Source organism: Sebastes umbrosus, chromosome 2, assembly GCF_015220745.1.
Source record: "Sebastes umbrosus isolate fSebUmb1 chromosome 2, fSebUmb1.pri, whole genome shotgun sequence".
Taxonomy (NCBI): Eukaryota; Metazoa; Chordata; class Actinopteri; order Perciformes; family Sebastidae; genus Sebastes; species Sebastes umbrosus.
The window spans coordinates 19,996,463-20,068,551 of NC_051270.1; the positions used below are offsets into that span (position 1 = coordinate 19,996,463).

General features: G+C 37.5%; 2 protein-coding genes and 2 long non-coding RNA genes across 5 annotated transcripts; 2 read left to right on the top strand and 2 right to left on the bottom strand.

Moving 5' to 3' along the window:
- Positions 1-2,160: 2,160 nt before the first annotated feature.
- LOC119502944 lies at positions 2,161-4,627 on the bottom strand. 2 transcript variants are annotated; one of them, XR_005210222.1, is made up of 3 exons: positions 4,409-4,627; positions 4,296-4,338; positions 2,161-2,320 (listed from the first exon to the last, which is right to left on the bottom strand). It is a non-coding gene; the product is annotated as an uncharacterized LOC119502944 (long non-coding RNA). The 2 variants fall into 2 exon arrangements; XR_005210221.1 differs by having other exon boundaries at positions 2,161-2,338.
- Positions 4,628-6,368: 1,741 nt separating this feature from the next.
- LOC119502947 lies at positions 6,369-6,935 on the bottom strand. Its single transcript, XR_005210223.1, has 2 exons — positions 6,749-6,935; positions 6,369-6,616 (listed from the first exon to the last, which is right to left on the bottom strand). It is a non-coding gene; the product is annotated as an uncharacterized LOC119502947 (long non-coding RNA).
- A 9,627-nt stretch (positions 6,936-16,562) lies between these two features.
- Positions 16,563-33,537, top strand: dusp22a (dual specificity phosphatase 22a). The gene is made up of 7 exons (XM_037794242.1): positions 16,563-16,891; positions 19,732-19,765; positions 20,495-20,577; positions 22,048-22,097; positions 26,376-26,450; positions 26,675-26,846; positions 32,612-33,537. The coding sequence occupies exons 1-7, from the start codon at positions 16,871-16,873 to the stop codon at positions 32,801-32,803; spliced, it is 627 nt and encodes a 208-aa protein (XP_037650170.1). The 5' UTR covers positions 16,563-16,870; the 3' UTR covers positions 32,804-33,537.
- A 4,201-nt stretch (positions 33,538-37,738) lies between these two features.
- Positions 37,739-42,324, top strand: irf8 (interferon regulatory factor 8). The gene is made up of 9 exons (XM_037794229.1): positions 37,739-37,892; positions 38,306-38,519; positions 39,220-39,403; positions 39,543-39,643; positions 39,887-39,944; positions 40,371-40,418; positions 40,580-40,972; positions 41,101-41,216; positions 41,386-42,324. Exons 2-9 carry the CDS (start codon positions 38,349-38,351, stop codon positions 41,581-41,583), a joined length of 1,269 nt encoding a protein of 422 aa, XP_037650157.1. The 5' UTR covers positions 37,739-37,892; positions 38,306-38,348; the 3' UTR covers positions 41,584-42,324.
- Positions 42,325-72,089: the final 29,765 nt, after the last annotated feature.

The window sequence follows — 72,089 nt, forward strand, 5'->3', positions numbered from 1 at the left end:
TGCTGTCAGAATAATGAAGTGAAGTAAAATAATGAAGTGAAGTATCTTATCTTATCTTATCTTATCTTATCTTATCTTATCTTACCTTACCTTACCTTGTCTTATTTTATCTTATAGCCTACATAATATTGTCTTTGTTGATTATATTTTGTATCATTATTACAGTAATCTGAATCTGCAAAGTAACTAGGATAACTATAGCATTCAGATAAATGTATTTGGCTCTGAATTGTAGTGGAGTAGAAGTAGGCCTGTAGGCCTATAGAAGTAGTAAATGGAAATACTCATGCAAAGTACAATTACCTTAAAAGTACAATAGTTAAGTAGGCTACCACTGTATGTATGTATGTATGTATGTATGTATGTATGTATGTATGTATGTATGTATGTATAAGACAAGATAAGATAAGATAAGATAAGATAAGATAAGATAAGATAAGATAAGATAAGATAAGATATTCCTTTATTAGTCCCGCAGTGGGGAAATTTGCAGTGTACAGCAGCAAAAGGGATAGTGCAAAAAACAAGTTGCATCAGCTAACACGGTAAAAAAAAAAAGAGCTAAACAAAGTGTAACAAAATACAAACCATTTAAATAGAAGGAAGTATAAAAATAGGAGCAGTATATACAGTATTGACAATAAACAAACTATTAACAAAAGTGCACCAGTGGAAAATGATATTGCACAGTGAGTGTAGGAGCTAAAGTCTACAACTGTAGCTACTGAGGTGATTAGCCCTGGACTGACGCGCTTTTCGCTGTAGATGGTACCTTTAGTTGTCTGTTGTGCTGTACAAAAGTGATCCTGAGTCCGCTCGTTGGTTTTACAATAACAGTTCATTTATTCTTAATATGGTATTAAAGAAGCAAGTCCAGTTACCATAGCAACGAGTAAACAATAACAACACGGCAAACAATTCAGCGTCCCTGCGGTCAAAACCCTTTGCCCTTCCGGGCTAAACCCTGACGCCAACAACACACCTCCTTACCTATATACCCGTGGCTGGGTCAATCAATTAACACAGCGCCACCTAGTGTTCCTAAAAGTGAATTACACTACAACCTCTGTATGCCAGCATACATCATACATCATGTTTTGGCTCTTACAGTGAGAATGAAATGAATGAATGAAATTCCACCTGAAAAATATCAGGTAATTGTCAGTTTTTGGTGTGTAAGTGGTCTACTGGGAGAAAAGATAACAAATAGTCAATATGATTAAGATAAATATATCAGTAATGAATTGGTATTGTGATAAAGTCATATTATAAGTAATGATTTGGTATTCTGGATTGATAACAAATTTAAATTTTGATAAGGATAATTACATCAGTAATTCATTTATATTTCTGTAAGACACAGATTAAAGGTAATAATTATAGTTACAATAATTATAAATAATAAAAAGTATAGTTAGACAAATTCAGGAAAATGTAATTAGAGTATATGTATGGCTCAATAAGGAAGCTGGTTAATAATTAATAATTGACTTATGGAGAAGGGGTGGGATTAAATAAGTTTATACTTCTTCTCACTCCTTTTCGAATATGTAAATCAAGGCATCAATCATTTACTTTTCATTGTATATAAATACTACTTGTTTCTGACTGTCCACTTGTTGGTATGATCATTCTTTTTCCTTATTTTTTTTTGTATTCTACATGCTTGAAATAAATTTTGAAATGAAATGAAAAATGAAATAAGCAATGGAAATAAACCAAAGGATTCACTTTGTATATTGAGCTCAGAAGCTTTAAGAGCAGCAGATAGTTCACCTTTTCAATGCAGCTTAAACAGGGTTGAGATCTGATAACATTTAATTTTATTTATTTATTAAAGATTTATGATTCATACAATTGTGTTCAATGCAAATGATTATACTCCATACAGCAGGTTGGTACAGTGATTTGGGAGACTGGCCCTGAACCAGAAGACCTGGTTTTACTCTCAAGCTTCCACTGTGCTGAAGTGTGCCAAAAGCAAGGCACTGAAACTATATATTGTGACGTAACCATTTACTTTTCAAATGATGGTGAAAAGTCCACTGCTAACATCCAAAATTACACTGATGTCCAAAAAGTGAAAATACATTGTTTTTTATTACATTTTCCAAACATTCCTAACTGACATTTTACATGACGTACTTTTTTTTAAATTTTTTTTTTTAAAAAACCTAACCTAACATCCTGACTTATCACGAAATCTTTTCATCACGCACTATACTTGGCTAACATTCCTAACATACCTAACATGCTATACTATTGACTTTTTTTTTTTTTTTTTTTTAACACGACTTTTTTCATCACGCACTATACTAAGCTAACATTCCTAACATACCTAACATGCTATAGACCTTTTTTTTTTTACATAACATCTTTTAGACCTTTTTTCAGACATTTTTCAGACTTTTGCTTCTGGACATTTTTCAGACTTTTTTTATATATATATATATATATAATCTTCAGACTTTTCTTGACATTTTTCAGACTTTTGTGTCAGACATTTTTCAGACTTTTTTTTTTTTTTTTTTTACCTTTTTCAGACATTGTTTAGACTTTTCTTTTCCAACATTTTTCAAACTTTTTTTAGACATTTTTTTCAGACATTTTTCAAACCTTTTTTTCAGATATTTTTGAAACATTTTTTTTTTACGGATATTTTTTCAGACTTTTTTTTATATATATTTTCAGATTTTTGACATTTTTTAAGACTTTTGTGTCCGGACATTTTTCAGACTTTTTTTTTTTTACATAACATTTTTTAGACCTTTTTTCAGACATTTTTCAGACTTTTGCTTCTGGACATTTTTCAGACTTTTTTTTTTCGAATACTTTTCAGACTTTTTTTATATATATATATATATATAATTTTCAGACTTTTCTTGACATTTTTCAGACTTTTGTGTCCGGACATTTTTCAGACTTTTTTTTCCAACATTTTTCAGACTTTTTTTTCCAACATTTTTCAGACGTTTTTTTTTCGAATACTTTTCAGACTTTTTTTTATATATATATATATATAATTTTCAGACTTTTCTTGACATTTTTCAGACTTTTGTGTCCGGACATTTTTCAGACTTTTTTTTTTCAAATATTTTAAAGACATCTTTAAGACTTTTGATTCTGGACTTTTTCAGACTTTTTTTTTCAAATAATTTTCAGACTTTTTTTTTTTTAATATATATTTTTCAGACTTTTTTCAGACATTTTTCAGACTTTTGCTTTTGGACATTTTTCAGACTTTTTTTTAAATATATTTTTCAGACTTTTCTGGACATTTTTCAGATTTTTTTTTTTTTACTTTTTTTTCAAATATTTTTAAGACATTTTTCAGACGTTTGCTTCTGGACTTTTTTTTTTAAATAACATTTTTCACACTTTTTTTTTCAAATCTTTCAGACTTTTGTGTCAGACATTTTTCAGACTTTTTTTTTTTTTTTTTACCTTTTTCAGAAATTGTTTAGACTTTTCTTTTCCAACATTTTTCAAACTTTTTTTAGACATTTTTTTCAGACATTTTTCAAACCTGTAAATGTAATTAGAGTATATGTATGGCTCAATAAGGAAGCTGGTTAATAATTAATAATTGACTTATGGAAAAGGGGTGGGATTAAATAACTTTATACTTCTTCTCACTCCTTTTCGAATATGTAAATCAAGGCATCAAATGTTGACAATTTACTTTTCATTGTATATAAATACTACTTGTTTCTGACTGTCCACTTGTTGGTATGATCATTCTTTTTCCTTATTATTTTTTTTTTTTTTTGTATTCTACATGCTTGAAATAAATTTTGAAATGAAATGAAAAATGAAATAAGCAATGGAAATAAACCAAAGGATTCACTTTGTATATTGAGCTCAGAAGCTTTAAGAGCAGCAGATAGTTCACCTTTTCAATGCAGCTTAAACAGGGTTGAGATCTGATAACATTTAATTTTATTTATTTATTAAAGATTTATGATTCATACAATTGTGTTCAATGCAAATGATTATACTCCATACAGCAGGTTGGTACAGTGATTTGGGAGAGTGGCCCTGAACCAGAAGACCTGGTTTTACTCTCAAGCTTCCACTGTGCTGAAGTGTGCCAAAAGCAAGGCACTGAAACTATATATTGTGACGTAACCATTTACTTTTCAAATGATGGTGAAAAGTCCACTGCTAACATCCAAAATTACACTGATGTCCAAAAAGTGAAAATACATTGTTTTTTATTACATTTTCCTAACATTCCTAACTGACATTTTACATGACGTACTTTTTTTTAAATTTTTTTTTTAAAAAAAACTAACCTAACATCCTGACTTATCACGAAATCTTTTCATCACGCACTATCTTGGCTAACATTCCTAACATACCTAACATGCTATACTATTGACTTTTTTTTTTTTTTTTTTAACACGACTTTTTTCATCACGCACTATACTAAGCTAACATTCCTAACATACCTAACATGCTATAGACCTTTTTTTTTTTTTTGGTGACTAAGAGTCATGGAATGAGGGGAAACAGAGAGAGAGAGATGCGGCAAAGGTCCACAGGTCCGGATTCGAACCCGGGTCGACCGCGGCTAAGACTCAGCCTTAGCCATACATGGGCGCCCGCTGTACGAACTGAGCTAGCCAGGCGCCCACTATTGCCATTTTTGACATACTATATAAATCTAGTTTTCATGACTTTTACAATGCCATTTTTCGGATGTACTATGCTATACATTTTTTGATGACATTTTGATGACATACTAAATACTATACTAAACTATGACATTTTACATCACTAAAGTTAATGATTAATAATTGATTTATGGAGAAGGGGTGTGATTAAATAAGTTTATACTTCTTCTCACTCCTTTTGGAATATGTAAATCAAGGCATCAAGTGTTTGAAAATGTATTTTTCTTATGCTTTTCATTGCATGTAAATACTACTTGTTTCTGACTGTCCACTTGTTGGTATGATCCTTTTTTTCTTTCTTTTTTTTGTATTCTACATGTTGGAAATAAATTTTGAAATGAAATGAAACGTTATCCAACACCTGCCATGTGCAGCTTAACACAAGCTAACTATTTCTTCTTACTATTTGAAAAAACAAGTTGCATCAGCTAACACGGTAAAAAAAAAGAAGAGCTAAACAAAGTGTAACAAAATACGAACCATTTAAATAGAAGGAAGTATAAAAATAGGAGCAGTATATACAGTATTGACAATAAACAAACTATTAACAAAAGTGCACCAGTGGAAAATGATATTGCACAGTGAGTGTAGGAGCTAAAGTCTACAACTGTAGCTACTGAGGTGATTAGCCCTGGACTGACGCGCTTTTCGCTGTAGATGGTACCTTTAGTTGTCTGTTGTGCTGTACAAAAGTGATCCTGAGTCCGCTCGTTGGTTTTACAATAACAGTTCATTTATTCTTAATATGGTATTAAAGAAGCAAGTCCAGTTACCATAGCAACGAGTAAACAATAACAACACGGCAAACAATTCAGCGTCCCTGCGGTCAAAACCCTTTGCCCTTCCGGGCTAAACCCTGACGCCAACAACACACCTCCTTACCTATATACCCGTGGCTGGGTCAATCAATTAACACAGCGCCACCTAGTGTTCCTAAAAGTGAATTACACTACAACCTCTGTATGCCAGCATACATCATACATCATGTTTTGGCTCTTACAGTGAGAATGAAATGAATGAATGAAATTCCACCTGAAAAATATCAGGTAATTGTCAGTTTTTGGTGTGTAAGTGGTCTACTGGGAGAAAAGATAACAAATAGTCAATATGATTAAGATAAATATATCAGTAATGAATTGGTATTGTGATAAAGTCATATTATAAGTAATGATTTGGTATTCTGGATTGATAACAAATTTAAATTTTGATAAGGATAATTACATCAGTAATTCATTTATATTTCTGTAAGACACAGATTAAAGGTAATAATTATAGTTACAATAATTATAAATAATAAAAAGTATAGTTAGACAAATTCAGGAAAATGTAATTAGAGTATATGTATGGCTCAATAAGGAAGCTGGTTAATAATTAATAATTGACTTATGGAGAAGGGGTGGGATTAAATAAGTTTATACTTCTTCTCACTCCTTTTCGAATATGTAAATCAAGGCATCAATCATTTACTTTTCATTGTATATAAATACTACTTGTTTCTGACTGTCCACTTGTTGGTATGATCATTCTTTTTCCTTATTTTTTTTTGTATTCTACATGCTTGAAATAAATTTTGAAATGAAATGAAAAATGAAATAAGCAATGGAAATAAACCAAAGGATTCACTTTGTATATTGAGCTCAGAAGCTTTAAGAGCAGCAGATAGTTCACCTTTTCAATGCAGCTTAAACAGGGTTGAGATCTGATAACATTTAATTTTATTTATTTATTAAAGATTTATGATTCATACAATTGTGTTCAATGCAAATGATTATACTCCATACAGCAGGTTGGTACAGTGATTTGGGAGACTGGCCCTGAACCAGAAGACCTGGTTTTACTCTCAAGCTTCCACTGTGCTGAAGTGTGCCAAAAGCAAGGCACTGAAACTATATATTGTGACGTAACCATTTACTTTTCAAATGATGGTGAAAAGTCCACTGCTAACATCCAAAATTACACTGATGTCCAAAAAGTGAAAATACATTGTTTTTTATTACATTTTCCAAACATTCCTAACTGACATTTTACATGACGTACTTTTTTTTAAATTTTTTTTTTTTAAAAAACCTAACCTAACATCCTGACTTATCACGAAATCTTTTCATCACGCACTATACTTGGCTAACATTCCTAACATACCTAACATGCTATACTATTGACTTTTTTTTTTTTTTTTTTAACACGACTTTTTTCATCACGCACTATACTAAGCTAACATTCCTAACATACCTAACATGCTATAGACCTTTTTTTTTTACATAACATCTTTTAGACCTTTTTTCAGACATTTTTCAGACTTTTGCTTCTGGACATTTTTCAGACTTTTTTTATATATATATATATATATAATCTTCAGACTTTTCTTGACATTTTTCAGACTTTTGTGTCAGACATTTTTCAGACTTTTTTTTTTTTTTTTTTACCTTTTTCAGACATTGTTTAGACTTTTCTTTTCCAACATTTTTCAAACTTTTTTTAGACATTTTTTTCAGACATTTTTCAAACCTTTTTTTCAGATATTTTTGAAACATTTTTTTTTTACGGATATTTTTTCAGACTTTTTTTTATATATATTTTCAGATTTTTGACATTTTTTAAGACTTTTGTGTCCGGACATTTTTCAGACTTTTTTTTTTTTACATAACATTTTTTAGACCTTTTTTCAGACATTTTTCAGACTTTTGCTTCTGGACATTTTTCAGACTTTTGCTTCTGGACAGTTTTCAGACTTTTTTTTTTATATATTTTTCAGACATTTTTTTATATATATATATATAATTTTCAGACTTTTCTGGACATTTTTCAGACTTTTGTGTCTGGACATTTTTCAGATTTTTTTTTTCAAATATTTTAAAGACATCTTTCAGACTTTTGCTTCTGGACTTTTTCAGATTTTTTTTTTTTACATAACATTTTTTAGACCTTTTTTCAGACATTTTTCAGACTTTTGCTTCTGGACTTTTTCAGACTTTTTTTTTCAAATAATTTTCAGACTTTTTTTTTTATATATATATTTTTCAAACTTTTCTTAACATTTTTCAGACTTTTGTGTTCGGACATTTTTCAGACTTTTTTTTTTTTTTTTTTTTTTTTTTTTTTACCTTTTCAGACATTGCTTGATTTTCTCAAACTTTTTTTAGACTTTTTTTTCAGACATTTTTCAAACCTTTTTTTCAGACATTTTTCAAACTTTTTTTCAGTTTTTTTTTCCAGTATTTTTCAAACAAACATTTGTTTCAGACATTTTCAGACTTTTTTTTGGACATTTTTCAGACTTTTTCTTTTTTCGAATATTTTTCAGACTTTTTTTTTTTATACATATTTTCAGACTTTTCTTGCCATTTTTCAGACTTTTGTGTCAAGACATTTTTCAGACTTTTTTTTTTACATACAATTTTTTAAGCCATTTTTCAGACATTTTTCAGACTTTTGCTTCTGGACATTTTTCAGACATTTTTTTTCAAATACTTTTCAGACTTTTTTTTCAGACTTTTTTTTTTCAAACATTTTTCAGACTTTTTTTTTCGAAAACTTTTCAGACTTTTTTTTTTATATATATTTTTTAAACTTTTCTTGACATTTATCGGACTTTTGTTTTCCGGACATTTTTCAGACTTTTTTTTCCAACATTTTTCAGACTTTTTTTTTTCGAATACTTTTCAGACTTTTTTTTATACATTTTTTAGAAAAAAAAGCTTCGGCCACTCGTGATTTGTTCGGTGTCCCATGGAGGTTTCCAAACACCTCTCGCCATTCTGCCCTCCCAGACTGCTCCCCAGCCTGTCCTGGAGGCATCTGTGAACACCAAAGTCCTCCTTGAAGGCAGATTGCCCAAGGGTACACCTTGTGTGAGCAACTTGCGGTCCCTCCATGGGCTCAGAGCTCTCTGACATGACTGAGTCACTCTGAGCTTCACATGCCTGTCCCTCCGTGGATGGAGGTTGAACGCATTCAGCCACCGCTGCAGGGGCCGAGCCCTGAGCAGGCCCAGCGGAATCACCAACACTGCTAATGATATCAACCCCAGCAGTCTCTGAAAGTGAAGCAACTGTAGGCGTTTGCCCAGTCGGAAGATACGCAAGACCGTTAGGATTCTCGCAACCCTCTGAGGGGTAAGGGACGCCTTCATCACAAGCGAGTTCAGGCAAAGCCCCAAGAATACTGTTTCCTGCCTCGGTTCGAGGTTGCTTTTCTTTAAGTTCACCCTGAAACCAAGGGATTGGACATGAGCTAAGACCCTCCCGGTATGCTGCATGACCTGTTCGCGAGATGAAGCGCAGACCAGCCAGTCGTCCAGGTGTGGCAGGATCTTTAAGCCTGCACTCTGGAGTGGTGACAGATCGACAAATGGGGACGTGGAAGTACGCGTCTTTTAGATCGATAGTGGTGAACCGTTCCCCTTGCTCTATCGACTCTAGAATGTGCCGTGTGTGCAGCATTCTGAACGGCAGAATCTTTATGTAGGTATTTAGGCGCTGGAGGTCCAGGATGGGACGTATCCCACCATCCTTTTTGGGAGCAAGGAAATATGTTGAATAAAAGCCAGCTTGCTGTTCGCTGGGCCTTACCTTCGCAATTACGTTCTTCTGAAGGAGGATTGCAATCTCCTCGGACAGAACTTTTGCCTGGAATGGGTCCTTGACAAACGTCATCTGGACCCTGGAAAAAGGTGGGGGCCGCCGCCGAAATTGAATTCTGTAACCCCTTGCAACAGTAGCCACTACCCAGGGGTCTGAGACTTCCTTCTCCCAGCTGTCCAGGCGTAGCTGGGAGTGAACCTTGGCGGCTTCCCCACCACTCCTATGCAGAGGCCCCCTGGGTCCCTGGACCTTTGGGGGGGCGTCTCCTTTGAGGAGCCCCTCTTGCTGTACGCCGGGGCTGAAACCCTTGATGCTGCAGTCGCAGTCTTCCTGCAGCATCACCCGAACTTTGTGCACCTGAGCCCTGGCGCCTGCCACGCATCCAGGGCTCTGGATGACCCCAGGCAGCCTGGAATTGGTGCTGCTGGCCCGTTGGTCTCTGCCTCGTCGCTGCAGGCCGACTGAATGTGCGCTGCACGCTCTCTCGAGTACGCAGAGACTGTTCAGCTTTCTCCAAGACACTCTGGGAGTCAGAGTGAAAGACTCTACCCGGTACCACCGGCATGTTGCTGAGCTCCTTCCTGATGTTCTCGGGGAGGGTTGTCTGAGCTAGCCAGATCTGTCTGCGGGCCATCATGGCTGACGACATAGCGGAACCGATGTCACGAGTAAGCTGAGAGTGTGTGGACAGTGCCGCATCTATCAGGTTTCTGGTGTCCTGATCACCCGCACTAGCGGTCCTTCTGAGCGCTGCTAACAAGAGAGCGAGTGCATTTCCTGCACGCGCCGCGCGGGCGGCTGCATTATAGGACCTACAAACCAAGTGGTCTGTCTTCTTGCACTCCTTACGAGGACAGTGTGGATTAGTGGTCACCTTATCTGGGCCTAGAGGGGTTAAAGCTGCCATTTCCCTCTCTACAGGCGGCATATCGCCCAAACCGGACTCATGGGGGTACTGTGCCTTGGCTAGCCTCCCGCACCCCGAATTAAACTGAGGGGCGCTACCAGGATTATTCCATGACCTCCTTAACATCTGACAATAATCCTCGGCTGCAGGAATAGTCACTGAGGGGCGAGAATGCGAGATGCCGGCCCAGACTCCCTCCGATGAGCTAGGGGTTTCGATTGGAATTGAAAGGCCCATAATCTTAGCCGCACTCAAAACCTTTGAAAACACATCACTGGGAACAGAATCGCCAGTACCATCGTCTACGGACGCAGATTCACCTGTGTGAGATAGGCTAAGGCAATGTGACTCTTCAGCAATCTCTGGGTGACCCTCGTCCTCCAAGGGAGAACCCTGTGCATAGAGTGATATAGCATCAGGGTGATCGGCCTGATGTTCTCCATATGCCGGCAAGTCCCTAGGGGAGATCCCCTCCGAACAAGCCGCAGTCAGTGGAGCTGCTCTCTGAGCCTCCATTCTACTCACCCTGTCTGCCAGACCACGAATGGCAGCCAGGATTTGAGACTGAGTATCCACCTGCCCCCAGTAGTCAATGGGGATATATGCACTCGCTGGCTCAAAGGTATAAACAAAAATACTGCTCATAAGAACTAAAATCACCCCTTTCCTGTACGCGGACGTACAAGGGGGAACAAATAACCAATCCCACCTACTGCGCACAGAGGTTTAAGGGGGAAATGAAAACGCCCTTTTAAACACAAGGGGAATGCAAGGCAAAATCCTTGGCTAAATGAAATATGCTGAAAGGTGGATTCGAACCCCGGCCTACCGCGGTAAGAGCGCCCGCTCTACCGGGTGAGCTATAACACTCAACGGGCTTTTTTCATCGGCGCGCGACTGTTTAAATAAATAACACCACAGAACTTTTGCCTTTGGACTGGGTCCTTGACCAGGGCTCTGGATGACCCCAGGCAGCCTGGAATTGGTGCTGCTGGCCCATTGGTCTCTGCCTCGTCGCTGCAGGCCAACTGAATGTGCGCTGCACGCTCTCTCGAGTACGCAGAGACTGTTCAGAGCTTTCTCCAAGACACTCTGGGAGTCAGAGTGAAAGACTCTAACCTTACCTTACCTTTTTCAGACATTGTTTAGACTTTTCTTTTCCAACATTTTTCAAACTTTTTCTAGACATTTTTTTCAGACATTTTTCAAACTTTTTTTCAGATATTTTTGAAACATTTTTTTTTTACGGATATTTTTTCAGACTTTTTTTTATATATATTTTCAGACTTTTGACATTTTTTAAGACTTTTGTGTCCGGACATTTTTCAGACTTTTTTTTTTTACATAACATTTTTTAGACCTTTTTTGAGACATTTTTCAGACTTTTGCTTCTGGACATTTTTCAGACTTTTTTTTCCAACATTTTTCAGACTTTTTTTTTTCGAATACTTTTCAGACTTTTTTTATATATATATATAATTTTCAGACTTTTGTGTCTGGACATTTTTCAGACTTTTTTTTCCAACATTTTTCAGACTTTTTTTTTTCGAATACTTTTCAGACTTTTTTTTATATATATATATAATTTTCAGACTTTTCTTAACATTTTTCAGACTTTTGTGTTCGGACATTTTTCAGACTTTTTTTTTTTTTTTTTTTTTTTTTTCCTTTTCAGACATTGTTTAGATTTTCTCAAACTTTTTTTAGACTTTTTTTTCAGACATTTTTCAAACCTTTTTTTTCCAACATTTTTCAAACTTTTTTTCAGTCTTTTTTTCCCAGTATTTTTCAAACAGATATTTTTCAGACTTTATTTTTTTTATACATATTTTCAGACTTTTCTTGCCATTTTTCAGACTTTTGTGTCAAGACATTTTTCAGACTTTTTTTTTTTACATACAATTTTTTAAACCTTTTTTCAGACATTTTTCAGACTTTTGCTTCTGGACATTTTTCAGACATTTTTTTTCAAATACTTTTCAGACTTTTTTTTCAGACTTTTTTTTTCAAACATTTTTCAGACTTTTTTTTTCGAAAACTTTTCAGACTTTTTTTTTATATATATTTTTTAAACTTTTCTTGACATTTTTCGGACTTTTGTTTTCCGGACATTTTTCAGAATTTTTTTTTAGACATTTTTTTCATACATTTTTCAGACTTTTGCTTCTGGACTTTTTTTTTTTAAATACAATTTTTCAGACCTAGCATCAGGGTGATCGGCCTGATGTTCTCCATATGCCGGCAAGTCCCTAGGGGAGATCCCCTCCGAACAAGCCGCAGTCAGTGGAGCTGCTCTCTGAGCCTCCATTCTACTCACCCTGTCTGCCAGACCACGAATGGCGGCCAGGATTTGAGACTGAGTATCCACCTGCCCCCAGTAGTCAATGGGGATATATGCACTCGCTGGCTCAAAGGTATAAACAAAAATACTGCTCATAAGAACTAAAATCACCCCTTTCCTGTACGCGGACGTACAAGGGGGAACAAATAACCAATCCCACCTACTGCGCACAGAGGTTTAAGGGGGAAATGAAAACGCCCTTTTAAACACAAGGGGAATGCAAGGCAAAATCCTTGGCTAAATGAAATATGCCGAAAGGTGGATTCGAACCCCGGCCTACCGCGGTAAGAGCGCCCGCTCTACCGGGTGAGCTATAACACTCAACAGGCTTTTTTAATCGGCGCGCGACTGTTTAAATAAATAACACCACAGAACTTTTGCCTGGACTGGGTCCTTGACCAGGGCTCTGGATGACCCCAGGCAGCCTGGAATTGGTGCTGCTGGCCCGTTGGTCTCTGCCTCGTCGCTGCAGGCCGACTGAATGTGCGCTGCACGCTCTCTCGAGTACGCAGAGACTGTTCAGAGCTTTCTCCAAGACACTCTGGGAGTCAGAGTGAAAGACTCTAACCTTACCTTACCTTTTTCAGACATTGTTTAGACTTTTCTTTTCCAACATTTTTCAAATTTTTTTAGACATTTTTTTCCAACATTTTTCAAACTTTTTTTAGACATTTTTTTCAGACATTTTTCAAACCTGTAAATGTAATTAGAGTATATGTATGGCTCAATAAGGAAGCTGGTTAATAATTAATAATTGACTCATGGAAAAGGGGTGGGATTAAATAAGTTTATACTTCTTCTCACTCCTTTTCGAATATGTAAATCAAGGCATTAAGTGTTGACAATTTACTTTTCATTGTATATAAATACTACTTGTTTCTGACTGTCCACTTGTTGGTATGATCATTCTTTTTCCTTATTTTTTTTTTTTTTTTTTTTGTATTCTACATGCTTGAAATAAATTTTGAAATGAAATGAAAAATGAAATAAGCAATGGAAATAAACCAAAGGATTCACTTTGTATATTGAGCTCAGAAGCTTTAAGAGCAGCAGATAGTTCACCTTTTCAATGCAGCTTAAACAGGGTTGAGATCTGATAACATTTAATTTTATTTATTTATTAAAGATTTATGATTCATACAATTGTGTTCAATGCAAATGATTATACTCCATACAGCAGGTTGGTACAGTGATTTGGGAGACTGGCCCTGAACCAGAAGACCTGGTTTTACTCTCAAGCTTCCACTGTGCTGAAGTGTGCCAAAAGCAAGGCACTGAAACTATATATTGTGACATAACCATTTACTTTTCAAATGATGGTGAAAAGTCCACTGCTAACATCCAAAATTACACTGATGTCCAAAAAGTGAAAATACATTGTTTTTTATTACATTTTCCAAACATTCCTAACTGACATTTTACATGACGTACTTTTTTTAAAAAAAATTTTAACACAAGCTAACTATTTCTTCTTACTATTTGATATACTTGGTCACTAGAAGAAACAGGATAATTTTTCATGGTAACATTAGTTTGTTGAAAGTTCAAACAGATTGTAAGGAGTATGTGTAAACATGCTGATGTGTTTGAATGTATGCAAGTGTGATGTTTGCTCATATCTTTCATATGACCTCCTCCACAGAATGCTGGCCACCAGAGCTCTTCGCCTTGTTGGCAAACGTGCCATTTCCACATCTGTCTGTGTACGTGGAGGACATGGTAAGTGTGACCTGAACTGACATGGAGTATTTTCTATTTTTGGCAGAGGGGGATAACACTAGATTGATATTGCGCCTCATATAATCGTGGTTTTTACATTACATTGGAATTACAGAGTAAAAAAACCCAGTGTTCTTTCACAGTGATCTTTAAGGGACAATAATGTTTGTTTATCTCACAATAATGCATCCAAATGTGTTTAGAGTAAAGCAAAGTCCTTTAATAAATTGGCTTAGAGTGGGGCTGGAATTCCATGAAAATGTTTTCCCCCAAAATGATTAAGAATTCATGTTAACTTGTTTATATAAACATCACTTTTATCTGTCAGTCCCAACAACACATTTCCATCCTGTAATGTACATCTGGCTGGTGTAAAGAATACACTTTATCTTTCCTCTCATCCCACCACTACCTGACACCTTAGCTATGTACATCTGGCACTTTGCATAAGTTAGATCTAAGAATTAGCACCCTATAAACATTTTCCAGCCACCAGAGAAGCATTTGAGTGTGCCAATGTACAGCTGATTTAAGTGTTTGTATCAGCATAGTTTCTTGTACCAATCTCCTGCAAGTACAAGTGGACTGGCACTCATTTAAGTATTACTGATTGACTACAGGAAGTTAAACTTTATTTATTTATTGTAAATTACTAAGATAGTATTTAGACATCTATTCAATGATGGCACGTACCTTAATATATGTGGAAATATCAAGTGACATACTGAATATTGTGTGTATTCTAAGTATTAGCTCAGGAACAGGAAGTCCTAATGTGCCATGTAGAGATTAGAGCTGATTTCATGGGTTAGCACATCCTCAACCAAATCTGAACAAACTTTGTTTGTTTTCTTAGTTAAATTTCATTAACTAATGAAACCATTCATAACTAACCTCTGATGTGGTTATAAGTGACAGAGTAATCAAACCAGAGGGGGGATTTGCGGACCTTATTATGTGCAACAAAACATCTGTGTTTTATATACATTTCAAGAAATATTGTTGAAATATATTATTTCACTATATTTTGACAAGATTCAGAGTTAGGCTAAAATAGTGACTTACTTCAGAAGCTGAGGAATATTGTAGGTGTTGTAGGTGTTTGCTGTTACATTTAATTTGTGATTTTAATCTAAAATTGGTGTAGTTGTCTTCCATCAAAAGTTAATTAATAATTATATTTTTATTAATTAACTTTTATATATGGGACATTTAGCTCAAAATCTCTTTAAAAGAGGTTAAAACTGAATGTTATTTAAGTGAAATTGACTTGAGAATTTTGAGAATTTTGTATCTTATGGCCTACATAATATTTTAAGTATATACATAATAGTTAAGTAGGCTACCACTGTATGTATGTATGTTTGTATGTATGTATGTATGTATGTATGTATGTATGTATGGATAAGATAAGATAAGATAAGATATTCCTTTATTAGTCCCGCAGTGGGGAAATTTGCAGTGTACAGCAGCAAAAGGGATAGTGCAAAAAACAAGATGCATCAGCTAACACGGTAAAAAAAAAAGAGCTAAACAAAGTGTAACAAAATACGAACCATTTAAATAGAAGGAAGTATAAAAATAGGAGCAGTATATACAGTATTGACAATAAACAAACTATTAACAAAATTGCACCAGTGGAAAATGATATTGCACAGTGAGAATGAAATGAATGAATGAAATTCCACCTGAAAAATATCAGGTAATTGTCAGTTTTTGGTGTGTAAGTGGTCTACTGGGAGAAAAGATAACAAATAGTCAATATGATTAAGATAAATATATAAGTAATGAATTGGTATTGTGATAAAGTCATATTATAAGTAATGATTTGGTATTCTGGATTGATAACAAAATTATATTTTGATAAGGATAATTATATCAGTAATTAATTTATATTTCTGTAAGACACAGATTAAAGGTAATAATTATAGTTACAATAATTATAAATAATAAAAATTATAGTTAGACAAATTCAGGAAAATGTAATAAGAGTATATGTGTAGCTCAATAAGGAAGCTGGTTAATAATTAACAATTGATTTATGGAGAAGGGGTGGGATTTATACTATTGACTAGGGATTATAGGATTTATGCCCATTTTATGGATGAACTAACTACGTCATCTTCATAATGTATCCAAGTGGGTGTTGCAAAATAAATTAAAAAATCCCAGAAAAATAAATTAAAAAATCCCAGAAAAATAAAAAAATAAATAAATAAATAAATAAATAAATCCCAGACTGTATGTATGCTCTACAACACATGTATGTAAGGTGGAGTATTGGAACGTACAGCCGATGGTAACCCCGGCAACGTGCTGTGATGTCACTTACCGGATGAACCAGCAGCTGCAGTTGTTTCACGTCAAAACAATCCGGAAGACGATACAAGACGAGGACTGTTGCTGTTGTTGTTGTTGGAGCTGGGACGAGGTTGAGGCTGAATTAATAACATTACTGCTTTAAAGGACATTAGTGGAACTTAATAATGTTGTTGAATAGAAGACAAACATAGCGACACAAGCGAAGGTTGTCCAGTTTTATGAGTTTGAAGCCTCCTTGCGTTTGTTATTGGATTCAAAGTCCATGATATCGCAGCAGATCTAGTTGTTGAAGTGTTAGCTCATCGCAGACTGATCCAGAGTCGTCATGGGCAATGGGATGAATAAGGTAGGCTTTGTTTTGTTTTATGTTCATGTCATGGTAACACTCTACAAAGTGTAAAAAGGGTAAATGCCCTACTGTAGTCATTCAATCAATTTAATCAATCATGTGACATGTTGTGCTCTGTCCCCATACCAATATGATAAGCAATGGAAATAAACCAAAGGATGCACTTTGTATCATATAAGATAAGATAAGATAAGATAAGATATTCCTTTATTAGTCCTGCAGTGGGGAAATTTGCAGTGTACAGCGGAATATCTATCTATCTATCCAGTGGTGTAATAAATAATAATACAATTTCACTGAAGTAAAAGTACAAGCATTACTTTCCACCACTCTCATATGCTGTTGACTGAGTAGTTTATGCCAATGCATCATATTTGTTTTACCATATTATCCAGTTAATCATATGACTTGAATGTAAAATATTAATTTGTAAAGTAACTGGTACTTCCTACAGCTGTCAGAATAATGAAGTGAAGTGAAGTATCTTATCTTATCTTATCTTATCTTATCTTATCTTATCTTATCTTATCTTATCTTACCTTACCTTACCTTACCTTACCTTACCTTATCTTATTTTATCTTATAGCCTACATAATATTTTAAGTATATACATAATAGTTAAGTAGGCTACCACTGTATGTATGTATGTATGTATGTATGTATGTATGTATGTATAAGATAAGATAAGATAAGATAAGATAAGATAAGATAAGATAAGATATTCCTTTATTAGTCCCGCAGTGGGGAAATTTGCAGTGTACATCAGCAAAGGGGATAGTGCAAAAAACAAGATGCATCAGCTAACATGGTAAAAAAAAAAAAGAGCTAAACAAAGTGTAACAAAATACGAACCATTTAAATAGAAGGAAGTATAAAAATAGGAGCAGTATATACAGTATTGACAATAAACAAACTATTAACAAAATTGCACCAGTGGAAAATGATATTGCACAGTGAGAATGAAATGAATGAATGAAATTCCATCTGAAAAATATCAGGTAATTGTCAGTTTTTGGTGTGTAAGTGGTCTACTGGGAGAAAAGATAACAAATAGTCAGTATGATTAAGATAAATATATCAGTAATGAATTGGTATTGTGATAAAGTCATATTATAAGTAATGATTTGGTATTCTGGATTGATAACAAATTAAAATTTTGATAAGGATAATTATATCAGTAATTAATTTATATTTCTGTAAGACAGATTAAAGGTAATAATTATAGTTACAATAATTATAAATAATAAAAATTATAGTTAGACAAATTCAGGAAAATGTAATTAGAGTATATGTATGGCTTAATAAGGAAGCTGGTTAATAATTAATAATTGACTTATGGAGAAGGGGTGGGATTAAATAAGTTTATACTTCTTCTCACTCCTTTTCGAATATGTAAATCAAGGCATCAAGTGTTGACAATTGACTTTTCTTACGCTTTTCATTGTATATAAATACTACTTGTTTCTGACTGTCCACTTGTTGGTATGATCATTCTTTTTCCTTATTTTTATTTTTATTTTTTTTTGTATTCTACATGTTTGAAATAAATTTTGAAATGAAATGAAAAATGAAATAAGCAATGGAAATAAACCAAAGGATTCACTTTGTATATTGAGCTCAGAAGCTTTAAGAGCAGCAGATAGTTCACCTTTTCAATGCAGCTTAAACAGGGTTGAGATCTGATAACATTTAATTTTATTTATTTATTAAAGATTTATGATTCATACAATTGTGTTCAATGCAAATGATTATACTCCATACAGCAGGTTGGTACAGTGATTTGGGAGACTGGCCCTGAACCAGAAGACCTGGTTTTACTCTCAAGCTTCCACTGTGCTGAAGTGTGCCAAAAGCAAGCCACTGAAACTATATATTGTGACGTAACCATTTACTTTTCAAATGATGGTGAAAAGTCCACTGCTAACATCCAAAATTACACTGATGTCCAAAAAGTGAAAATACATTGTTTTTTATTACATTTTCCTAACATTCCTAACATACTAAACTGACATTTTACATGATGTACTTTTTTTAAAAAATTTTTTTTTTAAAAAACCTAACCTAACATCCTGACATTTTATCACGACTTTTTTCATCACGCACTATACTAACCTAACATTACATACTATACTATTGACATTTTTTTTTTTTTTTGGGGGCATTAGAGTCACGGAAAGGGGGAGAGAGAGAGAGAGATGAACCTGGGTCCACCGCGGCTAGGACTGAGCCTTGGCCATACATGGGCGCCCGCTGTACCAACTGAGCTAGCCAGGCGCCCACTATTGCCATTTTTGACATACTATATAAATATAGTTTTCATGACTTTTTTGTGGCATACTATACAATGACATTTTTAGAATGTACTATACCATACATTTTTTTATGACATTTTGATGACATACTATACTAAACTATGACATTTTACATCACTAAAGTAAGACTAGAACATTTAATTTTGTCTTAAAATACTTTGCATAAACATACAAAATGAGTCATCTGTATTTCCATTCTTAATTGCCACAACAGGACGAGTTAGTCATACATTTTATTAGTGTGAATCCAGCACTTAATTATCTTCCGACACCTGCTGCTTCATGGTACCAAAGTGCAGCAACACTTGGTGGCTGCTTGCCACTCATCACTTTGTCCTGATAATCATGCATCGTTGCTTCAGGCCTTGTAAGGCTGTAGGGAATTCGCTGGTCTTAAGCCTTAAGCCTTAAATCCAATCTGGCTCAACCTGGGACATTTGTTCCTTTTTCAAGTGAAGATTTTGAAGCTGGACTGTAATGAATATCTAACCTGAACTCAACATGTCTGTGACTGCTGCTTCACAGGTTGTCGATGGACTCTACCTTGGGAATATAAGAGGTAAGACAAACATGATGTAACTTGATTTGATGTTTGTAAATTTGATGCATACAGTATAGCTGGGTCGGGTCAGGGAGAAGGCCGCCGTTATAGGCCATGGAGGAATGTGTGGTGGGGGATTGATACTGTAGAATATTGCAACACTTTACCATTAGTATACCTAACATATTGCTTTGTTTTATAGGCATTTTAATGCAGCACATAGTATTAATAATATGGACAAACAGTTGGACAGAAAACTTGCATTTTGCCAATATTCACTGTGAATGGGTTTCAACTTAAATGCTGTGCTTATATACAGGTTTTAACTATCAAACATCAGATGCTGTAGCTGAAAGTAGTTCTTCTGTCAAACACAGATTTCAATGTAAAGAGATGCAAATGCTTAGTTGACAAAAGACAGTTAAGCTAGAAGAAGGGGCTGCTTCACATTGGCTAAAATAAACAGTCAACAGTCATAAGTGTGTCACTCCCTGGCCTGGAACAACCCCTTCCCAGCAAATGTGGCATTTGCAGCTTTCTAACTTTAGCTGCCCTGATGATGGCTCCACAAGATGGCACGAGCATAATGGCTAAAATTAGTTCAAATGACAGTAACGAGTGACCACAGGCTTAACTGTAACAAATGATGTTGCAGGAGAGTAAACAGCCAACAGATCAGCCTCTGCAGCACCTTACAATGACATACAGTACATGACTCTGATATATTCCTGTTTCTCTTTGTCCCAGATGCAGAAAACAGAGAAAGTCTGTCAAAGAATGGCATCACTCACATCCTGTCTGTGTACAACAATGCTAAACCCGTGTTTGAGGTTAGTGGGAAAATCCAGGTTGGCTGGGTCAAACTATTTGTACTTCCTGCGAAAATTTTACATGGAGTCTTTGGTATGACTCTGCATGTAATACTGTGATGTGTCCTGTCAGCCAGCTGGGGGTGGTGATGAGTTATGGTTGGAGCAAGAGGGCTTTGTGTCTGAGATGCTTTGCAGTTTAAATGCTTCAGTTTAAATGAGTGGTGTGTGTGTTTACGGACAGGAGCTAATAATAATCTCAGAGACCATGTGAAGTTTCTTTAGCCACTCTAATCTGGTGTAATTACATGGCAAATACTCACGAGTAAAATATTTAATTCAGGGGTACTAAATGTATTATTCTACGCTATGTTTTAAGACTGATATTTATAGCAGTGATTTATTACAGAGGGCCTTGTTGTCCATTGTGCCTTAGCAAAACAAATTCAAGTGTTCAGCCAGTTTCTTATGCTGGTCTTGAACAGTGAGTTAAATATATAAATATATATAGCATTTATATTAGGGCTGTCAGTCGATTAAAATATTTAATCACGATTAATTGCATGATTGTCCATGATTATTTTATCTGTTCAAAATGTACCTTAAAGGGAGATTTGTCAAGTATTTAATCCTCTTATCAACATGGGAGTGGGCAAATATGCTGCTTTATGCAAATGTATGTATATATTTATTATTGGAAATCAATTAACAACACGAAACAATGACAAATACTGTCCAGTAACCCTCGCAGGTACTGTATTTAGCATAAATAAATATGCTCAAATCATAACATGGCAAACTGAAGCTCAACTGGCAACAACAGCTGTCAGTGTGTCAGTGTGCTGACTTGACTATGACTTGCCCCAAACTGCATGTAATTATCATAAAGTGGGCATGTCTGTAAAGGGGAGACTCGTGGGTACCCATAGAATCCATTTTCATTCACATATCTTGAGGTCAGAGGTCAAGGGACCCCTTTGAAAATGGCCGTGACAGTTTTTCAAGTCAGTCAGTCAAAATTTAGCGCAAGTTTGGAGCGTTATTTAACCTCCTTCTCGACAAGCTAGTATGACATGGTTGGTACCAATGGATTCCTTAGGTTTTTCTAGTTTCATATGATACCTTCACTCTAGCTTTAAAACTGAGCCCGCTAAGCCACAAAAAGATCGATTGCGTTAATGCGTTAAAGAAATTAGTGGCGTTAAAACAAATTTACGTTAACACATAATTATCGTGTTAACTTTGACAGCCCTAATTTATTTTCATTTAGGTAATACTAAGCCTCAGAAAGCATTAATAGTAAAGAACTGTAGTGACTAAAACAATACAGACCCACCTTAAGCCTGTTACTACACATTTAAACAAGAAATTGTTCATTATTTTATCCAATAATATAAATACAGATGAAGATTCACAGGTAGCATTCAGATATGACGTGTGAGGTCTATGTTCTTAAATTTGTTTCAGTTGTTATGCATGTATGTTTTACAGGACATGACGTATCTTTGTATTCATGCAGCTGATGCTTCCAGCCAGAACCTGTGAGTAAGCACAAACACACACACTCAGACATAGACAATCAGATGTACTGTATGAGTGGTATTCATAACTCGAATTTTAAATGTCAGTTGTCATTGAGAAGGGCTGATGAGTCAGGCAGTATTATTTCAACACTATTACCCTCCAGATTGTGGTCCCAGGGTGTGACGGCCCAATGCAAACCGACTTTTGACCGTTTAGAAAACAGATTTATTGATTATTTTAATTGCACGAATCCTGTTGGTAGTTTCTAGACATTTACTACTAATAATGGCTTGGCTGTTTTACTTATACAGTGAGTGGTTAAATTTAAGCAGTACTGTAGAGGGCAAAGTGACCAGTAGCTCTTAGTTTATGTAAATCATTTATCAGTTCCGTTCATCTCATGACATGTATATATGAAGTAAAGTAATAAGAATCATTATTAGCTAGAGAGACAGAGAGAGAGAGAGAGAGAGAGAGAGAGAGTTCAATGTGTCATTGTTAATCAGGAGGCAGACTCGGTGTTGAAAGAGGCATGAGCTGTCCCTCCACCCTTTTAGCCATCGCTAACACAGCACATTAGTCATTACATTTCTGTTGATTTCTTTGTATGGTCCTTTGACCTCATGCAACACTAGCAGCAGTAATTAAACATTTGACACTGGCTGAGGGCACAAAACAGAAGCATCAATCATGGGTTGCAGTTTGAGCATCAATCCAAAAGTCTTGCGAGCTACCTTGAAGTCAATATTGGAGCTGGTGAGGGATTTTGTCGTTGTTGTTGCATTGGTGCAGTCTACTGGTTGGTCAGGATTCCTGCACAGACAGACAGAGGTGAGATCTCGGAAGTGGTTGCATAAATCTCCAATGCATTACGCGATCCCTGTGAGGCTCCTTGCGGACACCATGCGTGTTGGAGGAGGCACATTGCTCTTTACACAATCAACAGTGGAGTCTGCATTGACAAGGACCATACAATGAGGGAATGGGCCAATGGGCCTAATGGGGAGAAAGACAACGAAAAAATGGGGATGAATAATTAACTTGCTGACAACATAGTAGACAAAGATGGGACAGATTGCTTAGTTGAATGCAGGCTGAACACTTGGTCCTTGGTGTCAAAGGCGTATAAGATTCTGTATTGGTACTTCTCAATTTCAAAACTCTCCATTCAAATTTCCTAAATCAAAGGCCAAGCCACTATGATCAGAGGAAATGATAATGCACACGTCAGCCATTAGACTGTACGTTAATGCAGAGTTTATATGTGAGTAAGCTAAAAGTTTGGACTTTTTTGGCCCGGATTGGGAGAGTTAATGCTGTTGGCTTTGAGTCCTTGAGTTTAAAAAGGAACTGTAGTTGCTTTACTTTGTAAAAAAGAAGAAAACAGGGGTGCGTAATATGCCAGTTAATGAGAATTGAGGTTTAGTGTTTGGTTGGATGTTGGTGATTGGGTTGGGTTGGAGGTGTCTGACCTCCACTGTCGCAATCAAGTGTCCTCCCCTCAGGCGGCAGAGGAAGGAAAGCCTGGTGTGACATCTGGTTGTTGGCCTCCCTCGACCACCCAGAGCTTTATTAAACCCCCTCTGTCACAATCACTGGTCTGACTTACGGGAGTGGTGAGGCCAACTGACGCACCACCACCATGCTCACCACCAACCAGGGAGCCCCTGTGGCCAGGTCTGATGGCCCCTCCCATGTGTAAGGTCCACAGCAGGGACTGCCTTTGTCACGTAGTAAGCTCTGTATTTTTGGGAGCAACTGTGGCAGTTTGAAGCCATCTGAAAAACCATAAACTTCCTTAAAGCTCTTGTGTCTGTAGTTTGAGATAGATGTCAGGTTGATGAAGGAAGTCAGGCTCATTTGTATAGCCCTAAATCACAGTGACTATCTCAATAGGCTGCATCACATACTCTATAAAAGAAATAGAAGATAACTAAAATGACAGTCAACCTAAGACCCTTACCAGAACAAGGAAAAACTCTGTCTATGATCATCAGGCATGCAGTGGGTGACGGGTCGCCTAACAAAGGTTAAATGTAGGATAACAACTAGCTGACACAACAAGGCCAACTTGGTCACCATTGTCATTGATGTTGTCAAGGTTAATGTAAAAATGACACCCGGTGCAGTGATGTGACTTCAATACCCTCTGAATTAATACAGAACAGTTCATTGGAATTACATTAAATGTTGATTTATATACAGTGGTGGAAAGTAACTAAGTACATTTATTCCAGTACTATACTTGAGAAATTGAAATTTGAGGTACTTTTATTTTACTTGAGTATTTCAATTTTATGGTACTTTATACTTCTACTCCACTACATTTCAGAGGGAAATATTGTACTTTTTACTCCACTATGTTTATTTGACAGCTTTAGTTGCTAGTTACTTTACAGATTAAGATTTTACAAACAAAACATGATCAATTTATAAATATGATACTGTGATCGAGATTAAAATATCCAACAGTACAAACAATAGTTAAAATGGGCTCCATCTCCACCGGCTGTCACAATAAAATGCTGCTTATGTTAAAGCATCAGTAATAATATTCCAATAATATGATATATAATAATATAAACTCTCTGAAAGGGACAATTCTGTCCAACAAGTACTTTTACTTTAGTATATTTTGATGTTAATGCTTTTATATTTTTACTTAAGTAAGATTTTGAATGCACTTTCACTTGTAACACAGTATTTCTACACTGTGTAGGTAGGTATTTCACTTAAGTAAAATATCTTAGTACTTCTTCCACCACTGTTTATATACTGTAGTTGCTAACATGCATATGTACCTGTTTGTCGAGGGCCAGGGATTCCCCTTCTCCCCTTCCTTACATTCTCACGACAAGTTTGCGATGGTTTTAATGCACAGTGTGCACTGACCATGAAGGTGTAAACTCATTTGCATCAAACATTTCCAAAATGACATGTCTGTCTGCATTTGTTCGAGGAGTCTTCATGTCCACCATGGTGTACTTTGGTTATAACTAAGATGGTACGTTTTCTTTGTACCGATGTAATTATATTGTATACAATTTCACCATACCATAGAATTGCACAAGCTCTTTTTGCATTTTGAATGTACAGTGGCTCAACAATTTGTTTCAGTATCCTTCTCTTGATTCAACTGGTTAAAACCTCAAATCCTTGTCACAAGGTATTTCTGCATATTAAACAAGACGGCCGGAAACCTCTGTGCTTGGAAGACAGAACTAAGTGCTGAGGAGACATCTTTTGAAGAGGGGTTTGGATCTCAGGGAGGAGGAAAGAAGAAAAGTGGCAGTCAATCTATTTTAGCCCCCGTCTGTTATTCTGTCTGCTATTGAGTAACCAGCATCTGCTCCTCAGGAGACGGTGCTGTGGGCCAGGCACTTCTTGATTATGCAAAACACCATCAGTGTTTCCTGACAGTGAACAAGTAGGATATTTGAGGAGCAGTTGCATCACATTGTGCTGCTTTGTGTTCATTTCAGGATATCTGTGGATTTGAGTTTTTGGTACAATAGAATTTGTATTGTGTTCTTTGTATTTCTTAGCTCTTAATTGGCTTACATATTTGAGAAGAGTCTTATGCATTGGTCTGACACAACCTCATTATGAGTAATAACTTTTTAGCTTGGAGTGCAGAAACATGTAAACATGCCATAAGGTAGGAGGTTAATTGCTGTATTTTTTATTTACTTGGTCATTTGTAGACACAGATTGAATGAATGAATTAATGCTGGAACTTGATGTAATTTTGCAGATGGAAAAACACAAGGACAGTTACTTCCCTTGTCTGTCCCTACTGTCTGAGCTTTGGTCTACCACAGATTCTCTGTTTGAGCAGGCCTGACCTTTTTTCTCACATGACAAGTTAGAGTAGTTAAATATAAATCACTACTCCTCGACACTCTCAGAACTAACAAAAACTATCAAAACTACCTGCCCACTCTGGGACTTCTCGCTATATTTCAGAGTTTCCTGCAGTTTCTGCAGTTACAATCAGAGCAGTATCATGTTATCACAGTTTCACCAACCTATTTGAAACACAAACTTAGGGCCTCGACACAGGAGTTTCAGTTCAAGGTGTCCTTTCTCATATCCTGTACTGCATAATCTATTTTGAGCTTTACAACCCTTATTCCACACTACCTTATGGCAACAACAAGCCAGTGTCATGAGTTATTGAGCAATAGTACTAATGTTATTTTTGATTCAAAACATTAGTTTCTATATTTTGTACTGCAAAGCACAGACAAATGTGTGCTATATATCAGTTTCTTTTGTCTTTTTTTCCTTTCCAGATTACAACATTTTAAAGAGTGCATCAGCTTCATCCATGAATGTCGCCTGAATGGTGGATCTTGTCTCGTTCACTGGTAGGTTTTTTACATCTAAAGCTGTAACCAGCTCCTTCTTGGTATGTGGGGTGTCAAGACATGTCATGTTCACTTTGGATGTAGGCTTGTAGTACTGTATGCCTCAAAGGATAGAACCAAAAACAACCCTGTTCAGTACCTGTTCTGTTATCAGAAAGAAACATGGTGTAAACATGCAGTTGCCTTATGACAATGACTAAGCCTTGTGCTTTGCTTTGCTGCAGCCTTGCAGGTGTGTCCCGCAGCACTACTATGGTGGTGGCGTACCTGATGACCGTCACACACTACAGCTGGGATGAGTGTCTGACTGCAGTCATGGCTGTTCGCTCCTTCGTCGGCCCAAACTATGGCTTCCAGCAGCAGCTGCAGGAGTACCAGACGACACAAGTCTCTGAGGTAAACACATGAAGAAACACACAGACATGATGAATGCACACACCAAATACCTAAAGACAGCATCCAGCACCCTTTCTGCTGGCCTTTCTGCCTAAAGTAAATGGGTATTTGAAGTTGTAATCTTTAAGATTTTCATGTTTAAAAATTCCAAATTTTATAATGTTTTCCTCTCTGGCATTTTTCTAGCAGTAGCTCTACAAAATATTAACATTGTGTGAATTACATTGTGTGTTATGTGCTGTTGTTGGTGACTCAAATTAGACACGCACAGGAACTCACAGGATGTGACACATGCAACGATCACACTGCTCATGAAGTCGGTGGTTAACCTATCAACCGTTAATGGTGGCAATCTTGTTTTTAGGGAAAATGGTATATGTGACAGTTGTGAAGGACTATTTTATTTTTTAATTATTGTTTGTGTATTTTTATTCTTGTACAGTAGAGGTCAATAAACAGCCATTGTTTGTATCACAGAAAATCCTCAACTCTATGGCTAGATTCTCAGTACAGCCAGAGACTTAACAGCAGCACAGTGCAACAAATAAACAAATATGCTCATCTTTCTGTTTGAAATCACCAAAAAATGTGTCAATCCCATATCAGCTTAGACCTTTGTGCAAAAAAATAGTTGTGAGTCAGTTATTCAATCTGTAAAATATAACACAGATTTGTGAAACTTAATTTGTGCACGGTTCATATTATTAATTTCATGTTGTATGAAAAATTCTCATAATTCATTCTTAATTTCTAAGTCTTATATTAACATCAGAACTCACACAATTTTGTGGGGATCTTTGCGGTGGACTTATGGGCTCGTAGTTGTGCTCATAGTCTACTTTCACTTTGAGGAATGCCACTTATAGGAAATATGAGTTCAAATTTTCTGGTTTCATGTCCAATCTGGTTTAGAGCATTTGCAAAAAAATGTTGAGCAATCTACCTTACAATATATGACAGATGCACATATGCTTGTATTAACAATACTGGTTCAAGATTTTGTAGACAATGTCTCTGAGTCATTAGAAGACTAGGGCGCTCCTTTCAAGTATTAATTGTGTCTTCACATCTAAGAGAGTGAGGAAATTTCTATTTCCATTTTATTTTGAGCCATCGTCTCCACAGCATGTCATTATTATAACTATTGGCAGGATGTCTTATATATAAACACACTGTAGGTAGCTCTTCACAGCTGTCAAAGGCACATACTGTAGTCTCTGATCCCATTGCAATGGCACTGACCCAGCCACTGAGTAGAGAAGGGGAACTGCAGGGGGGTTGCTGGGATTGCATTAGCTCGGTACTGCTCATCACGTGCTTAGTATTACTGTCAGCATCTTGCAACATAACATGACTGAAAAAAAAATGCTCATTGTTTGTAGATCTTGCACTGATTTCGAGGATTTAAGGGGAAATGGGATTTCTGTATTTGTGCTCTTCCCACATGTCTCAGATAGAAAGTGAGGAATCCTTAAGACAGCAATGCAATTTTGTCACTAATGCAGCTGTAACAACATTTACTGCCATAGCATCACAGTAACAAGACGTGAAATACACTGAAGTGCATCCCATAACTGTCTTCTGCAAATTTAGTGAAAAAAAAGTCAGCTTTGTAGTCCATAAACATACTGTAATAGTCCAGAGTGGGTCCTGGAAACAGGCTCAGAGAAGGTCAGAGAATCCCATTTTATAGAGAGCACTAAAAGACGGATAAGGACCATCTTATTATTGCTGCTGCTTGTATTAAATATAATACATTGCACTATAAATGTTTGGTTGTTTTCAGTGTATTGGAAGAATCAAAAAGATTTGATCTGTGCCAATTCCTTTTTTTTCTAAAGCAATTAATCTATGAACCTGAGCCTCCCCACAGTGAACTATCTGCCTCAAATCCACCTTTTGTCTTAACATTAAGGTTATGACTTGAGCTCTAACAGAACAAAACCCACTTGTTGGGAGCATTACCTGATTGGATAACGCTTTATAATAAGGGTACAAACCATATACTTAAGTGATGCCTAACTAATTCATGACTCATAATGATTTGATGCATGAATTCATGTCGCTCACTATTAACAAATGAATAAGTCACTATGACTTTATTAAGGAATGTTAATTCACAGTTACCTCATACATTAATTTATATGCAACCAAATTAGCTGGATTCATCTTACATAAAAGTTTATTTCAGGGCCATGCAATTGCTCAGCCTAAAGCTCCATATTTCTATTAGATAGAGGTAAATTAATTTTGTTGACAGCTTTACAATATAGTGGCTGAAACATGAGTTGAGAATCCAGCTTATTTGATCGCATATTAATTAATGTATCAAGTAATTGTTATTAACATCCTTTAAATGATGACATATTAAAAGTGAACTAATCACATAAAGTCATAGTGACGTCATCATTTTTAAATAGTGAGCGACAGGAATTCATGATACATCCTGCATTAATTCATACATTACATTAAATCATTATGAGTCATGCTTTAGTTAAGCATTACTTAAGTATATGATTTGTACCCTTATTATAAAGTGTTACTCCTGATTGAAATGCCACCCCCTTTTGATCATGATACATCTGACATCACACTCTAGTATCAATCAAAGTATTCTGATGTGGCAGGCTTGAAAAGACTTTGCAGCTTCAAACAAGATTCATTTTCTTTTTCAAGATGACAGCTGGCAGATTGTGCACTTGATATCAGTCCGTTTATTGATGTCTTATCTCTTATCTTGCTTTTGATTACTCATTTGCTGATGTTATGAGTCACTGCTGTACTCTTTTGGTTTTTGCGTTGAGGGTGAGAATACAAATTTTAGGAAGATGAATGTATTACGCTCAGAGTGACTTTCACTTCATTGTATTTCGTAAAGACTAAGGTATTGCACAAAATACAGTGTTTTAGGATTCCTGGACATCATTTTACCCTCCTGTTATCTTCAAATTTACTTCAATTTGACCCCAACAATTTAAACCCCCAGAAAATGATTATAATTAAAATTGATACCCAAGTGTATGTGTCAGGTACTTTATGTTTGTTTGTTGACTACCTAAATAGCCTTTTAAATAAAATCTGTATCTTCACGGGAACCATATTTTGCCCCTCCCCCCACAGCGTGGGAAATATCAAAGTTCTCGCGAGAATGATGTTTCCCCTTCCCCATGTCGTGTGAACTATCAGTGGTTCTCGCACTACTACAGTTATTGTTATGTTAGGTTAGGGCCCTAAAGCTTTTTGAAGATTATAAAGTTGCATGTTATAGTGACCTCAATATCATCCAAAACAAATGTGTGTAAAATGTTGATATTTCTTATATGTTTTATACAGCTAAAACAGCATGGCGCCAAATTGACCCCAAAGAACACCGATGCGTACAGCATGTGTACAGGACATTGAAAACATATCATCATTTTAATTTTATGTTTACCCAGTTGTCCCCATTAAATTAGGAAGAGTCATTAAATATGAAGCAAAAAATTATTATGTCAATCATTTATTTAGAGACGTTAAACATTGAATGGGGTCAAATTGACCTCAAAGATAATAGGAGGGTTAAGAAATTGCAATTCCTCGCTTTTTTTTTTTTACCAGCTGCTGTCGTTAAAACCAACATTGAAAATATTTACTGGATAGGAAGATGCAGCATGTAATATAAACTCTGTATTGTAGTGACAATAAATATCAAGATAAATTATAATATTTATGAATAACTACCTTTACACACAAATTATGCTGATATAGAATCTATCTCCAAAAAGCCATTACTGTGTCTACTACCATCACCAGCAAGTGGTCTTCACACTTCTCTGTGATCTGACCAAGGGACCAAGTCCCTTATTCAGTTTCATGGAGGGAGTCAATATGAACCAAAACCCTCTCATTTGTTGTGCTCTACAACTGAAGCCATTTTTACCATCTTAAACGAAAAATACATGCTAACATGAATATTTGTCAGTTAGGTATGGTTGGTAAAGATTTTAGTAGGGTTGTCAACTTTAACTCAAGAATGTGGGAATGAGGTTAAATAACGCTCCAAACTTGCGCTAAATTTTGTTGAGGAAAAACGGTCATGGTCATTTTCAAAGAGGTCCCTTGACCTCTAATCTCAAGATATGTTAATGGACAATATTCGTCATTGTTTTGTGTTGTTAATTGATTTCCAATAACAAATATACATACATTTGCATAAAGCAGCATATTTGCCCACTCCCATGTTGATAAGAGTATTAAATACTTGACAAATCTCCCTTTAAGGTACATTTTGAACAGCTGATAAATGTATGATTCATTTGGGATTAATCGTGATTAAATATTTTAAGTGATTGACAGCCTTAGATTTTAGAAAATGTTTTTGTAATATTAGTTTAGATCCTCATTACATCCCGACAGCAATCAATAAATAAAATGCTCTCTGACAAAAAAAAGAAAAAAATCCGGTATCTGTGGATGTCTCAGGACTGTAATAAACCCGTCCAATCGTTTCATCTGGCCCGAATGTAATGATTGGACGGGCTACCTGTTTGCCTGCCTGCATGTACTCTGCCTGTGCACTTATTGCGCGTCACCGGAATCTTCCACAAGCTGCTAACTTGACAGCAGTGAGTACTATCAATAGTTGCAGAGTTGGCGACTTTCTCGCTAGATTTAGCGACTTTTGGAGCTAGTGCTGCTAGCTACTTTCATTGGAAAAGAGTTGACAAAGCTGGGCTTGGTTTTTCAGTTGGAACGTTCATCGTATTGAGTCTTTTGGACTGAGTGTGTACGCGTAAATATTAGCCAGGTTTCTAAGTTTATATTGTCTGGTGTGGCAAATTTAATGTTCCATTAATTTCCAAGACAAGAGAAATACAGTAACTTGAATCTTTTTGAAGAAGGAATTTTCCCTAAAGTATAAGAGGTGTTATGGGCAAATCCTGAGTCTCACGTGACAGTGTGAGCAGGATGTCTGCAGAGAGCCAACTGTTTCTTGAAGAGTGTTTCATCTTTTTTTTTTAATTCATCACCTCCTGCGAAGAAGAAACTGAATAGATGGATTATTATTTCATGACATGCACTTGATATTGTGCTCTTCAATTCGGTAAAGTTCAGTTCAAACTATGAAATCACCTTTGTACTCAAGGTTGTATTTTTTGGATCTTTCTTTATAAAAAGAAAAGTGATTCAGAAAACTACTCAGATCCAATGTGATCAGGTTAATTCAAGACTTATGAAAGCAAAGATATGTGGCTTAATGGCAAACAGACCCAAGACATGAAGTACAGATTACATAGTTGACAAATTTTATTGGACTTGCTGTTTAAAGACACTGTGCTGTCTGTATAAGGTACATTTCAAAGGTCTCATGGACATTTTTGTTTTGTGTGTAGACTTATAGCTGGGGAAAAACACTAAATTGCATTTGCCTGCCAAAGCCTAAATGCATAAAATATATAGTCAGTAAGGTATTAAACACTGTAATGTAACTTAACACAATGACATTTATGCATGTTCTCCCCGTGTTAGCTTGGGTTTTCTCCGGGTTCTCCGGCTTCCTCCCACAGTCCAAAGACACGCAGGTTAGGTTAATTGTTGACTCTAAATTGCCCGCAGGTGTGAACGTGAGAGTGAATGGTTGTCTGTCTCTATGTGTCAGCCCTGTGATAGTCTGGCGACCTGTCCAGGGTGCAGCCCGCCTTCGCCCAATGTCCAATCCAATGAATGGACGGATGGACAATGACATTTACTGAGTTACGTTTTTTTGTCTGTCTGCTTGTCCCCAGTACCGAGCATGGTTACGGTCCAGTTTCCGTCCCAGTCCATTTAATGACCAGGATCAGGTGGGTGTCCTGCTGAGCCAGTACACAGAGCAACAGGAGAGCCAGAGGAGAGGAGCAGACCAGCGCTGGATAAAACCAGGTGTAGGTGTGTCTGCCATGCCATCCAAACCTGATGATGCTCAAGGCAGCAGCTGAAACATGGGCCTGTGATCGTACTACAGTCCTGCCCAAGGCTGTCTGTAAACGGCAGTAGCTATTATTCTGTACTCAATTCCAAATCAACCCCAAGCTGTATCCACAACTGTAAGGCCTTTGTACAACTCTGAAAGCATAGGATGAAAAAAATCCCCCCTTAAAAGCCAAGCATATCTTTCATAGCTTATTTGCATCGGTCTAATCATTTTTAATCAATGGAGGTTGATTTAGAATTGGGCTACGGACTCTAATCCACTACCAGTACCTTCCTTGCTCCCTTAACAGAGTACAGCCACAACCGGGGAATCGGTGCTCACAGACGCCTTACTTTAAACACCTCAACACCTTAGTCATGATGAATAAACTACACTCTCATGTGGACTCTTCGCACCTGCACAGTTCAGCTCGGTAGCCTTAAAGAAGTGACTGATTATGCTGTCTTAAAGGAACATTTTGTCTCTTAATTATTTGGATGTCTAGTCTGTGCTGGTGGACAATGAAATCCACAAATCTGCAACCAATTTGATGCCAATTATTCTGACACGTACCAGTTTGCAGTCCTGGCGAAGTTGGCTGACAAAAAAATGGTTATTATGTACATCCTACTGAAAGCAAGCCTGTCAAATGTGTAAAAACTATTGACATTACATCCACTAGTAAAATACACAGTAACCAAACAATGGTCATGGTGTCGTTAGCAAATACGCTTGCCACTTATAACAACAAGAAATATATAACTAGAGCTGTGTATTGGCAAGAATCTGGCAATACAATACGTATCATGATACAGCGGTTATGATTCAATATATTGTGATACTGTACGCATTTTAGGAAACTCATAATATAAATAACACACCATCATGCATACAATCTGAGTAAAAAAATGTAATCAGAACAGTGGGATCTGCATGTATCACAGTCCCTGTAACATCCAACATCATAGCGCTACTTATAGAGGGCACATACACTGAGAGGACGCGTCCCTTTGCCAATGAAATAAAGTATAGACTGAGTTAATATTTGCATGAAAACTCTTAATTAAAAAAATTTGAGAATAGATACAGTATCACAAAACATAATATCACAATACTTGACAATTTCTTACACCCCTACTGTATATATTACTGTAGCACATCACTGCCTGTGTTGTAAACAGCATTTGTTTACACCCAGTTGGATACTCTTCTCTCATTCCATTTGGTACTTTTTGTTTCATTTGGTTCATGTTTGAAGAAAAATTTCAAGTTGTTGAAACTATGTACCAATGTCTGTAAAGTAGGAGGAGGAGGAAATGCTGTCAGTTCCCAGCAACTCTGTCCCAGCCGACAAACCTGCTGCTGAGTTAACTCTTATCAGGCTGAGAGCACAAAAGAAAACAACAACAGCCAAACCTTCTCAACCATCAACTGACGTCAGACAAGACAGGAGGGAGTCATTTGTGAGGAAACTAAGCTGCTTCAGTTGTCTATGGAGTTGTAAAGCACATTGGTTTATACCACGGCCATTCATGGACACGCGACTAGGAGTAACATATGGAGAAAGTTTCCAAATTGGTAAAATGTTCCTTTAAATACAGTAATAGCATAGCAGGTTGAATTGGGAAGCTACATGAAGTATTGCTGAGTTAAACTATAATAATTACATATGAAGGATCTCTGCAGTCCAAAAGCTTAAGTCTTCCTGATTTTACTGAAGCTCTGATTTATCTTTTTATTGTGACAAAGCTGATTTATACGTAATTTGTGTTATAGATTCATGGGTATATTTAATTGTCTTAATTGTATATTTATGGTGTTTTTTGTTTGTGTTTTATAATAAAATGCAGTGGTTGACAAAAACTATGGAAATGCTAATAAATCTGTACTATCAACACTATGGTATGTGTCTGTGTGTAAGTAAAAGAAAGCTGCTCGAGTCATGAGGCAGCTTGAAGACCGCACTGAGTAAAACCCAGAAAAGCTTTTCTTGAATTTCAGTCTACGTTCAAGATTTGAGAGGTTTCTGGGTTTTACTCAGTGGATCACGTGCTAAGGCCCTGGGTGTGCAACTTCATGACAAAAAACAGTGTGGTACATCTTTTACTACCAGACAATAATTAATAAGGATTCAAAAATCATTGCTTACACACTGAAAATTGTAAATAGTTCATTACACCTGAGACATGACAACAAACCGGTATACCAAATTATTTTAGAATAACAATTAGGGCTGGGCAAGTTCTTAAACTGAGAGAATACTCAGTGCTTTTCATTTGTCAAGTATTTAATTCACACAGGAGTATACAAATAAGGCTTTACCATGTGGTTATTTCATATAGACTATTTTATTGAATTACCAGAAAACATGCTATATCGTAGGGCTGGGCGATATAGAGAAAATCAAATATCACAATATTTTTGACCAAATACCTCAATATCAATGTTGCGACAATATTGTAGGGTTGACTATTGGTGCTTTCACAAAATATTTAGATGATATTTTTTAAGTCAGCAAAGACAAATAATAAAACAGCTTGAACAGTCTGTTAAGTTCAGCAACTTCATAAATAATGCCGCCTTAAAAAACAGGAAAATACATCACTTATGCCATATTACAATATTACGATATCCAAAATCTAAGACGATATCTGGTCTCATATCACGATATCAATTATAATATTGATATATTGCCCAGCTCTACTATATTGTGATATATATCGTTATCGAGATATGAAATTACCTATATTGTGGTAAAAGATTTTGGCCATATTGCCCAGCCCTAATAACCATCAATAAGATATTTAATTATACGCCACATACAGAAATATAATAACACTCAGTATTTAAGGAAAACGTTATTATAGATATCTGAGAATTCTAATTTAAAGGTGCACCCGCCACCAGGAAAGATTACTACAACAGTGTATTTGAATAGCTCAGTCAAACAATATTCACATTAAAAACATTATTCTACTGTTAGCCTAACTAAATCTAAATCTATATAGATATAGATACAGTATGTAGACATATCAAACATTACTAACATTTTCCACATAATCATGATTCCAAATAAGTCCTGTGGTTCATTTTGTCCATTGTCCTAAAGAGAAACATTAAGAATACTGAAACTTATCAGAAATGCTCCCTCAAAGTTTTCACTTTCTGAAGAACGTCAGCATTTTCTCATACAATCTTCCGAGGAATACAGAATCACTTGTTTCCTTGGAGTTAAATTTTGCGGGGGCTACTCAACAGAAAGCATACATCACGATTTACTGTGAATTTAGCAAAAGGTAATGCTAGAAGGAAAAAATAATAATTATCAAGTTAATATAATAAAAATATTGTAATAGGCCCTTTTGAATTGAACCGAACAAGTCTTGTTTCCAGGTATTTTTTGTCACAAATGATAAAATAATAGAAATACTCAATTTTTTCAGCAAAATATTTTCTGGATTAATCATTTGATTTATAAAATGTCAGAAAACAGTGGGAAAAATTCCGGTTAAAATGTTCTAAAACCTGAACTCATGTGTTCAAAAAAACATTTTTTTTTCAAGAAATTTTAATGAAAAATGTAAAAATTACATGTTTCATTTGTGATTTATATGTAAATGGTCTTAGATTTACAGTATTTTTTGTAATCACAATCGTAATTATCTGTATTTAAGCTTTTCTTGATAATTTTTAAAGATAATTATTCTGTTTTTTAGATGTTTATGACTCTATTTTAACAATTCATTTATGTTAGAAGAAAAAGTTTTCATGGAATTCTAATAATATTTCTTGTAAAAATAAAACATTTTTTGCAAAACTTCTGAGAGTCAATGTAAATTTGGGCTTTTGCAACGTAAAATTACATGTTTCATTTGTGATTTATATGTAAATTGTCTTAGATTTACGGTGTATGACTATTCTAACAATACACATATGTTAAAAGTAAAATATTTCTTGTAATATTACAGTAATAAAGGCTAATTATATAAAGATAATTACAGGTTTTTCTTTCCAAGTACACTTTTTTTTTTTTTTACAGTGCAATAACAGACATTCAACATAAAGAGTTTTCCTAATTATCCTCCAATATAATATTTATATTATTATTATTATTAGAATAGGAGGTCTCTCTACGTGTGTATTTGTTTATCTAATAGAATTATTCTTACTATTTCTATATTTATCAATATTAGCTTGCTGTCAATCTGATATGGTGCTCTGTTCCTCTCCACATGGCACCCCAAATATATAGGGTTCTTGGGAATATGTTATGATTATGTATGTATTTACACATGGGTTTGTATGGATATGTACAGTATGTATGTATATGTACTGTATGTATGTGTATATGTATATATATGTGTATTTATGTATATATATATTTGTGTTTATATGCAGGTGTGTATGTATGTATATATGTATATATCTAACTTATTTACTTATTTATTTAATTTTTTCCCCCATTATTTAGACATTGTGCGCAGCTAAATGCGAGCCTGATTTGATTGTTTTTTTCTTTTCTTTTTTTTTTCTTTCCCTCTCTGCTACTGTATGTACACTTAAAAAGATGGAAACATTCCTATCTCCAAATAAAAAAGAATAATAAAAAAAAAGAATAGGAGGTCTCCCGGAGGACTTGAGGAAACCTGGGGCTATTCCACTAACTACCATCACTCAGACAGTAGTGCTTCTGTACCTGATCAACAACTTGTTGAGGTTTCTCGTCAGTAGTCTAGTGAGTGGGCGCTGCAGGAACGCATCACCTTGGTCTGGAGCGCAGAAATCCCCCACAGCACAAGGTAACTTGTGACTCTCCGGGTTTATTCTGCGTATATAGCTTTTTAGGCGTGGGCAGACACTTTACAACCTTCGCTTGTGTCAGGCCATTTCTTGTAAATGCCCGCTGTTAGGAGAAAAGAGGTTGAACCGGCTGAGAGCTTCGAGGCGCTGATTGGGAGGAGCGACGCAGCGTTGTCGAATCATCTTCCAGCTATTTCATTCATAACACGAGCACGATAATGTTGATAGGCATGTGTCGAGGAGAACTCTGACCTAACTCATCCATCAACATCTCAGGATATCACACATACAAGAGCTCAACCGCTTATCACACTGTAAGTGCTTTTACTTTTGATTTCTATTTCTAAAAGGTTAAATAGTTTTACCTAAAGATAAATTATAATAATATTTTTTAGATATTTTCAGATATTTTCTATTTTTTTACAGTAAATAAAAAATCTTTATACGAGTTGACAAAAAAATTGCATGAAATGTTAGATGCAATGTAGCAATGTACTTACAGATCATATTGTTTTTTGTAAAAAAAATAAGTTTGTGCTGAACTACACATGCTTGTCTTTATATAATCATATTGTTTTATTTCACTTTTTATTGTTGAATTATTACAAAAGTGACCAATACAAACTGCTAAATTGGGCTGATAAATGTTAACGTTCCCCATGATGATCATAGGACCATGTTTTAGCTCATTAACCACAAATTCATGAATTATATCTTCCTCATTTAGGCACAAGGAAACAATCCCCAAAACGCCCTTTCTCTTCATTAAGATGTCAAACACTGGAGGTCGGAGACTGAAGCAGTGGCTGGTGGAGCAGATCCAGAGTGACCAGTACTCTGGACTGCAGTGGGAGGATGACAGCCGCACTATGTTCAGAATCCCATGGAAACACGCAGGCAAACAAGACTACAACCAAGAAGTAGACGCATCCATTTTCAAGGTTTGACAGCACTCTCGTGTAGTCCCACGGATAGAGAGATTACTGTAGATGGAGTTTTGGTTTTACGCAGCACTGTGCGTAAAACCAAAAGTTAATCATGAATCTTGATGCATCTGTCTAGCGCTTCTTCAAGTCTAGTTCGGTTGTGGCCGAATGGAAATGATCATTTAGACCTTCAAATATAATCCTTGTCACTTCTTTGTAGAATATGAATATCATGTTTATTTTTGTTTATAGCTTATTTTGTATATTGTATATTGGTAGAAATTCAATTTTTTTATTCTTATTTTATTCTAACGTTTTTATCTATTCTTTTGTTATTATACTGTTTGACTTGCACCAACAAAACCAAAGCAAATTCCTAGTGTATACCTCTTACACCTGTCAATAAACACTATTCTGATTCTGGTTCTGATGAAACTTGACTTAACTTTATCTAACTTGAACAAAATGTTATATGTTTATTTCATTTTTGAAATAATAAAGCTACAGCCCAGTAAAGCATTGGTGTTATTTTTTTACACTAAAATTGTGAATGTTAAATTTGCTATTAAGTGCCTTTTGTCATTATTGTAAATCTGATTTTCTTTCTTTCTTTGTGAGAGTTGGAAAAATACAGTTTCATGTTTCTTCTTTGAAGCAGCCAACTTTGATCCAATATAATACCAGTCTTTAATATTTGTCATTTTTTCTTCCACAGGCCTGGGCTGTGTTTAAAGGCAAGTTTAAGGAGGGGGAGAAGGCTGAGCCTGCCACCTGGAAGACCAGACTCCGCTGTGCCCTGAATAAAAGCCCTGACTTTGAGGAGGTGACTGAAAGGTCGCAGCTGGACATCTCTGAGCCCTATAAAGTCTACCGCATTGTACCTGAGGAAGAGCAGAAAAGTGAGTTTGTGAACAACTGATGTCCTAAGAGGCACCATCCTTTAACAGACACAAACTGCCAGTGCAATATGTTGTAGGACAAGATTCCTGCAATCATTATGAATCATAGTGTCATAATACATTCTTCTTTCACCTACAGACGGCAAAGGCGCATTGATGGCCATGGCAGCCACCACCAGCTCCGGTGATATCACTGACATGGACTGCAGCCCTGCAGAGATAGAGGAGCTCATCAAAGAGGTGAGACTGCCTCTCACTTTAAACCGTTTATTTAGCCATATTCATGACCTCTCTCTCCCCACCGTCACACCTTTTGCTAGATGCACTTTATTGTCACTCAGCTTTTTCAGTCACTTTTGTTCTGATTACCACACTGCGCTGTCTCCTCCAACACTTGTTGCATTGAGCATGCCCACGCTCCCACTTTGGTCTGTATGACTGTATCGTGTACAAAGTTGACAACCGCTTGTTGTTTTTTTGTAGGAGGAAGGCTGTAGTATCCAGGCCAGTCCAGAGTATTGGTCCCATGGCAGCATCAATGGTAAGACTACCTTTTCTACCCAGTTTACAGTACAACACATACTTCTTTGACTAAATTAAGCAGTTGACAGTTCAGTCAGTGTTGTGGCTAGAAGATTGTCCAGGAATATATCAGCATTTTGTCTAATTTCTCAAGTAAGACTGTTCCGTCTTCGAGACGTATGAGCTTTAATGTTTTTGAACATAACCACAGTGGAAAGCTCAGTGACATGTCCCTGTGATTGTGGGTGCTAAATAGAGGTTATTTGCTTGTCTGTTGAATTCTGCAATGGAAGAATTGACTAACATCCTGTTGAACTTTGCTGACTAAGGAGATTATTTCTTTTTGAGATCATGTGAAATGGTATTCTGATGATGCTGCAAGATAATGACATGACAGTGTGGTCTTGTCCACTGTGGTAATAACTCGTTCTCCTGTATTTCACAGCTTTCCCTCCGCATCAAGACCCTTTGCCATCAGGCAATCTCAGCACAGGTATTAATTTATGTTATAGCATCATAATAACATCAGATCTATCGTTAAGCACAGTAATAGTAACACAATTAGACTACAACATGCAGGCTATATGCATTCTGTCATTATTTTTGTGCCATTTGCACTTATTCTTTTTCATTTGCAAATGTTCTCTTCTCCAGCTTTCTCCCAGATGATAATCAGTTTCTACTACGGAGGAAAGCTGATGCACAACACACATGTTGCTCATCCTGAAGGCTGCCGAATCGCCCCACAACAGCACCTGGGCCGTGGCGCCCTATACAATTCAGACAGCATGCAGAGTGTTCACTTTCCTCCCGCTGAGCACATCGAGTACGACCGCCAGCGCCATGTCACACGCAAGCTCCTGGGACACCTGGAGAGAGGTGTACTGGTCCGTGCCAACCAAGAGGGCATCTTCATCAAAAGGCTGTGCCAGAGCCGTGTCTTCTGGAGCGGGTTGGGAGAAGTGGGCTCACAATATGGCCCCATGCCTTGTAAACTTGAGAGGGATGCTGTAGTCAAGATTTTTGACACAGGAAAGTTTCTTCAAGGTGAGTCTGTTTATAGTTATTTTAAAGCTCAGAGGAGCCCAAATCAATTGCAAAAAACATACATTTCGGAGGATTGATAACTTGCAAAGATTGTCTAAACGACTGTTCTCGTACTTTGTATGTTCCAGCTCTCCAGCTGTACCAGGAGGGTCAGTTTCCGGCTCCTGATCCGACAGTGACTCTGTGTTTCGGAGAGGAGCTCCATGACCTCAGCAATGCCAAGAGCAAGCTGATCATTGTGCAGGTAAGACCAAGTCATAATATGTGTCTCACTCAAATATTTGACAATATAAATATCAATCCTTTTCAATCTAGAAAGAGTCTTGACACCTTCCCAAGACAGAAAAAGACCAATCACTGCAAATGCTGTATGTTGACAATAAAAGCACATCATTCTGTGTCCTCTCTTGCAGATCACTGTGGTGAACTGCCAGCAGCTGCTGGAGGCAATGAACATGCGTCGCTCCCAGCCTTACTCCAACAGCTCAAACCTGGAGATGTCTGATAATGTGGCCATTGACCAGATGGCCCGCATCTACCAGGACTTGTGCAGCTATAGCGGCCCCCAGAGGCCGGCCTGCTACAGGGACAACATGCCCATCACTGCCTGAGCCGTGAGCAGCAACAAAACACCTGCCAGGAGCTCTTCAGCGAGTACCAGACTGACTGTACAACATATTAGGGACAGTCCTTATTTTCCTGACATACACTGACAAGGTGAATTCAGGTAAAAGCCAGTATCACAATTAGTTTTGACTTTTTAAATGGAGCAAATATCTTACAGTAAGACTTTTACGCTGGAGCTCAGTATTAGGATGTCCCTAATATTTTGTATACCAGTAATGTTTATGTGTCTTATATGTACAATGCTAACACAAACTCTGTGTCTAACTTCTGCTTTTTTACAATAAGAGAGTGTTATCATCCAGCTCGAGAGAGAAAGAGGGGTATATTATTTTCATCTGAATTGTTGCAAAAGCCTTAAGAACAGATTTATTCTTTCTTAACTTTCTTAACAAATCTTTGTTATATATATCTGTAAAGACTCTTACTCAGCCTCGTTGCAGTATGACAATAGTTTGATATATGCAATTTAGTTCTCAAAGCTGAATTTTATTTTCACATGCATCATCATTTTTTTTTTACAGCTGAGTTGCTTAGTTATAAAGAGACCAAATGGATATTTTTTAAGATATTTTCTATTTTTGACAGTAAATAAAAAATCTTTATATGAGTTGACAAAAAATTGCATGACATTTTAGATGCAATGTAGCAATGTACTACAGATAGGTTTTACTATCATATTGTTTTTTGTACACTGCATTTTTTAGTAAAAATAAGTTTGTGCTGAACTACACGTGCTTGTCTTTATATAATCATATTGTTTTATTTCACTTTTATTGTTGAATTATTACAAAAATGACCAATACAAAATTGCATGGTAACTGCTAAATTGGGCTGATAAATGTTAATGTTTCCCATGATGATCATAGGATCACGTTTTAGCTCATTAACCACAAATTACATATGGCTTAAATTGCTGTCAACAATTTTCCAAAGTATATGATAGCCTTTTAATTTTTTGACTACCCAGAAAGCCATTTCAACCATTTAATCCAAGCCAATTAAACCTTTTAATCTGTACAGTATTAAAATCAATGTGTGGAACTATGAATTTGGCTCCTCACTTATACTGTAACTACATAACCACAACAAAGACAACAAAAGAAATCCTGCTGTTTGCGGTGGATTACTTATGCAAGTCTCTGCAACTTTAAACTTACAAAACGCAACTGAAATAAATACAAACCATTAGTGCATGTCAGGTGGGAAATGGCAAAATTGAAAAAAAAAAGTTATCCTGTATAGAGCATATTTTCAGTCTGCTTTTTTCAATGCTTCAGTGACTCTATATCACGGTTGATGGATGAAATATTCAAATCTACTGTTTTAATGCCTGCACCATTAGATCAAGTAGAAACTTCTAGATTCATAATTTAATTCACATCTCCTCATAATTCAGTCCAACTCATTAAGAATCCTGATAGATATTTTAGATCCCGATTAGAATTAGAAATGTAATTCCCGTGGTTTGAACAATGCTTGGCTGCACACAATACAAATATCTATGGGCTTAAATTTCACATTCATCTACAATTTCTGTAAACATGAAAAATTATAATATGACATCTTGTCTGGGACAATGAGGAATTCCTAAAGCTTGACTTGAGCAATTTAGTTTAATTAAAAGTTTTATCACATGATCAGGAAAATCTTCATTAAAAAGCCATTCAGTTATTTTATCACTTCAGTAGGGATGACCCGAATGCTTCGAAGCTTCGACTGTTGCCATGGTATTCGACCTCCAAATAACTATTTGAATGTTTAGTTTTAAAAATTTTATTTTTTATATATAAGTATGTAATAATAATGTATAATTCCAAAAATACCTCATGAAATAAGGAATAATCCCACAAAATGATTCATTATTCATATTCAACATTCATTATTATGTTAGTTTCAGACAGATGTTGTTTGTTGTGTGTAGAGGTGCAGGTGTGTACAGTAGTGCGGTTTCTGAAACGGGGGAGATGGAGACAGACAGACAGAAAGACAGACAGAAGAACATGTCAGCCTGCCGCACTGCTCTGCGAAGCTTCAAATAGCTTTCTGACCGAAGCTTTGAAACCCAAAAAATGGTATTTGGGACAGCCCTACACTTCAGTGACAACAACAAAGTACTTTGCCGTTTAGAGGACACTCCTCAAATACTGAGACTGACATTTACTATGAACACATACAGTTTATTACTCCGGCTCAGGAATGATGAAACTAAAACACTGTATGAAACTAAAAGAAGGATCTAGGCTACATACGGCAGAGAAACTCTCGGACAACCCCCCTCCATCTCCCAGCTGAGTAACAGAGAAAGGACAGGAAGAGAGGTGACCAACTGGGCCCAGATGATTCACAATGAGACGACAACATCCCTTTGTCTTCTTCTTCTTCTTCTCCTATGTCTCACGCATTTGGTCATTGAAGACCGGATTGCAGATGATGGTGTCATCTCGCACGTCAAACTGGATGCACAGTGGTAATGTTGACGGGGAAGTGTGTACAAAATTATAGAGACGCACGCACACACAAAGAAACGCAAACACAAAGAAGCATTTTCAGTTCTAGACCTGGGCTTCTAATGATCATTATGAATACTGCCACATATGCTGTACTATTGGGAAATCCAAACCAAGAGAAAGCCTGGCTCTCAGTGGAAATTGTCTGAATAACTAAAGGTTGAAATAAATATTTACAAATATAAACAAAAAAAGCAAATAGTGCCAAAATAAATGCAAAAAAATGTATACAAACACAAAAATAAAATAACAAATACATTCTTGTAAGGTCCCAATACGATAAATTAGTTGTTTCTAAACATAATTTTTAAGAGACAGGGCCGGGTAGCTCAGTCAATCAGTGTTTTTAATAATGAAAAAAAAAAGAAAAGTTTGCTGTGATGACTCACACATCACATAGTGAAAGAAGTCATGTGCTTTTCATATGACATTTCTGGATAAAACCTTTCACTAAAATTAGAATTTCTAAATCAATGGTTCACTGAGTAAAACACAGGTGGAATAATGTGGTTCTGTGTCTTTGTGTGTTCATGTGCGTGTGTGTGCGTGTGGTTATCTATATGGGGGAGTTCTCTCTAAGTTCCACAGAACAGGAACTTACTTCAAAAACTGTCACAGGAAACTGACTCTACCCCCACCCCCCAAATAGCATGTCTGAGACTGGATTGCTGTTATGATACACATAATGTATATACCATGAAATCAGGGATATAACTACTGTACTTGTGAACATGGAATTACAGCCTTGTACAATATCTGGGTACAAATGTTATATACTGTATATTAAAAATCCTGGATCCTCAGAATGAGGATCGTTTAAAAAAAGAAAAATTATTGGAACCGTTTAACTGTATCTATTCATTAACTAGGTGAATATGATTTAACCGTGAAATTGAATTACTCTGTTTTGGATTTATTTTTTTAATGCATCTCATTGTTTTACAGTTTTATTCTGTTTTCTATTTTTAAAAGTTATCTTGTTGTCTAATTATTTTAGCATTTTTGTTGTTTATAGTTCAAACTCGGCTTGGGGCCCTACTGTGGGGAGTTTGCATGTTCTCCCCGTGTTAGCGTGGGTTTTCTCAAGGTTCTCTGGCTTCCTCCCCCTATGGTCTAAGACAGTCCAAAAATATTAGTATTAGTGAACAACTCTCTTCCAAATCCCAAAACTAGAGTGCTAAAACCCAAACTTGTGTTGTCATTGGTAAAATGTGGAGCTGCTCCATAGACAATGAATAGAGAAAGATGATACAGTACAGATGACACCGAGAGCACCCAGGGGAATGTTCTAAGTATATGGGAACATTTTTCTGTTTCACCTCTGCTCATTTGGGTATAAAAAAAGAAAACAAACATCTTGTGGATCCATAAAATCAATCATTCATTCATTGTTTGTGGAGCAGCTCCAGACTTCATACTTGATGACATCAAGAGTTTGAGACTCTCTGGTTTCTGGCTTTGAGAGAGAGTAGCTCATGTTCACACATATTGACTGAACTTTCCCAGGCCATGGAAATAACATATTGGAGTTCTTGATTTGGGCGGTGTTCTCTTTAAGTACTTGGTAATTCTGTTTTAAAAAAGTGCTATATAAATAAATCATTATGACTATTAGTTCTGAAGTAAATTTGGGGAAATACACTCATTCACTTTCTTGCCAAGAGTTAGATGAGAACATCAATTCCTCTTTTTATACATTTGTACAGATTAAACAAATGAGATACAACATTAGTGAGCTTTAGAGGAGACATAGGTGGATTTTGTTACATTTGGTCAGACCCATGTTAGCTGTTCCCCCTTGTCTTTGTGCTAAGCTAACCTGCTGGCGGTAATTTCATATTTACCGTACAGACGCACATTGGTCTAACTCTCGGCGAAATAAGTAGTGTGTCGACCTGTTCCTTTAAATGTAGTGTAAAATGTGCATGATATGTGTAGGCTGTGTTAAATGTTTTTGCCAATGCTTTAGCTATATATCTTATCAGACATTACAGAGGGATGTTCTACCACAGGGAGGAGGGCAATCCACAATAGAGTCCACAATATTTATTCCCTCCAGATACTAGTTTCAGCAAGCCAGCAAAACCAGTGCGTTCTCATCCTAACTCGTCACATACTGGCGCTTTGTCGGACCCCTCAGCGTCACTTTTTAGTCATGCTTAATGTTGTGAATAAAACAAAAACACTTGCTTAGGTTCAGGCAACAAAACTACTTAGTTAGGTTTAGGAAAAACAACATGGTTGGGCTTAAAATTACTAAATTTGTACAGTGAAAATAAAACTGAACGTTGTGATCATGTGCTGATTGTAACGTGAAAGTGAAACTTAGTGCACAGGACACAAACAGCAGCCTCCTGGATTTAAGCCTTGTGTTTGTTGAACCCATCCACCTCCCCTTCCACCCCGTAAGTCTATCTTTTCACCACAGTCACTTTCCCATATCGTTTAATATTGACGTGGATGGGTTTACATTGTAGTTAATGGAAAGCCTGGTGCGTCTCATACCGCTGTGAGAGGGTGCCTTGTGCGGCGTATCAAACGCTGACCGCCGTGACAAAGTGTCGGTATTTGACGTCCTGGAAATGAGAACAGGCTGGAAAAATATGGTGTTAGACCAGAGGATTAAGATACTATTCTGTTCTGGACAGTTCATATGATGTTTTTCTGAGAAGAGACACTAAAATCCTAGACACAGGGAGGACTATATGGAGAAACCATTTTTCGCAAAAAATAGTTTTACTTCTGATACTCAGTTAATTGGAAATGCCTCTATAGTTTGACTTCTGTTGAATTTTGAACTTTTTAACAAAGTATTGTGTTGTGGTTTGACACTTCTACATAAGAGCAAGATTTTTCTTTTTTTTCCCACCTCAGTGCGGTAGGAAGAGAAGGAAGCACATGCTTGTGTGCATTTCTGCTAACGGAGTCTCTTTTCTCTCACATTTCCAGTGTCTGCAATGTGGTTCTCTTTGTATTGCAACATCTCTTTGTGGCGTCTGAGGCTTCCCACAACAAATCATTGGAGACAAGTGACAAACAGAACTGATGTTGCCACCATGCGTAACCATGGGCATCCTTTCCATAACATTTCAATATACTGTGCTGTACAGTAGCCACTTAAAGGAAGCAGCACCTATTATGTGAAAAGCAGCGCTTCAAGGAAATCAAGCAAAAAAGGGAATAACTGCAAACTGAAAGGCTTCCTGATAGATTAAAGGAATTACTTTGTCTATTTTTGTTGTTTCCTGATTTTTCTGTATTGCTGACTCCTCAGTCTTTTCCAGCCATGTCCATAGAATTGGCTGCAGGGTCAGCACTGACCTTTGAGTTTTTTTTCACTGCATGCATCAGCTTGAATTGATATAAACAATCACACTTTCTAATTAAAAATACCTTCATAAAACACATTGTTAGAAGCATTTTGTTAATTGGAAAAATGTCTTTAATCTAATGACTGTAATTATATGAGTCCTCATTCATGCCAGGTGAGTGAGACAAAATATATGCAAAGAATGCCGCGGTGGGAAGTTGTGATTTATATGAACAGGTTGTGTTATGCAAGCGGCGGTGTTGAAGGCGTTGGTGTCGTCTCTGGGGAGAACGCTGGTTTAGAATCAGTGTGGGTGAGATGAGAATAGGCATCCAGAGAGGAACTGGGAGAGCACTGAGGACACTGCGAGTGGAGAGACAGGTGGACGGCAAGCCCACATCCTGGGACGCAGGGAGAAAGCCACCTAACCACACATGTTGTATACACACACATGCACACACACACACGCACACACTATGGTAGCCACTGATCAAGGATCATATCCTCTAATCAGTATCAGTTCATGTCCCTAAAACCAAAGGTCCCTAAAGCCTCGCACCTATTCGGAGGCCTTTGTCAGGGTTAACTGTTAATTCTGTCGGATGAAGAGCTGTAAAAACTGCTTAAAATGATGATAATGATGAAGAGTACTTGGTATCTTCTAAATCAACATCTACATTGAAGACAGATGACAGAACAAGACAGATGTAGAAATGCGCAAAAAGTGGAAATTGTGTGATGCAGAAGGAACGATTTCACATGTAAAAGTGAAGATAAGGAAGTATGTCGATTTACGGGAAAGCGGTTTATTGTAACCATCAAACAACATAAAGTTTGATTTATGTAAACAGAAATGACCACTAACAGTTACATTCTCTATTTGTACATGGTAAAGTGTATCAGCCTATTTTATCTGTAGTTTTGGGTTTATCCTATAAATATTATTACTGTCAATGTGTACTTTATTTTTTATTATTTATTTATTTGATCCTGTTTTTTTTTCTTTTTTTTATCAATTTAGTTTAACTTTGTTTTTTGTCTTTATCCTTTTTTGCATCAGCAATGGGTGAGGGTTGGGTGGGAGGGAGCTTTGGGGGAAAAATACCAAAATATGGAGGGTTATCATTTACATTTGTGCTCTATTTGTATGTTTCTCCTACACCTGTCGTTACTCCTAATAAATTATTATGGAAAATATTTAAAAAACATCAAAATATTATATCAACATCAATCAGCCTTCCATCAGTGTACATAGTTTAAATGTTTGGTCTTTTTCACATTTGATAAGCCAGTGCTTAGGACCTTACTAGTACAATAAGATAAAAGCACAAAAGTTGTCTTTGTAGCTATTTTTGTGAGAAAGTTTTGAGTGACTCACATGTGACTGATCTCACAGGGATTTATGTCAACAGTTAACATTTATGAAGTTCAAAAAGAACATCGGTAAACAGATAAAGTAATAATGTAGGAATAAACTACATAAACTCTGTTAGTGTACGAAATCTAAAGTGACCACACGGGCCTGGATTCAAAGTAACTTTAAAGAAGGAGACTGTGTTCATTATATGTGAATCAGTGGGTGAGGCGGCAGCTGAGAATTGCATCAGTCTCTGTCCTGGTTGCTGCACTCTTTGACAAGAGTGATCCCTGACCGCCTGATCTGTCTCTGGACAGGAAACACAGGAAGGAGCCCAGGAAGATGGTCCAGCACACAACTTCTCCACTAAAAAGAGGAACAGTCAACACAGAGGCCAGCTGTGGAAAAACATTTAGACAATTAAAAAAGCCATTTGTGAACTTTAGTTTATGAGAGTTAAATAAGAATGGGAGGGAATCCACACAGTTGTGATGACAATTGAAATATTTGTTTCAGTGCCTTGGAAGTACAGTGTGTGGGCCATTTGCACAGAAATACTCATAACTTGTTTATGACTAAAATCCATGCATGTTGTACTTATGTTTCATGTTCAAGAAAAACAAAACTTATCAGTAGAAAAAGAAGGTGATGGATGTTGAGGTGGAGGGGAAGACCAGGGAGGGGTGACAGTCCCTGGAGAACCAGAGCCAGAGGAGCATGAGAGCTGTATTGACATCACACTTCACAGCTCAGTGCTCACTGTGTGTGTGTGTGTGTGTGTGTGTGCATGCAAAGCACAGAGGTGACGGGATGTGGCCAGAAAGGTGATAGTTATGAGGCAACACAAAGATACCTGAGAAACTGATTTTCTGCTATCTCAATAGGCATTTGGAATTTACTCCTTTTATGAATTTATGCTGAATATATATTTAAAAAATTAGCTTTTAAAAATGGCTAACCTTAAATTACTCAAAAAAACAACTGCTCATCTTTTTTTTCTTTTTTTTTTTTTTACACACAAAAAGGCATTATTTGCACCAAAACAAATAGCAGACATTATAATTTTTTCTACACTGCCTTAATAATTTGCATAATATGTGGTTGATGACATGTAACTCCGTTATTGATTGAGGAACAGGATCTTTGTGGTTTTGAACCTTATTTTCCAACTACAACACACACTACTGATTACACAACCTCTTTCTGAAGCCACACACTGGCCAGGCAGCAGGTGCTGCTGGGATGGAGATTATTTAAAGTTGCTCTAAAATGGTTCCAGCACAGCTGAAGGCGACCGTGGGCCAAGCTGTCTGCCGACCTCACGCCGAAGTAGAAAGTACAGTGACAGTACTTACTTCCCCCTTTTGAATACCAGAATCCAAACATGACCATCACATGACCGAGGTGGAATTACCTGTTAACGCAGTGCTAATATCATCCAGACAGTGAATGTGTTCAGCTAAATTCATTTAAAAACTGTGGTAGGTGTACTGTGTCATTCTGGATTTATAGTTTCCATTATAATGAACGTGATGCACTCATAAAAATACATTTTGACAAAACTTGGATTGTTGGAGAGAAACTGAATCTTGGAAAAATTGTGAACAATTTGCATGTTTAAAAACAGCAACAGGACGAGACGTTGACATATATTTTTATCACAAGATTTGCATGTAACTGTTTTCTGTTCTGTTCCACAAAAGGTATTAGCCCCGGGCACCACTGGAGCAGAACCTCTATGGCTAGTTAACCATGATGTTTGCACAGTTTACAGTTCACATCAATAGAGAGTGCACGGGGGAAAGTCCTGCTTATGTAATTTAGGGCAAAAAGTGAGGCTCATGTCATAAGAGTGCTCAAAGGCAATGAGAAGGAAATAGTGAAACTTGTGAAAAAGAGGAAATAGCCTATTGTTGGAAGATGAGCTTTTGTTGAAATATATTCCATTTGTAATGTTATTTCTAACTTGCTTTTCATTGTATTTTTGCTCACAGATTTCAGCGCAGAATGAAAGGCAACATGGACAAACCACACAACAGCTTTATATTGCCATCTAGTGGAAACAGTAAGCCAAAATGCATTCACACTCTACATTTCTTTGCATGCGTTTGGATAAATAAGGTTAGAATAATGCACTACCAGCTTTGAAAGGTGCATAATGTATTTTGTACCACATTCGTGTACACATAAAAACATTTATTCAGTTCACAGAAAAGTCCTAAACTATTACTTATTGAATATCTCAATAAAGTTAGTCTTTTTTTAATTTTTAAATTCTTTATATAAATATTTGTTTTTTTGATTTTTTGTTTGAACACTTAAAGATTTTAAGCTTTGTGTCTACAGTAACTACTTTTTCGGTTTTGCTAGATAATAGACTAGATATATTTTAACTGACTTCAATAACGGTTAAATCGGGGAGTTCATAATTTTAGTTGTGTGATGGAAACTGTATTTTTCATCTTGTCTATTTCAAACATATTTTCATATTTTCTTCCAAATGCTGTATTTGTGCCACTGATAAAGAGGTTTTGGCTCTACTTGCCCATCTTGATGCACGCTACAGTCAATTCCTTTCCCTCATTTTCCAAAGTGATTCCTTCAGGAAAAGCAGATCATATCTATCTTTGCGCTTTCTGGACAAATTGTTTATTTGTTTTTTCTGCTACATTAAAAACCTAGGGAAGCCATACACGTGACCACCACAAACTTTATATGGTGATTATAACATGATGACAACATTTATGATTATAGCTCAAGAATATGATTAAAAAAATTACAATTATTTTGCATAAAAAGTATATTTCTTACAGCTTCAATGTGACCGTAATGTCAGAGCTGTTGTGTTTATTCAACTTGACAAGTGTACTCTCTTCTGTCAGGCCTGTCCGTTGTTATTTCAACAATTACAGCTGAGCATAAAGGAAAAGCAAACAGGAAAAAATAGAGATTGTTGCTCTCAAAAGAGACTGAAGAGTCTCAATGGAGGTTATTAAGGGAAAGTCATTGGGGAGGTGCACACATTAACTAAGGTTGTTGTCTTGTGGAGGATACTGATGTCTGATCTTATCTGGAAACCAGTCATCACATACACTGATACAGAGACTCACGATGGTTCAGTGTTAAAGTTACTGTATTTATCCTTCTAAAGGTTTTTTTACTGTAAAAACAGGCTTTTGAAAATAGAATCATCTGTGTTTATAACCAGCTGTTGTCATTCCCAGGGCGTCAAATACAGATGCTTTGTAACAGCTGCTGGCGCTCGATACTGACGCACAAGGTGCCCTTTAGCGCCGGTATGAGACGCACCGGGCTTTCCATTAACTACACTGTAAACCCATCCCTGTCAATATTAAACGCTCAGTAAAATGCTGTGGTGGCATAGTTTAAAGAGCAAAAGAGGCACACAGGGCAGGCGGGCGGATCCAACAAACACAGGGCTATCATCCAGGGCTGTGCGTTAAGTTTCATTTTCACGCTACAATCAGCAGATCGTTTGTGCCCTGTTTTCACAACGTTCAGTACATTTTCACTGTAACAACTTTGTAGTTTTAAGCCCAACCGTGTTGTTTTTTCCTAAACCTAACTAAGTGGTTTCGTTGACTGAACTTAAACAAGTGTTATTGTTTAATTCTGAACATTAAGCCTGTTTACTGTGACTGAAAAGTGACGCCGAGGAGTCTGACAAAGCGTCATGATGAGTTGGGATGAGAACTTGGTTATAATAGTTACTGTATTTCAGCTGGCATTTCCCCCAAAAAGTGTATACTTTAGAATTTTGGGAACGAATAGCTTTCATACCAGGGATTGTTACGTGAGGTTTTAACAGTCTGAGACGGCTCAACGTCTATTTAATGTGGTTCCTGTCTTTTTCCGTTAACTTTAGTTTAATTAATGAGCCTCACAAGCAGATGGTGGGGAAGCCCTTGACAGCTCTAGAGACGTCTGCCTGACTGTTTATGTGGCTTGTTTAGAAACTCTTTTTATTACTAAGTCACTCAAGACACGACAGGCAAAGTTCTCTCTCTCTGTTACACACACACACACATTTCCAAGACTTTCCACATTGAGCCTAACGACGATGTCTACCTCATCTACACCCAATTACTCACTCAGCCTAATTGAATACTTGGCAGAGAGTGCGGGTGGTGATGGCGTGCACTGAGCGAAGGAACCATCAGTCTTGGTCATTGGCCCCATTTGGTAGCACGAGTGACCTATGATGTCATTATGTAGTAAAGTGGATGAAACGAATGGACAATGTGTCTCTTAACGAAGATCTCGCTCGCGCTTTTTATTTTATCGCACTGATATTAGAGCTGAGCACTCAGCACCGGTTCCAGCTTGTCCACATGTCCACTTCATGGCTGTGTGAGAAACGTAGTTAAAGTTGTTTTTCTGTGTTATTTTTGGGCACGAAATTGAGAGAGTTCCTTCAAAGTTTGGGGATGTGAGAGTACCTTTAGTGGTTTAAACAAGCATGAGAGAGGGGCTTTTTACTCGTGTCTCACGTGGCCCAAGGTTTTCAGTTATATTTTGGATGTTGCAAAACACTGCTAAGTGTGTGAACTCGCAGATCAAGACGGTTGACCTTGAACCTTGAAAAGGATTCACAAAGTTTACCAAATCATTTAAAATTGTAGAAAATGTGAGGCCTTTTCCAGCGTACACTCAGACACAATCACATTCACACTCAATGAGTGTTTCATCCTGTCGTCACATCCTCTGATGACAAAGAATGTGTGTAAATGTACAAGAGTTTGTAAGTAATGTTTGAAGCATCAAAGAAAAAACTCGCTGTATTTTTGGTTGCACCATATACGGCTTTAGTCCACAGCCCAGAACAACTCTGTAGAGTTTGAAGAGGGGACAGCTGTGGCTGAAGATTTACTCCTAAAACTCAGCCAAGGCAGCTGAGCTCTCAGCCTCTTCATCGCATCCTGGATCGAGGAGAAAAAGAGTGCGGAGTAGAAGAGAGGACCTGGTCGGCCTTCAGCCTCTCCCAGGGGGTGAATTACGATTTCCCGAGTAAATATGAACCCAGGGAAACGGCCTGAACGGCCATCCATCAGCCTGGGTGTCTGCATCCTCCTGAACAATGTGTGACCCCTGGGCGCAAAGAAGGTCAGAAGAGGGGTGACTTCCACCTTCTTTCACATACACACATAGCACAAACATACACACACACATCACGCTTACATACACACTACAACGCCCTGAAGTAAGAGGTTCTCAGATTAAACCATCTCTGGGGAGAACAATTCACACTGGACGTCTAAATTTCTTTTATATCAAAACGACAAATGTGACCCAACACATCGTAATGGCATCAACCATTTACTCTGTCTTCTTCTCATCACATCTGGAGTGTTGAATCTTTTTTAGCACTGCGTATTACAGTGTTGCTTCATATATCGCTAGATTTGGATTTCTGCAACAAAATAAAGCAGCCACCAATTCCTCATGAAGTGGACAAGGTAATAATCTCTGATGCAAAATACTGTGATTCCTCAGTCTAAAAGCTTGCAGCACCAAATTCTCCTATCAAAGTGTATTCAGTGTGATTCTAGCACAATTTTAATCATATGAATTTAGTGTAATTGCTACTATGCATGTGTAGTAAACCTATGAAAATGTTCAAAAGGCAAAAATATATACACTAGAATTTCATACATCATAAATCCAGCTGTATAAGAATTACATTATTAAGCATCAGATTAAAATAGTTATAATGTTTCTGCATTAAATAAAACAAACCACAGACTTGTTTAATAAAGAGAAGATAACTATAAAGATACAATTCAATTCTTTCTTTCATCATTTATTCTTTATTATGTGGTTTTTTGGCCACTCTTGTTTTGTTTTTTTCTTCTTTAATCTTTGTTGAGGTTTGCGTACACATTTTTTGATGACTTTTTCATTACAGTCTATCTTTCCTTGAGGTTGCAATTATGCGTTGAAAGCAGCACAAATCTCTCGAGCTCTGTCTAATCTTGCGAAATTAACAAAAATGAAAAGGAGTAAAACCTTTTGCCTGTGATTAAGTGGTCTATTTCAAGTAACAAAAGACTTACCCAATGCCACCATTATGCACAATGTCAGGCAGAAGGCAAAGATTGCACCATTGCTGAGATAATGTGTAGAGCTAAAAATGCTAGCAAACACACAATGAGGCTTGGATTTAATATATCTGGTGCATGATGTGATTTTTTGGAGTGCATGCTGATGACCCTAGCACCACACTGAACTCCTCATCTATTGGTGACGGTCGGTGGGAAGGTTTATGGCGCTGTGTAGACCGAGTGGCAGTGTGTGTAGAGGGATGGGATCTATCTGTATCTCTGTCTGGGATCCTGACAGCTCTGGCTTTAGTCTGCACCCAGACCTCCTACATGAATGTCTCACTGTTTACTGCCCCCCATCTCACGCTCCTCCCTCGCTACACATCTATCATTTCAGCAGGACCACACGCACATACATGACATACACAAATACAAATACACACACACATACCCTAACTCAAAATCTCAGGGTAAAGGTTATTATCTCTTGATTATAACCTTAACCTTAAGCAAAGTCATCATCCTAAGCTAAAAGTGACCATAACTCCTATCCTATATTTGATCTAACTTTTAAATTTAATTCTAATGCTTGACTAGCCCTCTTAAGAAGTTAGGATGAGCAATTATTGCCTCATTTTGGAAATATGTCCTCACTTTGAAGTGACTTAAATGACGATATACAGTATAGTATTGGTTCTCACAGGGACTGCACAACATGAGCACACGCAAATACCAAGTCAACCAACTCATTCCCTACTCTATTTCTGACCTACCCCGGCGTCATCAGGCTCCCCCAGTACAGATGTGTCGTAAGAAGACAGATTAGCGCTCATTCCACACGCAATTTCCTGTAATAAAAGCAGTTTGAGATGATGAGTTCTGAGTAAGCTGATGCCAGCTGGTGATACCTGGACACCGGGGAATCCTGCCCACGTCTGACCCCAGAAATATGTTGCCCTCACACTGTCGTCAATGGACATTTACTGCGCCTTGTAAAGTTTAATGTGGTGAAGTGCTTCATATTATATTTGGTGTGCAGACCTTGTGTATGTATGACGTCAAAAGAGCTAATTCTTATGTGTTCATTGATGGAATTTGTGTTTATGTTCATGCACGCATGAGGATGTGTGTGTGTGTGTGTGTGTGTGTGTGCGTGTTTGTATGTGAGCTGCTACTCAATCTATGCTGGTAGAAAAATGGAGTCTGCTTATAAAACAGGAAGAACCCCCCCAACTCCTCCACCTCCCATTTTCTTTCTTGCCCTGTCCATCCATCATTAGTCAGCCTGACTGCAGCTCCAGGCCCATACGCACTCTAACCATAACCCTGCCTCTAACCCCTTAAACCCCAACCTGCCTTCTACTCTCACCTTTCCCACATTAACAGACTTCCTGGGAGCACCGGAGCTGCACTTCTCTCTCTCCTCTCTCTCTCTCTCTCTTTCTCAGGAAATGACTTCTATCTCTGGCTGCATGCATACTTACAAGCTGTTTTTTTCTTTTTTCTTCTTGCACTTTCTATCACTCCGCTAACCCCTCGGCACCGTGAGAGCATCCATCTGTTTGGCCGGGGAGTAGTGCTCCCCTGGATTATTTACACCTCTTATTCACTGCAAGAGTGTGAGATATAGGAGGGAAGAGGACTTTACTTGGAATAAGAAGTGTTTTGTTCCCTTCTCTGGTGTCATGCATACAAAAGTACTGCAGGCAATTGTATTGCATTTCAAAAGATAGGTTGTTAAAGGCTGGTTAGCTTAAAAAAAACACCACCTCTCACTGTACTCTAATGATATTTAGGTATGCAGCAACATGCAGATTGTTTGGTTTTTATTTATCCAGGTTGTGAGATATTTTCCTATCTGCAGTGTTTTGAGAGAGCTCAGACATGAATATCGCAAAAACCCAACCATTCTGCACCACTATGATTAGTTTCAAAATGTGTTTTTGTAATTTAGATGAGTCAACCCTTGAAAATTACTCAAAGCCAGTAGCGTAAAAATACTCCTGTGGTCTAAATGTTACTTTGATGTCACTTTACAAGTTAACACTAGATACAAAATAATATGACTTTATGATTCTCTCTCCTTGTGTGTATGTGAGTGAGAGAGAGAAATCTTTGCGTTTTCTTTTTTTGGTCTCGGAGGGATTACCAGAGCCAGCAGATTGCTGTCTTACATGAGCATTAGCACCAGGTCACACAGACAGGATGTTGATAACATCCTGTAAAACTCCACCTCTCTCCCCATTCCTCTCTTTCTTTCCGCCTCCCTCCACCTTTGCATACGCACACCAGATAAAACCTAACCAAACAAACAAAAACAAAGAAGAGAATATGCTTAAATACAAGGCCCTAAGATATATTGCTGTACCAGGTATTTATGTGACTTATCGCTAAAGTAATCTTGAGATACGTACTACTTCTCTGAGTCATCCAGAGTCATCCGTTTGTGATCCCACTCACTGTGGCGGACGACACTTGGTTCTTGTTAGGAAATGTTAAGAAATCCCACTATTGGTTAAGATGGTAAAGTTTCACTCTGACTGTTTACACTATGCATATACTCCCATGTAATCCAAAATAATTGGATTTAAACATACCAAAGCCATATTATACCTAAACGTATTACTCAGAGCAGCGGTGCCGATTCCCAGAAGACTTCTAGTGGAGCACAGAAAAATGTCAAGATGAAAGATTTCTCCCAGTTATAAATAATGACATACCATTTAAACCTGGTAAACTCTTGATTTCCACCATCATTTCATGACATCATGGAAGTAATCTAGATATCTTGTGCGTCATTTTATACGAATTTCCCGAAAATTCAGCCTGACATATTTAGTGTATCTCGAAACGTCTGAGTCTCTCCTTCAATTTGAAATACAGTTCTGGTTGTTTGACACAACAATTGGTCATGCTTGTCTTCAGTTTGTGTCATGAACGTATATATTTCCCTTTGTTACTGGATGATCTGCTGTTTCACGTTTCATTTTTTCACCGTGATACCCTCACAGCCAGCGTCCTCTCTTTGGTGGAGCCAGTAGAGTCCAAGCTAATTAATTGTGTTATTCAACAGCTCTCAGCAGCGTTGTATAAATGTGTCCTCCATGCTCGGACATTAGATCGAGTATGAGGGTTATGCTGTGTTTACTCGCACGCCTCCCGTGGGTTGGCAGCTGTCCAGCGAGCTCAAGACTGCTCAAGCCCCTTGTCGGGTCCGGCCTGTAGGCAGGATCTTTTAGGCCTGATTACAATACTGTCACAGAATGACAGATGAAGGCTCTAAGGAGCTCTATCTTTAGCTCTGGGTAAGGCCTCCGCTACTCCAGCCTCCACTTGGCTCTTAAGGGAAGACTGGAGGGACGAAATGGAAGGGATAGACGGAGCAGCAGATGGAGACGGAAAATAAGTCACCACAAGACAAGAGGTGTTGTTTTACCAAAAAGAGTTATTGAAGAAAGAAGATACGAGAATAGCAGAAGAAAATAAATTATGGCAATCTGCAGAATAAAACCTCCTCCGCAGCCATGAGCGTCAATAGTGAGTAATGTCAGAGTATGTCTACAGTGAGAGCTTCTTTTTCTGTCGTCACTCCCTGACACAGTTGTATTGCTGTCAGTGAAAAAGACAAAGCAGCATTTACCCAGGCCTCCCTCCGTCTGTCCACCTCCCTTTTCAGGCCTCTGTTGGTTTAACCCTGGTGGGCAGCAGGCAGGCCTGACAGCACCCAGACACTGTCATGTGATTTATAGTGTGCTCTGAGAGTGCAGAGGAGATGACCACTCAGATTTGACCCCTGCCGCCTTATCAGCCACTCATCAAGAAGGAGACAACACTCAGACTCATCGTCGTTTTCTCATGCAAACCATGAGCCACGGCAACAGTGAGTGTCGTTAGTCATAGTAGTAGTCATAGCTTATGTAGTAGAGATAGTAGAGATAGTAGTTGTAGTAGAGGTAAAACATACTATATATTATCTCTTTATCAAAGCGGCAGTATGTAGAATTTGAGCAAATATGATTTAAAAAAGCTATTTTGAATGGTTACTATATCCTGACAGTAGTGTAGGAGACAGGTAATCTAAAATAAATCATGTGCCTCTGTGTCCTCCGGTATCCTCCGGGCATGGCATCTGTAAGATTTCACAGACCGGAGGAAAACAACCAATCAGAGCCGAGCTGGAGGCTGTCAATCACTCGCAAATTTGTGACCTGGCAGCCATGTTGAGATCAGTTGAAGAAATACCAAGCACCGCCCACCAGCCGGACTAAGGTGCAGAGGTCTAGTTATCTCTCAAAAGACTTGAATTACAATATGCTGAAAGGTTATTATGAAATTTTTGCCTAATGATGCCAAAAATATTCTGCCTAATGCAGGTTTAATATCTCTTCACATTTGTAGTTTTTAAACTTAGAAATCATCATCCAGATATGTGCAGATACTCATATAGTTTACAATTGTGCGGATATAGAGTATAATGAGTACAGTATCTTAGAGAGAGTCATATTTTCATGAAGTCGTTTCTGTTATTTCTATCATTTATTTAAAAATAAATAAAGGAGGATCAGTGTTTCCTCTTAGTGTGGTGGCCTAATTCTCATAATTTATCACAGTAACCATATACATTATACATATACATGCATATATGTGGGTTTAATATTTTATATAGCGACTGGTATCAAAGTTGCAGCCTGTCATAATTTGGGGTTTAGTAAATTGACTGTGTTCTAATGGGTATTGACGGAGTATGTTTTAAGTGACGATGCAGGTTTTTGTGCTTTGCAGGTCAGTCTGTGTCCTGTAGGGGGAGTCCTGCACAACGCTATAAATCCAAAGGAATTTCCATAATCAACAGCATCCCACTTGAGCAGACATGAAAGCCGACAGTGGCTCATCATCAGTAATGAAACACTGGTCATGACATAAAATCAAGAAATACTTGTTCACATATTAATATCTAAAACCTTTGAAGAATATTTTGTAAACCTGTCAAAAAATTAAACCTCAGCTTCATGATGTGAAATCCCTGTTAAATCAACCATAGTGGATATTATACGTATACCTGGTGATTTCTTTTCCAACCCAAAGAAAAAGAAACATTTTTCCACCAAGTTCACCACAGAACATCTTTCAAAACAAGCAGCGGGCTGGGTTTAAGGTGATGTAAACACAGATCTATTTCTGTGGCTATGACACACCGTGGTTTCTCTGGAAAGGGAGCAGCAGCCCAACTTTACAACAAAGGAGGCCACACAGACAGTAGTGGTTAGAGCATCTCTCTGGACCAGAAATGGACAGACGGATGAAGGGATAAACCATCGTAGCCAAGTGCAATGAATGTACAGAAATACTATAAGCCTATGTCTTCAAAAGTTATACTGCATGCTCATTTACAGGCCACAAGTGGACGTGGAAATGAGCTAAATTGTATACTCTTTGTATACTTTATCCGTTAAGAGGTCAGCGTCCATTTGCAATGTCGGTTCAAGCACTGTGGAGAACACAACGGATGTGAGTGACCGTAAAGAGAATTTCATTTTACACTTGTCTTAGAAAATTTCTTCCATGGTAGAGAATAAAGAAGTGAGAGAAAAACATTTCAGAGCGCTGGAGAGGAAGAAACGAGCCAGATCACTGTGGTAAAGTCACCCTGACACAGAGACACAGACCAGACAAAGAGCTCTCCCTCGTAAACTCAGCAGTGAGGCTTCAGCGATCTGGCACACAGTGACACACACGTTTGACCAGCAAATATGGGTATTTCAATTTATGAACACTGACTCATGGAGGGAATTTAATCTGTGGGTGTATCTGCGTGTGTGAGCTTGTTTTATCAGTAGTAAGGCAAGTATCGATCAGACGGCAGACAGTTGAGGGCAGACGTCACCCACACACTCCTCCTTTCAGTGAGCCCCGGCCCACCCAATTTACTCCATCCATCAACGGATTAGGTGCCAAAAACTCTCTTCCCTAATCCAACAACCTCCCTCCCACCCCAAACACACAAACATACCAGATCTTTCTAGCTTACACTGCTGATCACGCTGCAGCCCGTCTCCAAAGAGCAAAGGTGAGGAGGGTGTGGTGGATGGCAGGCCGAGGAGGCACACAACAGCTTCACTCTCACTGTACCACACATACGATCACAAATGTGCTCAAGAGATAAATACAACATTTACCACCAAGGCGGATTTTGTTTGTGTCCGTCTTGCCAAGCAAGGTTGCTTAATGACCACACAAGCACACAAACCCAAACAACACAGACACGCTATTCCCTTCATCACCTATGTGGGAGCTGGAAGATAAAGAGCAGATGATGTGCGCAATGCGGGTGCATTTCTCCAAGTGTATCCGACGTGGATGAACATGACGCGTGTTATTTCGCGATCCACAAAGGCCACAGGCCAATGCGTTGTTCGGTTCAATGTCTCCTGTGTTTTTTTGGACTATCCAGTTTCAGCTGAGTCAAGACTGAGGCAGATGCCTGGTCAGTGTGTGAGGCTTCTTTTCTGGGGGAGTACACCAGAGACATAGATCATTGGAAGACAACTATCAGGGCAGGTCAGCCACTCAGTGGAGGCCCAGAAAGATTGAGGGTTGATAAGGACGGGGGTGTTGTCTGGCTGGTTATATCAATATATCACGCAGGTCTTTTTCATTTTTACTTCCCGTACTATTCCATTGCCGAACCACTAGTTCATGGTCTGACATTTGCAGAAAGGTGAATATGTTTCCAGCTCGCTGTAGATGCATGCCGGCTATGACTAACGAGCCACAAAAGCGTCATCAGATTTACAAACAGATAGCAGCGACCGTTTTTCATAGACGTTAACAGTGACAGCATCATTAAACATTGATGTCATCTCCTGGTGCCCCTGAGTGAAATAACTTCGCCATGACAGCATTCAGACAAAAAAAAAAGAAGAAAGTCTGTCTGGACCGAGGAAACAAAAAAGTGTCATGGAGTAAAAGCGTTCGCTGATACAGATGATGATAAGATTATTGGACAAGTGTGTTGACACTGACACTATGGGGAGTTGGTACAATACGTTATCAGACAGCCTGGGGTAAGTCAAGGTAAGACATGTCTACTTTTCTTCCCTCCTTCATGTCACCCTTCCAGCGTTCAGGCCCAGCTTCTGGTTTATTTCCACCCTGTTCAGGTCAAGTGTGACGCACATTTGAAACGGCTAGGAAAATAATTGCTGCTTTGGTGTCATCCCAACACTAAAGAAACCTCACTACTATTTGGGTCTCCTAACTGGACCCACATATTGTGCAGCAGCAGAACCACAGACAGGAATAAAAGGCTTTATTCTGGTGTCTGTGTGGCAAAGCAGGAGGGAAACCAGTCAGTGAAAGATCCTCTGTATTTTGGGATTCATAGGAGTGCTCTTGTCTTGATAAAAACACATTACTGTAATGTCATCACAACACAAGAGATTTGCATAATCACAATAATGGCCATGGCTGGGTTTGCCTTTTATTGATTACTACTTATTCAGCAGCTGCACATTGTTTTCTAGCTTTTGTATTTATTCACACTGAACAAAATTAAAGCTGATGTAAGGTATTTTCTAAACCTGGATATCAGAATTTACACACCATAGTTTCACAGCTAAAAAGTTGTTGTTTTTATTTAAAGAAAGCTATTTATCTTGATCTTAATTATCTATTTTGTGATTTAAGATTATCGAAAGTACCACAACTGCAATATAATAATTTTTTTCATAATTGCAGATGGGGTAATTTCTTTGTATAGGTTATAAATTTACATTTCATGCACCATATTTACCATGATACTAAATTAGCTGCATTATTTCTGTAATATAAAAATTTTGCATTTAACTCACATATTCTTATCACTACACATTGCGAGTGTTAAAGCAATATCAACTCCATATCTGACAAAAAATTCAACCGTGATAAACTAAAAAAGGACAGTTTTCAGCTTGATACTGTATTATATTTTACCATGGATGTCCCACTGCACATCCACACTGCATATCTGAGTCAACAGGCCAGCAGTCAGCCCTCACAGCAGAACAGTGAAGTCATGATTCCTGTTAAAAGAGCCTATTCATTTATCAACCATGTTGTTATTGTGCTGACACGAAGGGTTAGCAGTTCAGATAATGCAATTTATAAGCACGAGTAAAAACAATCTAATGGAATAATGCTGGATCGTGTCGATGTGTGTGTTTATGTGTGCTTGTGTTTGCATGCCTGCATGTGTGTTTGTGGCTATGACGTACACATGTGTGTATGTGTGTTAAACTGCCACTGCTTGCCTGCTTGTATTTCCCCTGCAGGGATACTGATAGTCCTTCAGATAAGCCCCATCTCCATTTACAATTACAGCTCCTGAGATTGAGTCTTTTTTCTCTAATAAGTAAATTACCTCTAATACCTTCTGTGCTGTACTTGGCTGCTCTCTGCCTGCTCTGGCCCTCATGGAAACCAGATGTTACACCAGCCTGCCAGCACATACATGCACCGTCTAATGTATGCCGGGGCAACACACAACCAGCACTCAGAGGCACATACATTCACATGCACGCACATGTGCTCAATGGATGTGATAAGTGGCCGGCCATCTTTTTTCATTCTCTCTTTCAATTTAAGGTGAACCCTTAACCTTTCCATCAACATCTCCAATTTTATACACTTTCTTCCGCTCAACACCACTTCCCCTGTCTCTTACCTCTCTTTATTTTCCCCTCTGTCACCATCACTCCTGTCCTTTTATCAGCACTGCCAGCTTTATCCCCACTGGACTCATTTTTTCCACGCGATAACAAACACATATTTTGTATTGAGGTTAGGGCCAAATCCAATTGGCTAATGAAGATATCAATCGATCTTGAGGTGTAGCACCGCTTCTTGGTGATCAATAGCTCCACCTGGAAGACTTATTTATCCACACTGCTTGTTTGACATTCCTCAAGAGCTGTGTATCAATAATGTAAACACCGTGAGGCTGTTAACTATTGCTAATGATATATCCTCAGTTTATAGATGTATCCATCATTGGTCGGTGATAACTTCTGATTTTGGACAGTGGAAAGAGAAGGTTAAAACCGGTGCCATATGTGGCGCTCACAGTTTGATGAGTACATGTGTGCATGTGTGTTTGGTTGCAGAAAAATCGTCTGGACATATGTATGATTTGTGTGTGTGTGTGTGTGTGTGTGTGTGTGTGTGTGTGTGTGTGTGTGTGTGTGTGTGTGTGTGTGTGCATGGCGGAGGTTGGGGAAATGAGGGGAGTTAGTGGATGCTCACACTCACTGATAGTCCGTCAATGCAAGTGAACATGCTGTTTCATACTATGTGGTTTCCAAAAATACAGAGGTATGGACACACACTCCCCACCCACTACCTCCACCCTACACAAACACTCAGCACAGACTCAGTGAGAAAGCACATGCTGACCCTCCATGTGTGCTGCTGTCTGTGACCCTTACCTGTTTCTGTGGGTTTTACAGGCAGCTTCACACCGCCGTGTCACGCATCGCCACACCGAAGGCCCCCGAACACTGACTCTTTGTACAGCCACGGCAGTGCGTGGGAAGGACCACACCACGTTCATCTGTGTGTGTGTTCATCTCTGTCTTCATTTGATTTCCTCAGTGGTGGAAAGTAACTAAAAGGGCACCTACTCAAAAGTATACTTAAGTAAAGGTTTAAGATTCTTGTTCTTTGCTGGAGAATTGAAATATGATACATAATCAGATATTAAACTATCCAACAATACATACATTTTTCACATTAGCTCCACCTTGATCATTATAATGCTGCTGATTGATACATCATTAATAGTAATCCTATAATTTATCTCCAATAATTATGATATCTTTATCTGTAACAATATTACAATTTTTACATCTGATTATCACATTTTGTTACTTGTGTACTTATTGAAATGCGTATAGAGTCTCTAAAGAGAGTGTTTTTACTCCTGACTGAGCCCGATATTGAAATCGATATTTGAGAGCATAAAAATCCAATAACAATAAACGGCCAATATTCAATTACATTTTTTTAAAACTCATTTGTATCAAGCAACCTAACCAAGATATAAACGTTTCTTAAAACATTTATGAACACCCATTACCTCCCCAACTCCTTGTCATCACAGTTTTGCTTGGAGATGCATATTGTCGTTAGTGATGTACTGATACCGATACCGGAATGGATATCGGGCCGATACTGACTCAAATAGCTGGATCGGATATTGGTGACAATGGGGCCGATCTATTAAATTCAGTTTTATGTTTGAATACATTATATACTGGTATTTTAATTCCTGTTTAAGTTTTGACTAATTTGTTGCTGCATTAAAATGGTTTACACCTGAATTGTATTTTTTGTTAATTTTAAAGATTATTTTGCCAAGTTGTTGGTGTACAATTTATTATTTCATAATGAATAACAATTCACTAAATTTATGTTATGTTATCTATATATCTATTTGTTACATTTTGTTTTACAACGTTAGGAAAGAGATGTTTAACTCAAGCCTGTTGTTGCCTTACAAGAATAATCCCAGTCCCAGTCACACCACACGGTGAGGCATAATTTAACACTGGTATTGGACCGATACTCAGTAATTGCCGATGCCCAAAGCCCAGGTATCACTATCGGTATCAGGAATAAAAAAGTCGGATTGGTGCATCCCTAATTGTCATCATCAAAACTCCCTTTTTAGTTATGTCTAAGCATGAGGGGGTTAATCACAAGGAGATGACAGTTAAAAGTTTACAGTTAAATAGTTTTAAAGTGGGGAGTGACAGGGAGACCCTCTGCCTCATGTCTTCACCCTACATCATCAAACAAGAAGTGCTGATATGCTATTAACATAAAGCCATAACTTAAACAAACATTTCTGCTAAATTTGACTATTTAAGAATTTAGACTGAAACATTTTACTGCCAAAAAATAAACTTCTCAGTTCTCTCTGATGGACAAACTATGTAATGGTGACATTGTTTCTAAATTACCCCAAACATTTCTTGGCCAACATACAGTATAAGATGATATTGATATAAGTTTTTAATGACCCAATGTACCAGCCTGGCTGATTAATCAGTGGGTCATTTTTACATTGTAGTATTGCTACTCCGTTTAAGTATATGACCTGAATACTGGACTCTCTAATACTTTCTGTCTGTTGTGTTTTTAGGGTATTCTGTGTGTCTCATAAGTGTGTGTGTTTGTGTGCATGTGTATGTGTGTGTATGGACATCTTTGGTGGAGGACAGTGGTCCATGTATTGGAACAGTGCAGAGCAAATGAGGCCCATCTGGAAACCATTGGCATAGGCTGAAGCCCTGCAGCTAAAAGAGCTTCTGCCCTCCTTATCCTCCTTTCACAGGGCAAAGCCTATCTCCCCCTTTCTCTCTCTGTCTTTTTTCTGTCTCTCCATTTGTCTCTCTCCCTCTCAGAGGTGCATACAAACCTTCATGCAAGGAAATTTGGGTCTAAGGTAGATAAACTTTCAGAGGGACACATGCAAGCATACATATACACAGAGTGACTGACATGTCACTCACGCACGCACGCAGGCAGGCAGGCACGCACACACGCACGCACAAACACACACTAACATCCCTGTTATTGGCAGCATCTCTTCCATTCTGACCCCAGAGGGAAGTGGTGGACCGGGCTGCAGATCCCTATCATCGTGGCCCCAGAGACACTGAGCTGATTGTGTATGTGTGTGTGTGTGTGTGTGTGTGTGGTGGGGGGTGTTGGGGTGGATATAGAGGAACCCTGGGGCCACAGGAAATCCACAGAGACAGACAGACTGAGAGAGTGAAGCCTGTCAGAGTGAGGAGACTGTGAGGGAGATGGGGAAAAAGAGAACTGAGGGAAATGTATAGTGAGTTTGTCTGCTACTAATTTCATCTCAGGTCCATCACTCAGTGTACAAAAAGTACACTAACACTATCAAAGCTTCTGATATCGAGGCCATTGGAGCTGTCAATCCTCTCCAATGTCATTATAATAACAGACAGCTATCTAATCTCGATGTTGTTCAACGTATCCTCATACAACGGTTCGTTTGTATATCTTATGAAAAGTTATTCCTTTTTCTTCGTCCGTTTTTCGATTAATGTCCAGCAACATGTGTCAATTTCCACTCATTACCTGCATACAGTCTTTTCAAAATAAACTTCTGTTTTCACAGGAATCAAATTGGTTTGGGTTAGGCAACAAACTACTTAGTTAGGTTGAGGAAAAGATCGCGGTTCAGATTAAAATAACTCCGGAAGAAGTACAGAAGTTACGTGGCAAATAAATCAACTTTGACTTCTGGTTTATCACGGGTGAAAGTCTGGTGTTTTTTGACTCACCCATCCACCACGACCTCCTCCCTACGAGGTGTTTGTCGCTCTTTATACTTCCTGGTTCATGATTACGTGATTTTGTGGGATATATATACCAATTATAGTGCATTCCTTTTTGTAGGTATAGCTACGAACGGTGTATTAGAACAGCCTGTGTCGTTAGAGGCCAGATTTCTTAGCAAGCACAAACCCTCACAATGAGCATCTTGACCTCTTTTAGGCCATGATGGTTTGAAACTGACCAGATTCTGTCATGCATTTCCCTCCTTTAAATAGTCCTTTGAGTCACTTTCCTGTTCCAGCATTGCTCATGTGATCGTGGATTAAGGAGGCCGCAGTCGGAGCAGCGAACAGCGGCAGCCTCTTATGACTCAAGGCCTTCTGCTTCATTCCACTCTGACCTGGCTTTGGTTGTCCAACTATTTAAATCTATTGAAACTTTATTAGCCGAAACGGTCGACCCATTTATGTTTCCCCTTGTGAAAGAGTTGCTTTGTAGCAGGGAGCAGCCAGGCCCATCCACGGCCCCTCAGCATGTCTCGGCGGGACACTGTTTTCCCCTCTCCGTGTAGCTTTTTTTTCATCTCGGCATATTGTGATTTCATTCAGGCTGCTCCTGCGGCCTTTAACAGTTCACTTCCACTCGCAGTGTAGAACCTTCATGGCCGTGCGCTCTCATTTCACAAGACCACCCACACACACGCATTCATCTGCTGTCTCATTCGCTCCTTTCCTCTGTCTCTTTTATATGAACGCAAACACACACACACGCATGCATTAGACAGTGAACTATCCAAACAGAACAATCATCATTCTTGCATTTATCCTCCATGATGGAAAAAAATCATATAGGGGGAAAAAGGGAAAATCAGTAAAAAGAAAGTGGAAAGGCTGTATCTAAAATTCTTCTCTGTGCGCTTTTACTCCCAAATCTACTTGTGGATGTGTGTCCTGTCTGTCTCTGTGTTTGATTACTGTGACTGGACTCAGTCTGGGGACTCAATCTCAGTGAACTTCATTTGGTTCCTAATCCCTTGGTGTGTTATCTGTTTAAATGTCTGGCCCTTATACATCTCTCTCTGCCCCAGGCCTGGACCAGCATCACCTGGGGGCCTGAACAGAGACGAGCATTAGCTGTGGTATGGCTAATTGTCTTATATTCAAGGGTCAGTTCACCCAAATCAAGCACACAAAAATACAATTCCTCAGGGCTTTGTGCACCATAATTGAAATTCAGGAGGGATGTTGCAATAAACCAGGTAATATTTTAATTATTATCAGAAATTATACCTATCCATCTTTGTAAGTTGATATCAGTTTTCATATCTGAATTCATACTGTGCATTATTATAGTAAGAAATAGTGATTTAAAATAAATACATATAAATTCAAAAGAATGTGTTTGTTTTTTTTAAATTCTACAAGAAGTGAACAAAATTAATAATTTATTCAGTATGACTGTATAATAATATCACACATTCAACTGATCAAAACTACTGGTGCCTTCAAATGTGGTCGTGTTTACCGTGTTCACGAGAAGAGTCCATATGAACGCCACCCTCTTGTCATATTCACAACCTCGTAAGTGGAATGTTTCTGAAAGCTAACATGACGTGTTTGTTGACGTTGTCAGAAATGGCGGAGGCCATGGAAGTTAACTTTTTGGCACATTCTAAGTTATTATATTTTAATCATTTTTAATAATATTGTAATTTTATAATATGTCTGAGGAAAATGTTGATATTCCCAACTGTCTTATCTTTTTCATTATGTCATTATGCCTTTGCATTTACTGCATTATGTCAACCGCTGGCTAGCTTGCTAAATTGTTAGCCTCTGTGGCTTCTAGACGCCGACAGTAACGATAATATTGCCGTTGCTTAGCAGCGGTGTTCTCATGACTTAACCACTTGAACGCCAAGCATAATGTGTACACGACTTCCCATGTTGTAAACACTAACTCCGTTTCATTTGCAGCCACGGAAATTCAATGTGATTTGTTGTAGGGGAATGAATATCTGGTTACATGAGGTCTTATTGTTCAAATACATTGTGAATGGAGTGAAATAAAAATAATAAAACTGCCTCTAAAGGTTTTGTGTTCATGGAAAGAAAACAGTTTTGTGGATACGGGGCTAAAGGGATAAAACTCCTTACTTCCTTAATCAATAGCTTGTTCAGACACAAGCACATGGTAAGAGAGACACGCGAACACACACACACAGACACGCATTCAGCCACCCACCGAGGGTTTTAGAGCCATGGTGGATATCAGATAGATGGCAGATCCTCTAAAGCTCTAAAACTGAGCTTGCAAATTACCATCACCTCCTCCAGCCTTTCACATGCCTCTCTCTCTCTCCCTCTCTAACATGCAGCCTCTCATGTTACTTTGTGTAGCTTTTGCATGGTTTACAAGACAGTTAAGTCTGGAGAAAGCCCTGTAACCAAGACAGGAAGAAGACCAGAGTTGTTCATGAAAAGGCTTCTCAGTATGGGCACACGGATACGTCGCATATAAACATTATATATTCGGTGTCTTACATTAATAGTATATTTAGAATCTATATATTTTTGCTAGAGTACAATAAAATCAAAAAGACAGGAGAGATATTTTAGTCATTCTTGTTATAATGGATGGGCAGCACACCATACAGGCTATATGAGCCAAATTTTGCCATTAAAAACTGATGATACAGTTGAACATGCTGTCGTATTAACCGACTGTGGAGACTAAAACTGTATTGCCTACCTGGAAAAATTACGACTTGTTATTTTTATTGTTGTCTAGATTTTATTTAACAGTAAATGTCTCCATCATTAAACTTTGTAATGCAAAAAACACAATTATTCTGAAGCCAGAAATCACAAATCCTGTGCAAAATGTGCATTGTGATATTACAATTTTTGTGACCTTTGTCTTGACACAATACTGGTCAAAATCACTTTCACTAATTTTACTGATATTTAGTATGTATGTATGTACAAATATTACTCCTAAAGACTACCACTTCTACTAATGACTCTTAAAAATTTAATACTCCTTGATTATTTACTGTTTAAAATTAAGTGTAAAAGAAAAGTGTATATGGTCTTATTTTTTCATATTGTTTAATGTAGGCTAGCTTTGGGATTGATATTAACATCTCATGCATGCTTACATATATGCGAAATGTTCCATAGTAAAATTGAGATGGTGTTAATATGTACTATTCAAAAAAAGCTCTGGCCTCATGATGACACCAGTTCCCACTTATGTAAAATGATGTTCAACTATTCACTTCCTGCCTCACTTAAACCCACTGACTCTGTGTGTGCGTGAGAGCGAGTGCTTTGTGTGCACTTCGGTGAGTTTTCAGGTGTTCCTTCCTATGATTTCTGTGTGCACGTGTGTGTGTGTATGTTAGCGAGTGTGTGTTGTGTGGATGGTGAGTGTGTGTGTGCATGCATGTGTGTGAGAAGACATAGAGAGAGAGAGAGAGAGTACCTTGTTAGGTAAACTGTTTGACATTCACGTGGAAGATGTGATAAACAGGAAGCAGCGAGACCCCCCGCAGTGTCCCACAGCCACACGCCAGGGTCATACCAAACATCCCCAATATAAACATGTCTGATACATGGACATTTATAGTTATCAGCCCTGTCAAAACATCAAAGCATAGCGTGAACATTGTCTCCTTGCATACAAAAACGGATTTTGTGATACGAGTCTGACCAACAAACCCTGAAAGCTGCACACTTAGCAGGTTACTGTAACGTAATGAGGTTTTTATTACATAAAAATTAAGTTACCAAATACTGTAGTATGTAAATTAACTGATGCAGTATGTACTAAATTATATTTTGGGCTGGTGAGATGAGTTGTCTGAGACTAGTTGTTTGTATATCAATTCATATTCAATATCATGTCTGTATTCTAGACAGCATTTTTAAAGAAACAAAACAACATTTTAATTTAAAGCATCGCCATCTTTCAATCTATCCATCCTCTAAAGTCGCTCATTGTTGTTCAGGTTCGCCTCAACCCGAATCGACTGTATAAAACTTGTTCTCTACAGTGAAACCTGAGGGTGAAGTCAAAGAGCGAGACATAAACGACATGTGTCTGTGTGTAGTACATCACTCTGGCAGTCATGTGGTAAATATTGTGTTTCCTGTCTCCTCCTTAACTGTTTTGGTAATTGGCTTGTGTTAACCCTGTGACCCAGTGACTGCAGGCCCAGGCCTGGCCTGTGTGTGAGTATGTGTGTGTGTGTGTGTGTGAGAACATGACAAAAAACTTTTTCATACATGCTAGAAATTTGATGACTGATTAATCAGATAAGGAACAGTTTGCAGTAACTAATAATCCAAGATTTATTTCATAGAAGACGTCCAAGGGATGCAGGTAATTTACAGATAACATGTTATAACCACTGAGCGTCTTTTTAGACATTTTATTGCATTTTACATTCATCATATTTTTGTTTCATGTTGTTTTAATTTTTTGTTATCATGGTTTTGTCTTAATCTGTGTAATTCTTTACTTGAGATTATTCTGATTTGCCTTCATTTTCTATTTTTTGTGTATAACACAGGAGCTGAATTTTGGTACAAAACAAGATACATAATTTATAAAAACAACGATATCTATTACTAATAATTATCATAATAATAATACTATATATATCTAATGTTATTTCATTCTAACATTTATTAGTTGTACCATTTAAGTCTTTTTTTCTTTTACCATTGCTATGCGGCTGTACTGTATGTGTATAAATGAGCTTTGCAACACTTTTCTGGCACAAGTGCAGAACCAAAAGAAAATAAATAAAATCAAATTGTGGTGGATGGATGCCAGACTGCTTTGTTAATTGGGTTACATACACTCTGATTGCAAGTTTAATAACACTATGATAAGGTGT

Coding starts and splice junctions, on each gene's coding strand:
- irf8 (XM_037794229.1), top strand. CDS start 38,349: ATGTCAAACACTGGAGGTCGGAGACTGAAGCAGTGGCTGGTGGAGCAG. Junction 39,644..39,886: donor TAGAGGAGCTCATCAAAGAG/GTGAGACTGCCT, acceptor GTTTTTTTGTAG/GAGGAAGGCTGTAGTATCCA. Junction 39,945..40,370: donor GTCCCATGGCAGCATCAATG/GTAAGACTACCT, acceptor TGTATTTCACAG/CTTTCCCTCCGCATCAAGAC.
- dusp22a (XM_037794242.1), top strand. CDS start 16,871: ATGGGCAATGGGATGAATAAG. Junction 16,892..19,731: donor TGGGCAATGGGATGAATAAG/GTAGGCTTTGTT, acceptor GCTGCTTCACAG/GTTGTCGATGGACTCTACCT. Junction 22,098..26,375: donor GATGCTTCCAGCCAGAACCT/GTGAGTAAGCAC, acceptor TTTCCTTTCCAG/ATTACAACATTTTAAAGAGT.